Below are 60,948 nucleotides of genomic sequence, written 5' to 3'. Positions count from 1 at the left end.
TTTATTTTTAAACTTAGGCTCATTCAAATTCTTATCTTCTCTGGCAATATCACGGCAGGTTTTATTCAGTGGACCAAATTCATATCAGTCTTTTAACCTCTATATAACACTTTGTGACTGTCTATATTGGCCTTGAGTGAAGCTTTTCCAATTTCATAATTGGGCCCTTCATGCTGAGAAACCTCTGGGAATGAGGAGGTATATGAAGATTGACATGGGAACGTGAGGAATTATACCAACAGATGATTTCCATTAAACAATACCATGTTTGCACATGTAGAGTGGGATTAATTTCAATGTTTTAGCTATGTTAATTTTTACATAGTATCAAAATCTACACATGAAAAGCTAACATTCTGGGCAGTTCTCCTTACAGTTTATGATAATTACTTCAATGTTAACAGATATTTAGATGTTTCCAAATTTGGTAAGGCTGCTTGTTATACTTGAATAATGCATAAGAAAATATGCAATGTGAGTATTGTTAGATTCTAAAAAACTCATTGTTTTATCTGCATTATGCATATAATAAAAATGAGTGTAATCAAAGTATTTAATAAAATTCCTTCATTTTTATTTTATTATAACTACTTTTATATAGTTTCCTAATTTATTATAATTTTGTCATTTTAAGCAAGGTCTACAGAAAGATGATGAAATTTTATGTGAGAAGCTTCTTATATTGTAGTTTTCTTTTTTAAAGAATATTTCTGTTTTATAAATCTCACGAACAGTCAAATTTCAGTGAACTCAGTACTTAACCACATAAATTTCTTATGTGCTTTGTGAATCTTCCAGTAGTTTCAGCAAAATCAGAATTTTGAATCACTAACTCTACTTTCATTAATAAAGTCTTCATATGCCACATTCAGTGTGCAAGATTCAATCCACTTTCAGAAGTGAAAAATAAATACGACTTTAGGCTACAAAAATATCCATTCAATTTTTATAGCAATGAGAAGAAAATGTAATAGGGGTTCCACACCATCTAATGTAGAAAATGTCTTTCAAGTAAAATTACATATTACAGCCAGGGATTTAGCTCAGTCATTTCGCCGCCTGCCTCGCAAGCGCAGGGCCCCGAGTTCGATCCCTGGTACCAAAACAAATAAACAAACAAATTACATATTTCAGCCTTTCAAAATGCTAAGCTCAGTTGAACCTTAAAAGTATCAGCTGCCTTGGATCATAAATTCAACTGTGGCATTTTAAATTCTTTTGAAAAAATTAAAACTGAAAATGCTATTGTGTAATGGGTTCAATTGGATACAATGGTTTGCATCAAGTATTTTATGTAATTTTTGTTATTAACCTATGAAATGACTAATCCAGGTATGGCTTCATAATATTTGCATTTTCAAGGTAAAGTCTTTTTAATGCAGTTGAATATTTATACAGATAAAATTAAAAACTAATCACTTTTCTGATCTGACATTCACTGTTCTGATTACTGCACCTATACTTCAGTAGGATGCATGAAAATAAAAGCCTGGAAAAATTCCTATTGTCATTCTTTTGTTACTTTGATTTGGTTCTGCATTTACAGCAGTTGACTTGAAACAGATTTAGAAAATGAGACAAGTGCTCAGTAGGTGGCGCTAAAGAGACATACAATATTAAACTGTCAAATCGTGTTGCCAGAGATTTATTACCAAGTTTAGGAGTAAGGATGTTGAAAGTAAAGACAGCCTGATTGTATTGTCTCTCGTTTGGTGAGATATTATGTCACACCAAATGACTTTAGATATTTATTGAATCCTTGCTTTATACTGAATTTGAACATAATGTTTATTTTTACTTGTCCACTTCATAATATATATATTTTTATAGATAAAGCATCTTCTGCTGAAAATCAGCCTGGTGTTTTGCCTGAATGAAGTGCCTTCCAGTTTTCTGAAAGAAGGAAATAACTGGATTATATCGGGTGGTTCATTAAACCACCCAATATTCAAATTCAGAATTTGAATATGATTCTTGGGAGCTATTTACTACTAAGAAATCATAATCTTGCTTATCTTGAGATATATCTACAAGATTATTTACCAGTTTCCTATCCAGAGCAGATGTTCCATATGGAAATTACTTTTTAAAAAACTGTATTGCACATTCAGAATGAGAAATGTATGTACTGTGGCAATTAAATGGACTGGATAGAATAAGCAAATGCTAATTAGAACAGATTGAAGGATTTGACCGCCTTGACAGTTTAAGAGTTAAACTAAGAAACAACATTCACCCGTGTGTTAAAAGGTGCATCGTTGGCACCTGAGCAAGTTGGGGGTTGTCTTCCCAAGATAGAGTTACATTTTAAGCGCAAATTAAGAGGTATTTACTGAGAGCTTACTAATGCATGTTTTGCAAGGCCACAGTTTCACATGATCTAAATTGGGATTGACATTTCTGGTATCTTGTTCTTCATTTTTCATTTTTCTTCCAAAAAATAAATTTCATCGGATTCTATGTTTTAATTTGAATAAATCAATCTGTTTCACATTTTTATAATTCTATTTGAAGCAAGAAATTGGATGAAGCTATGTGAAAGTGGTTCCCTATATATGAATAATATTTAAGTGACAATATAATTTTTCACAACTAATACTAGCAAATGGGAAACTCATAGAAATCACATTATTGTTTAACCAAAGTAAATTTGCTTATTAAGAAATCATTTAATTTTGATCAACAAATTAAAATTCTATTTGTATTCATTCCCTCTTCGTAACATAAATGACTTCTATACCACAGTATAAACCAAAGGACATGTCTCAGAGAGTTCAAGGCACCAGTGCCCTGACACAGATATTTTGTCATTTAACAAGATTAAATTAAAATATTTTTCCCGATAGGAGGAATCTTCTAAGAGAGGCTGGCACCTTCTCAGTGGAATTATCTGAGGAAAAAACCCATAAAATCCAGTTGCCACAAGTTCCACAGTAGGATATGATTTACTTTGATGTATGCATGTGGTCAAAACTGTCAAGGAAACTGACATCAATTCCATTCCCCATTTAGAAACTCTTGTAATTTAAGTGTGTCCATTATAAATTTTCTATAAATGCATTGGCAAAAAACATGCTAAACTAAAGAGTTTGAGAAGGTCGTCTTCCTTCCTCCTCACCCTTCCCTTTCCTCCTCTTACCGCCTTTACTGGTATGTAATTCCGGTACTATGCCATTAACCCACTTGAGGTTCACAATTGAGTAGTTTTTTTATATATCCACAGAATTGTGGAACCATCACCACGGTCAATTTTAAGTTATTTTATCACTCTCCAAAGAAACTCCACACCATTAAAACTTACCTCATTTCCCCCCATGTCTCCCTTACTCTCTTGGTCCTAGGCAACCACTCATCTATATTCTATTTAACATTTTAAATTCCTTTAATAATTTTTTACACTCTTTGTATTATTTAGTGGTCACTGCAAGACTTATCATATACATCTTATGAGAATAGACTTGCAATTTATAGTAACACTTTCAGTGAGGTATAAATAGTTCAATCTTATATAGCTCTACTCTTTCCTCTTTGCCATGCCAATATTATAGACATCACATTTATATTTGTTACAATCCCAACCATACAATGCTATAGCTTTTCTTCTTTATATAACATGTTTTTCCAAGAAGCTAGGAAAAGAAAGGAGGGCAAGTATATATTTATAGACTTTGTTATGTTAAATAATGGTATTATTTACTATTTCAGGTTCTCTTTATTCTTGTGAATGCTTTTCAACTGTGCTTGGGCTCTTGTGGATTCTTTAATTGTTCTATGAATTCTTCTGGTACATTTTATACCATCATATAGCTCAGCTTCACCCATAAACTCTACTTTTATTGTTAGATATTATTACATTTTTATATGTGATAGCTCCAACAACATAATTATATACATGTTATTTTATACATATATGTAAAAAATACATATTATTTTATGTAATTTCCTTAAAATAAGAGAAAGAAAAATTTGCATTAATTTTGTAATTTATAATCATATAATTATATTTACGGATGCTCTTTGATTTTTTGAGTGGATTTTAATTACTTTCACTATCTACCTGAAGAACATCCTTTACTATTTCTTGTAAGATGAGTCTGATAACAAAAAGATTCTCACCACTTTTGCTTATCTGGGAATATGTTTGCCTTCATTTTTGAAGGATAGTCTAGCTAGTTATAAGATTCTTGGTTGACAGTATTTTTATTCACTATTGAGAATATGTCATCCTATTGGAGAAATCTGCTTCTGTTATTTCTAATGAGAAGTCAGTTATTGACCATACTGGGGTTCCTTTGTATTTGATAAAATATTTTTCTCTTGCTGCTCTCAATGTTTTTTTCTTTGTTCTGTCTTTGAATAGTTTTCTCTAAAGTTCTGGGTGTGAATCTCTGTGTTTTTCTATTGAGAATTCTTCAAATTTCGTCCATGTATCTTGAATTTTTAAATCAACTGTAGACTGTTTTCAACCATTTAAAAATATTTTATGTGCCCCGTACCCTTTGTCCACTACTTCTGGTACTCCTATTTTGCATGTATTGTTATGTTGCATTATGTTCCACATTTTTCTGAGTCTTTATTCATTTTTCTTTATTTTTCTCTCTAGTTTTCAGATTGCAAATCTCTATCAGTCTCTATCTTCAATTTGATTGACTTTCTGCCAATTTAAATCTGGTATTGAGAGCTCTCTTGAACATTTTATTCCAATTATTATAATTTTTAACTCTAGAATTTCCACTGGGTTCTTTTAAAAGTAATTATCTCTTTATTCATATTGTATATTTGATGCAATATTGTTATCATATCTTAGTTCACTTTTTTAACTATAATATCCCTTAGTTCTCAGAATGTATTTATAATAGTTATTTTGAAATCTTACTTTGCTAAATTTGTTATTTAGACCCCTGCAAAGACATTTCTTTCTATCTGCTTTTTCCTGTGTATGGGTCACATTTGCCTTTTTTTTTTTTTTTGCATGCTTCATAATTTTATATTGAAAATGGTATATTTTAGATAATGCATTTTAGCCACTGTATATACTGAGCTCCCCTCCAAATTTCTTGTTCATTTATGTATTTGGTAAGTAAGGTGGATTATTACATTGGTATCTATCTTCCTACAGTGTGCAGTCTCTGATGCCTTTCAGAGGCCAAGCTTCGGGTATGTGTACAATCACCCTGGGACGAAGTGGTTTTAGCAGTATTCTTTTTGATCTTCCCTTTCCCTGATCTCTTTATTCATCTGTCTGCCTCTGTAAGTATCACATCCAGCTGCTCACCCACACTAATTGCTGGCTGATTGCTCTATTGTTTTTAATATTACCTTGGAGGCATTAATTGCTTCCCAGTATGGCTCAATTAAATTCAGAACCCTTTGTAAGGATGGTCTTTGAGGCCAGTCTTCAAGCTCTGTTCTATCCTTAGGAGGGCTTCAGCTAGCTCTCTGGTTCTATGTGGTAAAGGTGTAGCTGGTTTACAATCTAGTTTACTGTTCTTATGGAAACACCAGCCTTCTCTCAATTTCTTGCCACCAAAATTTTCATTGTTTTCAAGAGTGTTCTTCAGCTTAAATGTCTGCACAATCTATTCCAAATAAATTAATTCCATGGAGAGATATTTGGAGGTCTCTTCTTTTGTTCTGTTTCTCTGCCACCACCAACACTACCACCACCACCACCACCACCACCACAACCACTGGGTAAAACTTCTGCCACTACTCTGAAGACAAGAACAAAAACTTTCTCAGAGTGAGACCATTGTTTTACAAGTAGAACATCGTGCAAGGGTGGTAGCTTTAGTCTCCTCAGCTTGCCCCTTACAGCATGGAATCTCTGCATTACAGTTGACCCAGAGTGAGGACTGTTAGAGCCCTAGTATTTTTGGGATGCTGCTCTTGGGGTGAAACTTCTGCCCAATTAGTGGGAGCTGAAGTAAGATAGCTCCAGACCACTCAGCTACTCTTTCCTGAAACAGTGTCTGGGTGTGAGAAGGATGGAAATTGTTGGCAGGCTATTCATAGGGAACAACTGCAGCACTTAACTGGAAGCTGGGAGGAAATGTACTCCTGTATTCTAGGCAGCATACATTGGAGAGAAGCTTCTATCACTCTGATCTGAGGATATGGGTGACAGAAGTAGTGGGTTGAAACTCAAAAGCCACAGACTTGGCTGGTTTTACTGAGATTTAGTGGATAATCATGAATGTTTCTTCACTTGCTATAGGCACTTTGGACAATTTCTAAAGCCATTACATGGTTATGTAATTTTATGACATTTCACTAGGAATAATGTCTGTGTAGGTTTTATTCCACCATTCCAGAAGTTGTCTTCTCATTCTGGGCCACTGCTCTTCTAATATAATGTCCTATTTGAGTTAGAGTGCAAACTCCTCCCCACTGCTTTGTTTATTCACATTATCATAACATTTCTTCCACTACCAAAACACATTTATCAGACCAAAAAGCTTGCCAACGTTTCTCTTCTTTTTAGGATATTATAATCATGAGGTGTCATATTCTTTCAAGAAGTATCTTTACTCTGAACATGTCTTTTCATGAAAGGCAAATGTTAATTTGTCTTAATTTTTTATACCTGATCCTATTTTCCTTAATGGTCTCTTTGATCTGCTAGTAGAATCTTGTTTCATCTACCATGTATATTGTATCCATCCTGCGCTAACTTTTAGGTACAATTACATAGAAAAACTGTTATGTTTCCCAAGACAAGGTTATGTGCTAGTTGTTATCCCTAAATATATTTTTATCTATGTGTGCTATAGAGTTTTTCATAGGCCACTTGGATGATAGATGTGATCTCCAATACTTGAGCACATTTGTGATCCCTGTGTCTTTCTGTTTGCTAATACTGTTTTGACACAGTGAAGTTTAGAACATACAGTGATTTCCATTATACATTATCAGCTTCTTCTGTTATCAATGTCTTCCATTGGAGTGGTACATTCATTACTGCTGATAAACCTATATTGACACATTTTAACCACCCAAAGTCCTTAGTTTACATTAACATTCACTTCTAGTGTTGTATGCAGGTGATGTGATCCTTTACATAGAAGACTCAACAAACGCTAGTGGAAGACACTTGGAAGTGATAAATTCAGCAAAGTAACAGGTTACAAAATCAGTACACAAAAATTAACAGCATTCTTGTACAACAATGAACCCATCAAGAAAGAAATCAGGACAACAAGACCACTCACAGTAGCTTCAAAAAAATTAAATATCTAGGAATTAACCTAAAGACTTCTAAATGAAAATTACAGTATTCTAAAAAAAGAGATTGCAGAGGACATTAGAAAATAAAAGACTTCCACATATACCTGGGATAGGCAGAACCAGTATTGTCAAAATGGCCATATTACTAAAATAATATATAAATTTAATGTAATTGTAGTCAAAATACCAACAGCATTCTTCACAGAACTAAAATAAAAAAGAAATTTATATGAAACTGGGAGAAAGTCCAAATAGCCAAAGCAATTCTGAGTGATAAGAACAAAGGAGGAGGCATCACAATTCCACATTTCAAGTTACAGATTCTAGGTTACAAAACTGCAGTGATAAAACCAGCATGGTATGTGCACAAAAACAGACAGATAGGTCAATGGAACAGAACTGAGGATGGAGAAGCATCCCCATGAAAATTCAACCATCTGATTTTTGACAAAGGAGCCAAAACATGCTGAAGAAAAAAACAGCCCTTAACAAATGGTGCTGAGAAACCTGGTTATCAATGTGCAAAATACTGAACATACTGCCATTTCCCTCACCCTGTACCACAAACAAATCAAAATGGGTTGAAGACCTAGACATTAAAACAGAAACAGTGTTTTTACTGGAAGATTTAAAAAAGGTAAAACTCTTGAAGACAGGTATAGGCAAGGACTTTCTGAACAGAACTCTAGTGACACAAGAAATAATACTAAGAATTAATAAGCAGGATTATATCAATTTAAAATTCTTCTGTACAGCAAAAGTAACACAAACAGTATGAAGAGGCAACCTGGAGAATAGGAAAAAAGACTGCCAGCTACTCTCATACAGAGGACTAATATCTAGAATATATAAAAATCTGAAAGAATCTAGACCCCCCCAAAAAATATAAGACCCAGTAAAAAATGGTCAATTGAAACGAACAGACTTTTCTGAAACTAAGAGGTATAAATGGCCATGTATTAAGAAATATGTGAAAAATGTTTAGCACTGTTCCCCATTAATGCAAATCAAAACAACACTAAGGTTCATTCCAACTTACTCCAGAGTGATTGTCTTTAAGAACTCAAAAAACAGCAGATTCTAGGAAGGTTATAGAGAAAAGAGAAAACTTCTACACTAGTGGTAGAAATGTAAACTAGAACAACCACTATGGAAATCAGTACAGAGATTTCTCAAAAAACTGAATTTTGGGCAAATTTATAATCACATTTATTCATAATTGTAGCATCATACAGGGTAGTTTTACTGACCAAAAATCCTTTGTACTCCATTTATTCATCTCCCAAGTACTGATTTTTATTGTGTCCTTAGTTTGCCCCTTTCCAGAATGTCAAATGTCATATTTTTGGTAAAATACCATATGCATTTTATGTATATATATGTATTTATACATATACATATATACACATATATGTATATTTCAGATAGCCTTGGCTCACTTTGTTTTATGTGCTTTAATTTTCTCCATATTTTTTCATGGCTTGAAAGTGTATTTCTTCATAGTGCTGAATAGTACCCATATTTCCTTATCTGATCTACCATGGCTTATCCATTTCCCTTTTGAAAGACAATTTGATTGCTTTTGTGTTTTGACGATTATGAATAAGGCTATGATAAACATCTATATGCAGGTTTGTATGTGGACATGAATGCTGGAACAACCCATTTCCAGGGTATGAAGACTGGTCCCAAAGTGCTAAGAGACTAAAGAAAGAGAGGCAGAGAAATATAGAATTGCATAGTGATATTTTACTGAGGGAAATTCTAATTGAAGCATGGTCCTTAGTATTAGCTAGACCACTTGGATCCTCACAATTTGAGTCAGATAGTGGGGCATATAAATGAGTTATGAGAAAAGTGACTATCTTCTTTACTTTTCTTGTTTCCGAGACAAAATACTTGATGCCCAAAGTCAAAAGGGGAAATGTTTATTTGGCTCACAGTCTGTAGAGGTTTCAGTTCATAGTTGGCTGGCTCCTAGGCAGGGTGGTATGGCAGAGGGGCGTCATAGAAGAGAAACAGCTCATGGTAGGCAGAAGACAACAAAAGCAAGCAAGCAACCAACTACAACTAGCAGTGAGCCTCTTCCTGTTCTTTATAATATATCCATCACCTTTAGTCCTAGCACCCTTAATTCTAACACTGCATCATAAATCAGTCCCATGCTCTATCTAGATCCATCCACCTCTGAAAAAGCCCCATCTCTGAGCATGTGAGGCTTTAGGGGGACATCTAGACACAAACCATAACAGGGACTTTATTGTAGCAGGGCTGTACCTGGTTTATATTAAGCTAACATCAGAGACAGTCACAACCCCGGAGATAGAGTCTGACTATAAAACTCCACATGCCAGTACAATGGTTTATTCTCTTTCAAATTTTCTGGGAAACTGAAAAGAAAATATTGGCTAGGGTTTTTCTGGGAGCAATCATGGTGGTAATGAATCAAGATAGCTGCAGTAATGTCAAGCTATATTCATTCAACATACATTTTCAATTCCTTTGGATAAATACTAAGGATGGCAATTTCTGGATCACAAGGTAGGAATATGTTTAGTTTTCTTAGAAATTGCCAAACTGTCTTCTAAATTTTGAATTATCACTATCAATGAATTGAGAATTTTCATTATTTCAAATCTTTAGTATTGTGCTATCAATGATATGGATTTTAGCTACTCTAATAAGTGCTTACAGATAGCTCATTGCTATTTTAAGATGCAACTTCCTAGTGACATGTGTGCCTTTGTTGTGAGGAATCTGTAAAGTTTTTTTATTTTTTTCATTGGATTGTTTGCTTTTTGTTGTCGAGTTTTAATGATCCTTTGTATACTTTTGATATCCTGAGCTGTAAGAGTTCTTTGAAATATTTGTTATATTTTGGTATACCAAAGAATTCTTTGGAATATTTGGTATAGATCCCAGTCTGAGGCCTGTGTTTGCAATCTTTTGACAGAAGCTTTTGCAGAGCAGAATATCTATCATTTGATTTCTTTTGTATAGCATAAGTTTTACTTTTTGAGTAAGTAAGTATAAGTTATCAATTATCTTTTCATAGATTATGCCTTTGATGTTATATTTAATAAGTCATTGTCAAATTGAGGTCATTTAGATTTCTCCTTCATAATATTCTAAGAGTTTTATAGTTTTGTGTTTAACATTTAGGTCTATGATCCACTTTGAGTTAGTTTTTGTCTCTAGTGTAACATTTGTGCCCAAATGATGATATCAATGATGATTATGATTTTCCACTGGGCTATCCAGTTGCTCCACTATTTGTTGAAAAGGTTACCTCTGTTTCACTGCCTTGCCTTTGTTCTTTTTTCAAAGACTAGTTATATATATTTATGTGGGCCCACTTTTGTGATCTCTATTCTGTTCTATTGACATATTTTTCTTTAGGTTTACCCACATCCACACTATCATGATTACTCCAGCTTTCTAGTATGTCTTGAAGTTGGGAAGGGTCGGTCCTCCAATTTTGTACTTTTCCTTCAGTGTTGTTTTAGTTATTCTGGGTCTTCTGCATCTCTATGTAAACCTTATCAGTTTATTGATATATATCAGTGTATTGATATATATATATATATATATATATATATATAACCTTGCTGATATTTTGATTGAAATTGCACTGAAGGTGGGAAAAATTGACGTCTTTTTTTTTTGAGTTTTAAATTATTCCTTGCTGTCAGAAAACTGCCCCCTCCCAAAAATAAATTTGTTATTCTAAAAACAAAATAAATGAAAATTTTCAAATCGCCTGCTGTTTTTCTACAAAACAAAAGGCAGAATAGCAGTTACTGTGTTCCAAGTCATTAAGAATCACTTCCTGTGATTCATCCAACCTCTAGAAATTAGTGTCAGCGTCACAAGAATGACACTGACCTGGGTCTGAGGGGCCTGGGACCCAGAAGAGTCCAGATCATGTCTCCCTTCATGGAACTGGCCACACGCAGGGTTCTGCCGTCAGTACTGATGTGGGCAGACAGCTCTCTGCACCCTCTGTTCTATTACCATCAGCACGTGGGTCACCATCATAGGCCACCTGGCAAGCAAAACTGCTTGTCTCCCTGCTGAAAACAAACAATCATTTTGTCTCCAAGCACTGTCTTAACTAATTAAAAAAGTTTTACTAGGGAGAGCTTTCTTGATGCAGACTTGGCATGTGTTCAGTCCATGCCCATTAACGGCTTCCAGTGTAAGCTTTGAACCAGGAGGCCACTGAGGCTGCAGCAGAGGAGATCATTCTCCCTGCGTTGCTTCTTGAGATAGGTGGGGACATCCGGGTGCTCTGGCTCTGGGAGATTTCCACAGGCTGGGAAGGGATGTCACAAAACTGAGGGTTTGCTTGGCAGGTTCTGCCAGTCTGTGCCCAAATCAGTTTCCTCATTGCTGATGTGCTCATCTCCACTCTCATCTGCTTCTCCAGTGACTCCAGGATCTACAAATTCCATGGACTCCTCAAGGTCTGCTCGCACTTCAAAGGGTCCTGACCTGCCCAGGTGCTCTGAGCTTGACCTGACCAGGTACATGAGATTCATGTGCAGTGGTTGTAACTGATCAAATTTTACACGCTGAGGAAAACAAAGGTAAAGGATATTTATGTTCAGTTTCTTCACTCTTCGAGTAAACTTCTGTTTGCTGAGATTTTCACCACAAAATTCACTGTTGCACAGGTTTTAAGGAGATTGACATTGAGTGTGTGAGACAAAATGTTGACCAGCTGAGTGCACAGTGCAGCACTGATGGTGTCGGCAGGGCTATTATGCTCCATGTCAGGCCCCTGCATTGTTTTCTTCTCTTCCACCCAGCTGTAGTTGGCAGAGTGGTCTCCAGTGTTCAGCAGGCTTATCCAGGGCCCTGTGATGCTGATGCTGGTATCCCTATTGTGGTCATCACAGACCCACTGCCCCGAGAGGTATGTCGTCCTCCGGGCTTCGGCAAACTTGCTCACAGTGCTGGAAGTCGTGGCACTGTCGCTCTCTGAAGACCCATCTGCAGCGTCTCACACCGGTCTTTACTTCCTCGATTGGAAAGATGACAGAGGTGAGCTCTAGAATGTGGGCTCACCGAAGGTCTGCAAGACGCTCATAATGACTTCTGAAGTCAAGAGTTTTTTTTCTACCAAGTCACCCAGTTTTCAGTTGTGCCTCTGAATCTTCTCCTTTCTCTCTTGATGCTGTTGTGCTCGACTATAAAGCTTCTGGTTCTTTTCCTTGGTTTTGAGAAGACCTTCTGAATCTGAGCACATGCTATTTCAAAAACAGTTTTACAGACTATAGGGTAGCAAGCTTTTTGATCCATGAACTTGAGTGCAAGCATCACTTCTGAAATCCACTGCTTTGTAATTCTTTGCAAAACTGTGCCAATGGGGTTTTTCTTGATTTCTTCGTTTCCTTTACATATTGTTTGTTTCAGTTGTTCAGTCCTCATCTTGTAGGACATCATTTTCCATCTCAATTGATTTGTTACACATTTTCTTTCCACAGCTTTTAATACTTCTTTTTGAAATTCTTCTCCCTTGCTCTTAAGTTGATTTAACCTTTCCTTCTTGTCAATAAACTTGTCCCGGTCGGTCGCGGCTGTCCAAGTAGACAAAATCGCTGCTCTGGATGCACTTGGCTCAAGTCAGCCGCTGGCGAGTGGTACTGCACAGCAGACATCGCTGGACGGCCACGTACAGCCCCTCTGCATCGTCCACGGAGTTCACCAGGTCCCGCGCCAGTGGCCGGGGCCCACGGCCAGGAACGTCGGGAGCCAGCGCTGCCTTCCAGCTGGGAGACACCATGACAGCCCTGGAAAAATCGACGTCTTGAGTCTTCCCAGTCATGGATATGGAATATTGTCTCCACTAATTGCCATTCTTCAGTTTCATTTATTAGAGTTCTCTTCATATAGCCCCTGTACCTATTTTGGCACATTTGTACTTAAGCACTTCCTTTTGGTGTCCTAACATACGCGTTTTTGATGTTTTCAAATTTCAAATTACACTTACTCATTGATGGTATATAGGAAAACAATTGACTTTTCTAAGATTAACTGTGTATCTTGAAATTCTCTTATAATTGCTTATTAGTTGTAGGAAGTCTTTTTGGTTGTTGTTGACTTTTTAAAGATTTTCTACATAATTATGTCACCTGTCTTCCCAATCAGTTCACTCATTTTCTTTTCTTATTATATCGTCTAGAACCTCTAGTACAATGTTGAAAAAGAATGGTGAGAAGTAACGTCCTCTTCTCTTTCCTATCTCAGAAGAAAACTTCTAGTTTCACAATTTGGTAAATCTTTTTCATGTTTTCTCTGCCTATAATTTATTGACCTTTCTGGATATGAGAGGTTTTAGTTTGAAATAAATACAGAAAATTTGGGACCATTATTCCTTCAAATATTTTTATTCTATTCTTATGTCATGAATATCTCTCATGTATATATCTATCATGAATATCTATCCTGAATGATTATCATTCAGGAACCCAATTATAGGTATATTAGGCTACTTAAAATTTCCCGCAGCACAACAATAGTCAATTAGCAATTTTGAGTCTTTTTCTTTCTGTATTTCATTTTAAATAGTTTTTATTACTACAAAATCACTATTTTTCTTCTGTCATATTCTATGTACTGTTATTTATATAGTTTATATTTCATTACAGTTTTTCCTCTATATAAATTAAATGTATTTTAAAAATATTTTCTTTGGTTGCCCTTAACATGCTAATATTTTCCTCTTTTTTTAAACACATGGAATAGTTTTATTTGCATTTATAATATTTTCATCTACTTACTATATCATCTATACTATTATTATTTTAATTTCAATTAAAAGATTTTTGTTTTTATGTTTAGCTGTAGTTTTCTGCTTTGAAGGGAAGAGCAGAAAAGCTCTTAGTTTGTCATTAATTTTTCCCAACTATAGACATAATACCTTTCTGAATAATCTACCCGAGGTCTAGTGTATCAAAAGGTTTTTTACCCACTAGCTTATAGGAATATGATTTATTTAAAATGTTGATTGACTTGTGGATCTTGTTCCTTCAAAAAATTTGGTTAATTATTTCCCATGCATTTACAAATAGTACTGAGCTGAAAATGTAACACGGAACCATTTGTGAATCTCCAGGGTTCCCATTCTATGCAGCTGTCTTTCTCTAGTACTCTGCCACACAAATTCCATCCATCTTGGGCTGCCTGACAGGCCAGATCTAACTGTAAGTCAGGGAGACTGCCCCGCTCTATCTGGTTTCCTGATCCCTGTCTCTGCCCTGGAGACTGTTCTCCAGCAGGTAGTTGGAGTAACTGTAGAGCTCATTTTATGTGTTTACTGTATCTGAGAAATTACTGTTGTGCTGTAGATCTTTCAAAATCTGAAAACTATTGTTTCATATATTGTGTCTTTTGTATTCTTTTTATGTTTTTTATGTTATTTCATAAATTCTTAAAGGAGAAATCACTCTCTATCTCCTTGATCTCAAATATATTATTTAATATATTTCCTCAGCTACTTTTTACACACTCGCCTTTAATGTGCTGAAATTCTAATGGTACATGTGATTTTACATAGAGTCCCAATTTTATACCTTGCAATGTGAACTAGTTTCCTCTGTACTTACTTTTAAGAAATCTGTATTTTTTCTCTGTTGATTTGCTCCAGCACACTTTTAAAATTATATATTCTTATTCATATCTACTTCCAACTGTCTTTAAACTATCTAGTCTTTTTCATTGATTTTATTATTTGACAATCTCATTTTGTCTTTAGTATTAGAGTTTTGCACTGGTGTCTATTTTCTTTCTAACTTTATGTTTTCATTTCCTTTTAAGTTGTGATAGCATTGCTTGGAGTATTCTTACTGTGTTAAATAGCAATTATAATAGTACATATCCCCATCTTGTTTATAATCTTAGGTAAACCTACAGAATGTCTTTATATGTATATTTGGCTTTTCCTTCATGATACCTTGAAGGGAGATACTTAGGGGCAGATGAGGATTATGAAATCGGTTTAAATTTCAGTTGTTCATATTCACTTATACATGAATACTCACATCAATAAGTCTGAAATAGCAAGAATATAGTTCTTGATATTTTGTGTATCAGGGCAATAAAATATGTAATGTATATTTTATGAACATTGAATCCCTCCTGATTAAAAATATATCCTTCAATTATACAGTAATCACATTTTTCTTTATAAATTTTAAAATGAAACAATGAGGTATGAAAGATACTGGATTCAAAATAAACTTAGAATATGGTTTTAGTGAGGTCTTCTGAAATTAAGCAAGTTATCTCACTTCTATGAGTCTTAGCTGTGTTATGTGTACAATTAAGACTTAAATTTCTAACTCAGAGTGTTTGTAAACATTACATTAGATGTGAATCTTAAATAGCATATGGCACATTGAAAAAAATAATTTCTCTTTAGTAGATGTTTGCTTCTGATGTGTACTGAAAAATGAGGTAATGCTCATGCTCTTGTATGTAATTTTGTGATGTCTCTAATAGTTACACAGTAATAATTTTATAACAACTTTATCAACTAATCATGACATTATCATTTACTAAAAATAGCCACTAGCAGGGTGTAGTTGTGCATGCCTGTAATCCCAACACTCAGGAGGCTAAGGCAGGAGGATTGCCTTGAGTTTCAGAGCAGCCTGGGCTACATAATGAGTTCAAACCCAGCTTGAGTTACAGAGCAAAAACTTGTCTCACCAAAAACAAAAAAACAAAAAATGGTCATTGTGCTATCATGAATGCTAAGGTTTGAACCAATACATATAGATATACTTAAACTGAAAATAATTCTGTATAGTTGCCTTATTTTTTCAATGCCACTCAAGTAGATATTTGTTTTTTTATTTGTTTGTTTGGGTCTTTTTTGGTAGCGGGGATCGAACTCAGGACCTTGCACTTGCAGGACAGGCAGAGGCACCACTGAGCTAAATCCCTGGCCTGATATTTGTTAATTTAACTTTTGAACTAAACATTTTTCTCTTTTGAATGGTTAAGATCATACAAACATGAGCAAAGGAGAATATAGATATTTATTTAATAATTTATATTTCATAGTAATTTTATATAATTTATATTTTATATAAAATATATTAACTTGGGGTTGTTGCAGTGTAAAAGTTTGAGACCTGAGCTGGGCACGGTGGTGCACACCTGTCATCCCAGCACTCTGGGATGGTAAAGCAGAAGAATCAAATTCAAACCCAGCTTGGGAAATTTAGCAACTGAATGAGACTCTGTCTCAAAATCAAAATTAAAAAAGGGCTGAGCATGTGGCTCAATGTGAAGGACCTGAGTTCAGTCTTCAATAATGAAAAACAAATTTGAGAACTTTCACAATTTAGAAGACTGCCTTTAGAAGCTTACTTTGCATAATGAGATGAAGTTACAAGGGAAATTTTAAATAACTTTGAAGACAAAATTTCTAGAGACATTTCAATTTATATGTAAATTAATTTCATTGGTGTATATTTAAAATATATAAATATAAAGAAAATAGCCTTATATTCAAATGCATGTATGTGAAAATTCTAGTTAGCCAATTTTAACTTTATAACAGATCAGTTTAAGAAAATCAAAAAAGTACAATAAGAAATTGTAATTGAGTCACAAAGCAAAGAAATTAATTACAATGGAAATGTGTTGTCTAATTCAACTATGATGAGACAATGTTGTTCTTGGTAGTTCATGTCTGAAACAGTTGCCATGTCAGTGGTGTGCAAATGTATGCCTTCAATCTGCTCATGGATAGGTCATTGTAGGTGATGTTTGACTAATTTCCATGTTATTGTACAGTTTTATTCTTCAATAATTAAGAGCTAGCCGAAGGTTTTTCAAAATGAAAAATGTGTTATTTAGCTAACTCAAGAACCAGACACATCCTATTTAGCGTGGTTATCAAGCTGGGCATGGTGGTACACTTCTGTAGTGTAGCTATTGAGGAGGCTGAGACAGGAGGATCACTTGAGCCTTTGAGTTCCAGACCAATCTGGTCAAAACATAAGACTGTATCACAAGAAAAATCAGATTTTTGTTGAATTTATACTCAGGGGTGGCATTTGTCATAGGCATATATACACTCAGCATTAATAGATGCTATGAAGCTAGTTTCCAAAGAGGGGGAAAATAGCTGGCAAAACACTGTAGTGGAAATTATTATTTCTAATACAAGTGAATATATCACTGTGACTAGAAAATTCACACCTGGGGTTTATTCAAATGTGCACCAGAAGACATGTAAAGGAATCTTCATAGAAACCTTATCTAAATTGCCTAAAATTGTGCCAAATTGTAATGTTAATCAACATCAGAATGGAATAATAAACACAAATATATTTCTAAAATAAAAAATAGTAATGAAAAATGCTACACAAAAAGCATGAGTAGCTCCAATAGATACAATGTTGAGTGAAAGAAGTTAGACTGGAACGTGTAAGTAGGGTGTTCCAGAGCTACCAAACTAACTTGTGCTAAGAACAGGCAGGACAGTGGTTTACTTTGAGGGTTGATGGTTAGCTTTCTCATTGTGAATGGTGGTAAGATTGAGCAGTAGGAATTGTGCGCTTCTGTGTATTGCAATTCCATAAAATATAAATGTAAAAATAATATGTCTACTCTAGGTGGGAGTTTCCATACACAGTGAAATCAAAATATGCAGTCGATGTTTAAATTTTAAAAGCTTATAACACTAAAGGGCACATTGACACCAATCTACCTCAGAATACTCTCCTTCAAATACACTCAATGTCCTCTTTCATATAAAACTTTACACACTGTTGCATTGTGGTTGGCTTGATATCCTGAATTGATTAGAAGCTTTTAACTTTCTTGGTCATTTTGCCTTTTGGAGGAGCCAGAAGACTCATGGTGCTAGATCCAGGCAATAGGGCAAATGACGATGCATTGTAGTGTTTTTATAAGCCTTTTCATTGGATGGCACTGGGGAGGAGCATTCACCATATTTTTGAACACACCTAATTTAGGCACTCACGAAAGAGGGCTTCCGGATCGATTCAGAAAGTGGCAAGAATGATGGGTTAAGAGTGTTTGCAGTGAGAAGTGTTTTTAGGGAGTTGTATGGCAATGTCTCGTTTACTGTAATAAAAATTTTAAAAAATACACATTTATCGTATATTTTGATCACGTCTCTTATGTGGGATAAGCAAAGAAGAAGATAAAAAGAAGAGTAGAGAGAGGGTCTCTTTCTTTCCGTTTTCCTTTGTGCCTCTTCTGCTTCCTAAGCTGAATGCTCCGGCCTTGGGGACTTGCCAACTTAGCTCTGCAGCCCTCAGAGATTCACAAACTTCAAGCGCAGGGCTCCTCCGCTCCGAGGAATGGATGTGTGAGGGGAGGCTGTGTGAGGGAGGACTCAGCTCCCCTCCAGTGCCGCAGCAGAGGCGGTGGAAGCAAGAGCGGAGTCGCGGGACCCTGGAGTGGCCGCGCCCCCCGCCCGGTCCCAGCGTTTCAGAGGCTGCTGGCTGGACAGCTCCAGGACTACTTCCGCGCCCCGGTCCTTCCGGCCGGCAGGTTCTTTTGCTAACCCCACCCTGACGGAGCTGCGCTTTTCAAAGGGCTCTTCGCTTGCTCTAGACGAAAACGAACCGTTAGAGAAGGAAGGAAGACGCGACTGCTCTTTTTTTTCCCTTAAAAAATTAAATCCCGAGCTAGCAGTAATATAAGCCCATCCAGATTGGAGAGCCAGAGCGTGGACAGACTTTGCACCGGGTCCCGATCTATTTGGGACGCGGCGGTGTGACTTGCTCCTCCCAACAGTGAAACTTGCCAGGGCAGAAAGGAAACTGATTAAATCCAGGTCGCGCGCGTTGCACTTTTGGGGACCCCGGGGCTCCCGAGAAGTCCAGCGGAATCTCAGGCAAAGGACACCATGCCTCCCAAGTCTCAGTCCACTCTCGCCTACACCGTTGGCGGGAATCTGAGCAGTTTCCTTTCCGAGGGCTCCGAAAAGGATTTCCTGCCCGGCTCCGACGGGACCACGGCGGAGCTGGTGATCCGCTGCGTGATCCCGTCCCTCTACCTGCTCATCATCACGGTGGGCTTGCTGGGCAATGTCATACTGGTGAAGATCTTCATCACCAACAGCGCCATGAGGAGCGTGCCCAGCATCTTCATCTCTAACCTGGCCGCTGGGGACTTGCTGCTGCTGCTCACCTGCGTGCCGGTGGACGCCTCGCGCTACTTCTTGGACGAGTGGATGTTCGGAAAGGTGGGCTGCAAGCTGATCCCGGCCATACAGCTCACCTCCGTGGGGGTTTCCGTGTTCACTCTCACGGCCCTGAGCGCCGACAGGTGAGAGCACGGGTCGTCTGGCAGTGGCCCGGGACAGGGGTGGGAGAGAAGTTTTCCTGGAGAGCCCGGCCTGGCGGAAGGGTGCTAGGAAAGGCTGGACCGAGGGGGAGATAGGGAGAGAGTGATGTGGGAGGAAAGTAAAGAAGAAGGGACTGAGTTGCGAAGATCTGAAAATCCTTGTTTTAAACACAAAAATGAATTCACATTCCCATGGCATATCCTACGCATTCTGTTCCCACACACACTTCGGGAACCTAGCTTACTGATTTCTAGAAAAGCTATAGAATAAATATGCAAGGGTACTAGTATCTTGTGGGACCTTCTCACATGTCCCTAAACCCTTCAAGTGTACTTTCTTTAGGAAGTAGGCTACTGCCCTGGAAGGGAACAATGACCCCCTTAGTACTGGGGAAATATTTAATTTAAAAATTTAAATAAGGGGAAGCATCTTTTGCACGTGTGAAGTAAATGTTATTTATTGATGTGAAAATAATGAGGATAATAAATGTTTTTCAGACAGACGGGATATCCCACTCTTCCTGTTCAATATCTGAAGTCAAGTGACACATTTTTTTTTTCAAAGATGGGAACTAAAGTTTGATATCCTGAAACAGTACCCTAAAAGTGCACCATTGATATCTAGTCTATTTATCATCTATTCTAGCAATGTTAAATCCATTATCGCACCCAGCAGTTCAACCTGCTCAACCTTGTGATTTTTTTCAGGTGTTGATACTGAAGCTCAGGGAATGTAAATCCTCCTGGAAAGGCCAAGAGAGAGATCCAGGCCTCTGACTGAGGTCCAGTACCACTGAGCTAGACCGTCTGTAGTCATGTTTTGGACATGTTAGCAGGAGGGAATGTCTGGGTAGAGGGGGAGGAGATAAACACCATTAGTTGTCATTGTACGGAGCTGTGGTTTAATTTCTCTGGGAATGGAGGGGGTGCGGCAAGCTATTTAGCTAAACAGTTTAACTTGGATAATTAAGGTGGTGCTCATTCTCCTCTTTAATTTACATCTTACTAATGAAAAAAATGAGTCTGGCTTTGAATGCCCAGGTATTTACAGTACTAGTCTTATGTTGCTTTGGCATTGAAGAGTTCATCTCTGTTGAAAGAATGACTGTGTTCAGTGGAGAGGTTGCTTATTTATTTTTTAACTGTGATTCATTCACTTTAGTTCATGTAGTATACCCTCTACAACTACACTCCAAGAAAATCAGGTGACTTGTGAGAATTCTGCATCTCATTTTATTTATATGGCACTATTCCTATCGCCATTTGAAAAGTTTTCTTTGAATTCCAAAACTAAAGTGTGATTTTGTAATGTAGCTGCCCCACTTCAGGGACCCATTTTAGTTAGAAAGTTAAAAAATTCAACTTAATGATTAAAATAGAACTGAATGATTAGTTATCATGATAGTTGAAATTACAACCATTATGCTTTAATTTTTAAAACATGACATTATTAGCAAGATCCAGAGCTTTAATTTATTTCACACAAATTTTCTTAATCTACAGTATTTTCATGGAGATACAGAGGTAAATATAACCTGGTCAACATCAGAAAAATGCTAGCCCTCATATATTTAGTTACTTGTTTGATTTCATATGCACATTGTATGCTTTGTGAATACAGAATAGATAGTTTTAATCATAATGATAAAGGTGGGATGTTGCTTCTACTTGAACTACAGACTTAGTTTCAACTTATTTCAAAGAAATCTAAGATAGCTAAAAAATAAAGATATAAATGTGTAACAGGAGTGAAAAAAGGAAGAAAATCAAGGGTAAGAAAAATAGAAGAAAAACAAGGCTTTTACAAAATGTGAACAATAAAGTTTTCTGAGAATTTTCTAGTTGCAGGTTCAATAATAATAATAATAATAAGCACTCATTGTTATATTTACATAAACATAGAAACAGGGTCAGTTATAATTCTGCACCTAATTTATTGGTTTATTATTAAATAATGGTTGTATTTCACTGCAACAAGTTAAGTGTCTTTTACTCATTGATCTCAACCACTTCTAGCTTATTTCCCTTTCTCTTCTCCTTAGAAGGAACACCACATTTTGACTTAGAAAGGTGCCATGTAATTCTTACAATGAATAATATTGCTGTTCTTTAGATACTACTTTGTGGGCTTTGAAGATTATTAGTATACCTTAATCTAGAACCGGGATACACTCCAAGAAACAAGGGAATGCACTGGGCTGCATTAATGGCACCTGGGTGCTAACCCCGCATCTATTATTTCCAGATGTTTTACTTGGAGAAAGATGACAGAAACAGTCCAAATCACATGGCAGTGTTTTCCCACTTGCAAAATAAGAATAATACCTTTGGCATGACATGGCATATTGTAAAGGCAGAAATCTTATTCTTCAAACACTGAATGGCTGTTGGGTTTCAGATTCTTTCTATGCAGGTATCTAAAGTGTACCAATTGTCTTGGACAACATACGGGAAGCTTGTGGCAAAGATGAACACTGGTGTGCTCAGTCCTCTTGAAATTTTCTTTCTAAACTCAACTTATATTCTGAATCACCAGAAAACTTCAGTCCACGCAGAACCTTGCATTTTAAAGTTTCTGCATTATTGAATCTGGAGAGAATCTAATATTATTTATCTTTTTTTCAGTTCTCTTAATGATTCTGAAAATTGGTGTATTGAGGGTATTGGTGTATTGAGTCTGTCTCCATTTCCTGCCATCATTCCTGCCTCAACCTAGTATCTAAAACTCCTACCCCATTCAACCACAATTTCTTTTAATAAGTGATCTCTTTCTTACTCAGGCCATATTTTTTTCATTAATTCAACAGCCATTTATTGAAAACCTACTATAGGCCAGGCATTATGCTGTGTACTAGAGATACAGTAATAAGCAAGACTTCTCCATTTATTGTCATATATTTTACATTTGGACTACTTTTTTGGCAAGATACAATAAAATGTGATAAGAAAAATGTATGGATATTATAACAAAATGCTTGTGAAAATGTGGAGATGGAGATTTTGAGACGTGATGACATTCTAAAAGGTAAAAATTATCTAATTTTTTTCATTTTGTATTATGATTAAATTTATGTATCTCTTAAAATAAAATCTAGGCTGTGCACAGATACCATAGGCAAGATTCAAAATGGGAGTTGATGAAGAAATATATCTAATTATTTATACTTAATATGTGAATAGCAATATGCTTCTCTTTGCCTTTGATCATTCTTTTGTGTTCAAATTTCAAATGTAACTTATTATGCTACAGGATCCAGTTAAATGGGTTTAATGCTAAGATGTACCCTTCCATTTTATATAAATATTTGAAAGAAGCATGATAAAGTATGCTCTCTTTATAGGCCCTGGATGGCTTTAATTTCTGCTTTACATCCTTCAAAGATGCACATACAACACAGATTAGTGTCTAACATCCTCCCTTGATAACTGTAAGCTATGTTTCAGTACCAGTATTGACACTTTAGTAATCTTATTTTCAACTGTCATTTCTAGTTTTGCAGAATTTGCAGTACTGCCCTTTTATTCAAATGTGTATTCTAAGACTGTTTTTGAGATCTAGCCTCCTGTTCTTAACAGAGGTAAGTCAAAATCTCCCCTTTAGATGAGGTAGGTCTTCATTATTCTTTTCCTACTCTTCTGCTAAAGGTCTTGCTTTCCCTAAACCAAGAATTTTGTATCAGTTGCTGGCAATCTTATCAGAAGTTATTGATTGAAATTTCCCAACATCATTTATGGATATTATACTGCCCATTCTGACTACTGTGGTTGGGATGTTTGCATCCTCCCTAAATTCATAATTTGAAGTCCTAACCCCCAAATTCTCTTGTTAGGTAGTGGGGACTTTGGAAGGTAATTAGGTCATGGGAGCAGGGCCCTTCTGAATGAGATTAGTGCCCTCATAAAATAAACTGCAGGAAGACCTTACTGGTTCTATTGCATGGAGAGACAGCGAGAAGTATCAGTAATGAGAAATCAAATCTGCTAGTACCTTGATCTTGAATTTTCTATTCTCCATGATTGTGAAAAAATAAATGTAGTATGTTCATAAGCCACCTCACCTTGAGAATTTTGTTATAGTAGTCTCAAGTAATGAAGTAGTCCTAGACTTTAAGCCTCTTTTAGTAGCTGCAATAGTATGCGCTTAGATTTTGGGTAGATAAGTCACATTTTCCTTCTCCTTTGTAAACATATGGAGGAAGCTCAGAATGCCTTTTGTGATTTTTGGTAATCTAAACACAAGCCTTGATCTATTGTTAGTGATCACCTATTGATCCTTTCTTTATAATCATCAACATAAAATTAAAAACAATATGCCTTTTAGCACTTTGCTTTTACTTATGAATTATCAATCAATAATTATCTAACTTTATGGAAGAAATTTCAGTACAAAGAGACCAAGCACCAAAAACCTGGAACTATGCTAGAAAGAGAAGATTAATTTTTTTCTTTATTAGTTCCATAGATAATATGCCAAAAAGATACACACATAATATAGGAATAGAATAATATGAAAAAGGAATGGTTTGAAGGAAAGAAAAATGTTTGAGAAAACAAAAACATCATATCAGAAATTAAAAGTTACTAAAAAAGGATGAAAGAGAAAACTAATTAGCTTAGAAAATAAAACCAAGAAGAAGTTGTAGAAATACTTAGTAAATGTCAAACTAAAAAAGAAGCACTGAGATTCAAGAATTAGATTTCCAATTACCCAGGTTGGTGGTAAAGAAACATTTCAAACATAAAATAAATTCAAGTAGGTGGAAAATTATGCAAATAAAAAATGAACAAATATTGACTCTTGGAAAATCAGAAGTGTTTATAAGAACATCATCATAATATGCTGCTGAACTCTGTGGTACACAATATTTTTGTCATAATATTGTAAATTGACTATACTTAAACACAATTTAAGTGCTGAAATCAGGACTTTGGGCATTGGGGGAGGAGAGATCGTAAGTAAAGACAGAAAAATCTTCAACTACCATAACAGAATGCCAATAATTGATATTTATATTTCAAGAAACAGTGGTAGAACTACATTTCTGTGAAATATAGAGAAAATGATATGGAATTTATTATAATTCATGACTAGGATATGAGGTAAAATGAGGCTTCTATTTTTATTTACAAGACTCAAGGCTCTCTTATTTTAAAAAATGAGTACATATCTAATTAAAAAATAAAAATACCTCACTCTAGCTTATTAACTCCAATTGTTCTTTCATTTTCATAAGCGCACACAGTTGAGAAGAATAAGAGAAGGGAACGCCTGCCTTTTTTTTTTAAGCATGGCCTCAATTTTATTCCCTTTGTTCAACAGTCTGGAAAGGGAAGGGGCCCAGGAGTCAGGGCTGCTCCTTAGGATCATGAAGCAGGGAGTCTTTATTGATCACCTGGGGTGACAGATTCCGAATGCCCTCTTCATGGTCCTGATGTCAAAAGGATGGAGGGGGGTTTCCAATGGGGATTCCAGGCCTCTCACCATTCATCAAGTCTGCTCTTCTTAGAGTTAAATACAGCAAGGAGCAGTCCCTGAGGATCCGGGGTGGGTGTTTTCAGAGGTCAAGAGAAGGATGTCAAGCTGTCTCCGGCCATGGTGTGGGGGAGGTCAGGGATCCTCATGCCTTTGGGTAAGTAGATCTCAGCATGACACTGCCAAGCCTACTGGCCTCCCAGGCTGCTCTCAGCCCTAGCGGCAGAGGGGCGAGGTCTGACCTGTCACTCTACATAGGGAATGTGGGAATCTCTTCCCGCCTACCACGTTGCTCTCTGTCCCCACAGTGGGTGGAGTGAGTCTCTTAAGATCTCTCATCTTCCATCAGATGAGGTCCCGGTCCTCCCCAAACTGTCAAGAGGGACTTCTTGGGTCACTGAGTGAGCTCTTCCACCATATAGGCGACCTAGGAGAGATGCATTGTACCTGCTAAGTTTAGTGTTGAAGGCCCTTAGTGTTCCCTTCTTTACTTCCCATGTATTTCCTGTGTCGTGGGAGGAAGTCCTTCTAGACCAAAACACGAACTTTCCTTCCCTATGGAGAGTTTGAAAATAGCACTGGGGACAAATCAGGAGAAAGAGAGGCTTCCCTCGGAGTGAGGTTGAGGGGGTGAGCTGTTCATCTCCAGAGGGAAATAGAATTACAGATCCACAGAAAAAGACCTTAACTGGTGTCAAGTGGCTTAAAATAAGCTGAATTTTTAGAACATCCAGTAAGTTAAGTATCTGTAAGGATGAAGTATGGCATCTTGGCATGGTAAGGATTTTCTAAACTTTTTCCTTTAAAAAAACTTGGAGCATACAATGTTTATGTCCCCACTTTACAAATGAAGAAAAAGCCAGAAAAATGGTTTTCCCAAAGACATCAGAGATGAGATAGCTCAATTTTGTCTGACTTCATTTTGTTACCTATTGAAGACAAATATAAATAACCTATTTGAAGACAAATATAAATAATCTGAGGGTCATGCACAAGTTTTGTTTGCTTGCATTCTTATTACCTTACTTATGAGTGTGACTGGGTTAGCTATAGAAATTTTAGATTAAAATTTCTGTCCTGGAGTGTGAATCCTTTATTACTAATGGTGTTTCATTTCCAGTTCTTATGAAAATTCCAACCTGGATTAGTATCTAAGATTTATTGACATCCTTGGGAAAAAATGTAGGAGGTACCATGCTCAGAAGATGTAGGAGGAAGCCATTAGGATTTCATTGTATTGTATTGTGGGCTTTTAATATTTTACAGATATTGTTTGCAGTTGTTATAGCAATGATAAAGTTTTTGGAAATAAAATTATTTAAATAAAAATTCAATAAATGATATTTATTAGTGTGTGTATATTTAGAAAAAGAAATCTATGAAAAAGGCAGGTAAGTGACCACGATTTGGGAGAGTTTTTCTTTCTTTTCAAAAGAATAACTTGGGACGTATTGTCTTCCTAGGTACAGGGCCATTGTCAACCCCATGGATATGCAGAAGTCGGGCGCTGTACTGTGGACTTGTGTGAAGGCTGTGGGCATCTGGGTGGTCTCTGTGTTGCTGGCAATTCCCGAAGCTGTGTTTTCAGAAGTGGCACACATTAAGAGCTTGGATAATAGCAGCTTCACAGCATGCATACCTTACCCTCAGACAAATGAATTACATCCAAAGATTCATTCAGTGCTCATATTTTTGGTCTATTTCCTCATACCACTTGTTATTATTAGCATTTATTATTATCACATTGCAAAGACTTTAATTAAAAGTGCACATAATCTTCCTGGGGAATATAATGAACATACCAAAAAACAGGTAAGCTTGGTAGATGTGTGTGTGTGTGTGTGTGTGTGTGTGTGTTGAGAGTGTGCTGCTCAGAATCAGAAATTGGAATTTTGCAGTGTATTTTATGGGCTTCCTATCCCATGAATGGTGAGGACAGCATTGGGCTTGCACTAGTCTTAACTTGAAGGGATTTTGGAAGATTTCTAATATGTAGTTTCTTGTCCTGCAAAGGTCTAGATGATGGCTTATCTGCCATCTGGGGCTGGGTTGTGACTTGGAATTCCACCATTAGAAATTTAATGTACCTGAAGGATTTTATTTACATGCAAGAATGTATGCAAAGATCCACATCATAAACTAGAAATTTTTACATATTGAATATAAATATATTTAATCATTGTTGCTTTTCCAAATATCACATTAAGGATAAGTGAGTATGATAGAAGGATGCAGCAGGAAATACCTAAGGGCATTGACTGGGATCTGGAGAAGAGATTTGGATGGAATATCAGAAAGGGAGGTCCTGGGAAAAGCAAAGCAGCAGAAATTGAATGAGTGTGATCCTGAACTGGGTTGATTGGAAAATACTTGGCCTGCTGCAAATGTATAACTTTCCTTATAAAAATTATATACCCATTGATATAGTTTTTCCTTCCTTAAAGAATAGACAGTATTAATTTCAGGTAAAACTAATTGTGTTTATCTACAAAGGGACGGAAATAGTGTCTTTTGGGAATATATGTAGTTGATCATTTGTGTATTCGTAGCAAAGAACTTCTAAAGGGTTTTGTCTGTGCAGGAAACCAAGGGGTACCTAATTTGAAGCCAAAAAAAATTACTTGGATGTAGATAGAGTAAAAGTCTGCATCCTTGTGCCCTCTAACAATTGCAGAACCTGGTAAAATTTTCTTACATGGAGTAACCTCCCTTAATTGATAACCATAGACACCAAGCTCCATTTCTGCTTTTAAGATTTGAAAAAGTCAACCAATCTTCAAAGAAATGTTTGGATACCTTAATAGATTTACTCTCCAAATATTTGACATTACTGCAGCAAAATGTTCAGGTTATAGGCTCATTGTGCTATTTCTGTATATAAGCAGTTTTAAAAAATTTAGAACCTTGTAATTCAATTTAGATATTTAAGTTTTGGCTCTTGGTTTCTAAAGTTGAACTCCTTTCACTCACATAACCCCTTCTTCTCCTATTGATTTTCCCCATGGCTTTCGTTCTGCCTTGTTTTTGTTAATTTCTCTTTGGGGCCTACAAACGCTGGCTGGGTCTTGACATTTGTGAAGAAATCATCTGAAAGTTACTAGCCTGACTGTATGTTGGAATCTCCAGATATAAACTGCTATGAAATTCTCACAACCATGTTCCACCTGCTTGGGGAAAACACTGTTGAATAATGAACAAATTTCATATATGACCTCCTTAATATTGCAAGGTTATCTGATTTATGTCGTGGGGTATGTCTGGACCACTACATTCTTCTTTTTAGTGTCAACTTAGTTCCAATCCTAAAACCTCTCCAGTCTTCTCTAGAATATTCTAGTTGATGATCCCAGAAAATATCATGATGACTACTATTAGTGTCTTTTGATATTACATTTTCACATTTGTGTTGCCTTGTATAAACATTTAAGCAGACTAGGAAAATAGCTAAATCTTGGACTGTAGATGTTAGAAAATTACTCTCAGATAAAAAAATATTAATTTTAGACATTTGAATTTTGTCTGTCAGATCCCTAAAGATCTTCTTATAAGGCAGTAAACACAGTATGTAAATTTTATGAAGGTAAAAAACTGTATTTTTATTGGTAAAAGTAACCCAGCATAGTAATATTAACAATGTCCAGTTCTAGAATCTTTTTCTGGTTTATGTGATTCAAGAATTTAAATCTCAAGTGCTGTGTGTATGTGTGTGTGTGTGTGTGTGTGTGTGTGTGTGTGTATGTGTATGGAGTAAGGCTTTAAAGAGTCAAACCCTGTTTTAACAGATCATATCCTCCTATTTAAAATGCTCTGATGTATTTTATAACCAAGATACATCATGTAAAGGTACAAGATCCCAATGATAAATGTAACTGTACTGTATACCTAAAATTTACCAATAAAGTTAATGGAGTTTGATCCCAGGAACCAAAAAATAAATAAATAAGTAAAGTTAATGGAAAAAAAATAGTAAGTGTTCAAACTAAAATTAAATTCAATAAACATAGGGTTGTAGCATCTTAAAAAAATAAAATGTCCTGATTTAAAAAAATAACTATGCATGAATGTATTCTAGTTCACTAAATTAGTACACTTAATTGACATGGAAATTGTTTTTATTTCTACTGAACACAATGAAACTTTAAGCAAAAGAAAAATAGTTTTAAGTTTTGACAATTTTTTTAAGAGCACAGTTCTAACATGAACATATAGCCAACTATTAATAATTTACCATCCAGTCTTGTATAGGCTATTAAATTGTTTAAAATAGAATTGGTGGGGGAAACAAAATAGGCTTCACCAAACTCTACTAAAATAATCATTTTTTAAGGAAATAAGGAATTCTGTGTTTTGGATATATTTTCATTCTACAAGTTTTACTCTTTTTGTGACATGATAAGTTTTGGCTGTGGCTGGCTCCAAACAGTTTAAGCCATAGAATCATTTGCTTCTCTTTACAGATGGAAACACGGAAACGCTTGGCTAAGATTGTCCTGGTCTTTGTGGGCTGCTTTATCTTCTGTTGGTTTCCAAATCACATTCTCTACATGTATCGGTCTTTCAACTACAAGGAGATCGATCCATCGCTAGGCCACATGATTGTCACCTTAGTTGCCCGAGTTCTGAGTTTTTGCAATTCTTGCGTCAATCCATTTGCTCTTTATCTACTCAGTGAAAGCTTCAGGAAACATTTCAACAGCCAGCTATGTTGCGGAAAGAAGCCCTATCCAGAGCGATCCACCAGCTGCCTGCTCAGCTCTTCAGCAGTGCGAATGACATCTCTGAAAAGCAATGCTAAGAACCTGGTGACCAATTCTGTTTTACTAAATGGGCACGGTACAAACCAGGAAATGGCACTGTGATTATGGCTATTCAACTGACTACTTGAAAAGAAGGCACTAACTTTTCTGTTTCTTTTGGGCAGAGGATAATTAATTGCTCTGGTTTTACTGTTGCTCATCCAGTTCATTAGACTATTTCATGATTGACTCAGAGAAGCTAAACATTTTTCTCTGAAGGGAGCCTTACATTGTAACAAGTAATATGTATATTCACAGAAACGCACATACATCTCATTAAAAGTGACTGAAAAGCAATTTAATATGTGTAGAAATCAATATTGCTTTAAGGTTTTGGCAGTTCCTGGAGCAAACTGTAACATATTGCTCTTAAACTTGTCTTATTTGGAGCATAAAATTACTTCTTATAGGCTAAATCATTTAATGGGACATAATATTCAAGCCCCTATTATTTGAAATACAAATCATATTTTCCTGGTGGACAAATTTTTTCATAACTACTCTATGTTATATAATAAAATTCATTATATAATCTTGTACAGCTTAATCGTATGTGAATACCATTTATTGTGGTATTTTGTGTGATTACTCATAGTTTATTGAAATAGCTTATGTCTGTTGACTTCTATGTACTGCATGTGATTAAAACATACGATGACATTTGTATTATGAATTGTAAATAAGTGTCATGTACAAAGGCTTACCTTATGAATGTAAAACAGATTCCAAATTGCAAAATGATGACTCAGAAACTTGCATGTCCATATTTGTATACATTGTTAAATCCTTAACAATTGGTTGATTCTGTATAGATGTGATAAGATCTGTAAAATTCTTTTGAGTTCTCATCCCGCCTTGCAATAGCCAGCTGACAAGTGTGTGAGATTTCAGGCAAATTTTCTCTGTATGATATCACGTATTTTTTATGAATAAATGTCCTGATTTGTGTCAGCAAAAATGCAACCACGATCTTTATTAAATACTAAAAGCTACCCTCGTCTTAAGTATGCATCAATAAGTCTTATATGAATCAGTATGTTTCTTTTTCCAAATTTACTGAGATGACCCTGTTAGTATATTAAGGTCTTCCTTTAACAACTCTAATTCATACTATTTAGATGGGAACTATTCAGTTGTATATAGCAATTGAGAAAATAAACACAAGCAAATTGTTTACCATATCTGATAATAATAATAATGATAATGAACAATAATAAAATATTTTGTGTTTTAGGCATAGTCCAGAAGCTGTATGTTTATTATCTAACTTAATCCTCAGAATAGTCACTGAGGTGAACAAGGGAAAGATCATATTTTGACAGGGTGTGAAGTTACCTAATTCAGAGAGCATCTTTATTCAGGAGTACACAATTTTGCAAATTAAATGAAAACTTCATGTCATGTGAACACTGTGACAGAGACTCAAATTTAGGCTTCATTAGCTTCATTGTAAACTCAACTGTGAAATATCTTATTATATATATATTATTTAACATCTATATTTTATAGATTAGGAAATTGAAACACAGAACTATTAAATAACCCTAAGAATATTATTTGGCCATGTGGAAAAGTTGGACTACAAAACCAGATGCCGTAGCATGGTGCGCACCCTTTACCCCACCACCACTGAAATGTGGTTTGAATACTTGTTATTAACCCTTGGGCTAGCTGAAGATTGACATATTATGAACTCACAAATACATTATTCACAGGTTTTATATATTTTTGAAGATTTAATAAATCTTCAAAATCCCATCAATTGAAACCTAAGGACCACACCTCCAGAATAAGAATTCTTGGCTGATGCAGAATCTTTTTTTTTGGTAGTATTAAAATGATGGCACATAAACATGAAGACTGTGAGGTCTATTCATATATATCTTGTATGATCCTTTTAGCTTAATATATACACACATATATTTTGCATATATATGGAATATGGAGCTTTGCAATATAGATGCACACATATTTTGTGAGACATACATGTTTATGATACCATATTTATGAACAAAACTAAAAGGATATATGCATATACTAACTATAAATTTCTGATAATTTAGAGTTTCAGAGAATAACGGCGCTATAACCTGAAATCAGTTTGGTTTGCAACAATGAAAAATATTTATTAATGAAATATGAAGAATTTTTTACTTACACATATTTTATGAAAAAAGTGTTTCTGTAGTGACAGTTGAGTACGAATGGCACCGCAGATTTCAATTTTCCTTTTGCAAAATTAAGAATCTTAATAATAAGCACATATCTGAACATACAATGTTACCAAACTTTTGGCTCCATTTAAAATTTTCCTTCTGGTAGTTTTATATTGATACTGAACTCAGAATTTCTTTTAATGTTAAGCGCATGCTTTTTAGAGATTTAGTCAATATTTAGAGCTCTTTTTAAAAAAGAAAGCAGATTGAAGATTATCAGTGAAAACTATTTAAAATTTGGCTGTTGTACTCTACTGCTGGGTTGTGATCCTAGTCACTAACTGTGAGAACCAGTCACTAACCAGTCACTAACTGTCAGAATTTCTCATTTTCAAGAAGTTTTGTAAAATTTGTCATTTTATCAAATACTCTTTCTTTGGAACAAATACCCGAGAGTTACTACTTTGTGTCTTAGTTACTTTTCTCATTGCTGAGACAAAATGCGCAGCTCTCAAAGTTAAAGGGAGAAAAGGTATATTTGGCTTACAGTTCATAGAGATTTCAGTCCTTAATCAGCTGGCTCCAAGGCAGTGTGGCTTGGCAGAAGACAAACAGTTTACAATGGCAGCTAGAAGGTAGCAAAGCAAGGGAGCAAGGGTAGGGCCCTCAACAGCTGCTTTCTGCCTCTTTTATCTTCTGTAGATTACTTAGGGCAGGTAGCAGGCACTCACACCCTCAATCCTAGTACCCTTGAGCCTGGTATTGTACCATGAATCAGTTCCCGAAAAAGCTCCACCTGTGACGGCAGTGAGGCTTTGGGAAGACAAGACATAAGCCATAACACTTTGGTATATATATTACAATGTGGGACCACACTATATATGTAGAATAATGAAAGCAAATATTTAATAATTGAACTTATCATACACTTTCCGAGTCAAACAAGACTTCATGCTTTACATAAATGTACCCACAGGTACACATATGTGATTGAGTTCATATTAAAATTTGATATTGAACTTTGGCATTTGTTAAATTTTTATGTATGTTTAGTCTATTCTTAGAAATATTTATACAGATCATCTTTATAATGTTTGGACATGATTGCTCCATTCTACAATTGTACAAAAAAGAAATGTATTTAATGGAAACTGCATTTTGAAATTTGTTCTTTTTCTGAGGTGGGGCTGTCCAGTACTGTGCTCTTTCTGGATGCTGGGCAGCAGCTGGGAGCCACAGCCTCCAGTCCACCATGACTTACCAGGCTAAATCGGCAATAGTGTTCTCGGCAGTGCACTATACTAAAATTATGATACATTCAATACTTTATTGCAAAATCGGCCTTTTATTGAATGGTTTTTCTCAGCTTTACTCTATTGTAAATGTTTTAAATATATTTAGGGTAGGCAAGGCTAAAGTATGTTGTTCTGTAGGCTGTGACTTAAGTGCATTTTTGGCATATTTTCAACTTACAATAGGTTTATCAATGGGTTCATTAGCATATCTTGTAGTTGGAAAAGCACCTGTAGTGTCTGAAGGCATTTGAAGATTTCACGGCTCTTGCTGTGGTTTAAATGTGTTCCTCAAAGTTCATGTGTTGAACATTTAATCCCTAGTGCACCAGAGGACCTTTAAGAGGTGATTAAGACTTGCCCTCAAGAAGTGATTAAGCTCTGGCCTCAAGAAGGGACAAATACTGTAATCCTGGAACTAAGTTCATTAGCACATCTTTACGAGGATGAGCTCAGCTTCCTTCCCTGTTTCTTGCAGTCTGTCCGGCCCTGTTATGCCTTCTACCAGTTTGTAGTGCGGCAAGGTGCACCATGACAGATGGGACGCCTTAATCCCAGAGTAGTTTAGCCTCCAGAGCTGTGAGACAAACTTCTGTTATTTAGACAGCCAGTCTGTGATATCCTGTTAAAAAACAGACTAAGACAGTTCTTATTACCAATTATGTCAAAATAAATCAGAAGACCACCTCAAATCCCACCTGAACTACATAGTGAGTTCAAGGCCATCCTGGAATCCATAGTGAAAGTCTGTCTCAAAACAACAAAATAAGCAAATAAAATAAATTATTCCTAAATTTATCTGTGAAATGCACATGGCAGAAGTAAACCAATCAAATTATATACATTATTTAGAAGTAGAATAAAATTGCCAACTCTAATCTATTAAACATACATTGATTAAAATAGATCTATAAAAAGATAATCACTTACTGATTTGTATAATTCTGCCTTGTAGTATCCTATGCAATATTTCAACAAATATTTCTGAAAAATACATATAACCTGCTAATATCTATGATAATAGTGAAATTTCACCAAGTTCTTATTTTTAATGTAGACAATAAGATATGCCATTGTACATGAATCTCCTTTTTAAATCAGGAGTTGTTTGAGCAAAATACAAGAAGATGGGATCCTTTGAATACTTGGGACAACAGACTATTACCCCTCAATTGTCTTATTAGTAAGATGGGTTAGCAATATTGTAAAGATTAAATTATACAATGCATGTTACATTGTCACAGTGGTTAGCATAATACTGTATTAAGTATTCCGTGAAAGTAATTTGGAAGAAAAGGTCCAAAGGAGAAGGGGAAATGGGAGGGGTAGGGGAAAGGAACAAAGGGAAAGGAATAAATATGAAAAAAGGAAAAAATGGAAACAAAATCTTTGCAAACAGGGAGGGAGGAGGGGTGAAGGGAGGGCAAGGGAATGGGGAAAAAATAAGAACCAAGACATATCATGTAAAGGTACAAATTCCCAGTGATGAATGTCATCATATTGTATACCTAAAATGTACCAATAAAATTAATAAATAAAAAACTGAAAAAAACCCAATAAAAAATAAAATTATCTTTCCTCCTGTAATAAAATAATTAAAAATTGTTAAACACTTACTATATGCTGAACATAGTACTATATCCTTTATATGAATCATCATATCAGTTGATAAGGCAGGCATAGTCTAATTTCCAGCCGATGTATAAGGAAACAAAGGGTTAATTAGCAGATAAGATATAGAAGGATGAGATTATTGTTGAGCTTTTATCTGTCCTTAAATTTATATACAGTCATGCATTAGATAATAACATTTCATTCCATGGACTGCATATATTACATATGCTGTAAGATTATATTCCTTAGTAATATCATTGCCCTCTTAGTTTGTGTATGCATGATCTGGGGTGTTTGTACAATGATGAAATCATCTAATGCTGCATTTTTCAGAATACATGCAGAAAATATTCACAAATTTCTAAGAAATGAAATGCTTATACCACTAGGCTGATCTTAAAATACAGTAGGCATATGTTTTTCAGCTTCAAGTAAATTAATATATATATATGTTTTTGTATATTCCTTATATTTTTCCAAACAGTAGGGGAAAAGTCTGAGAAAATATGGTCAGCTTTGGTGCAGAAAGTCATTTTGTAAATTCATAGAAGCATAAAATGAAGAGGACTAACAAAAGTTAGGTTACAACTGCATTTGTAATGAACACGAGAAGAAACATTATCAATAGGCTGTTTTCAGCATCTTTACATCATTTTGTTTCCTAATTCATTTTGCCAAGTCAATCCAAGTGCTCTGTTTTTTCTGTTTGTTGTATCTTACCACAGTTTGAAACAATGTTTTCTTTTACACCGGGGCAAATCTTAATTTGCATTGGGTAACTTGTGTTTGAAGAGCTACACAGTGAAACTTCATCAATATTTTACTTCTGGTAACTAACTCTTCTCTTGGGGCATAGATGGATAATAATTTCCCAGTTTTGCTCAGCGCTGAAGAGTAATATAAATTTCACTCACCTAGAAACCTAATAGAACAATTTGGAATGGGAAATCTGTAATCATTTGAGGTATCTTGGCATTATAATCAAATCTGAAAATCAGTCATTAAAATGCTTGAATTGTTTTTTAATATACTAGGAAAAATAGACATGGATCTATTATTAAATTTTTAAATTTTCTGTCAAATGTTAGCAATCTATTTGCACCTAGATGGAATACCCTGCTGCATGTGTTTATCTAAAAAGGGTAAGCAAATTCTGAGTAGTATGATCCATCTCTTAGTACATTGCATACACTTATTGATATGCATACATGGAAGAAAGGAGATTTTTGTTCTTTTTCAGGACATGCTCTTATGAGAACAATCATTTTAATGCCACCCTTTGTCTTCATCAGACTTACTCATCCTCATAAGCTCAGGGTTTTCAATGGGGGAAGTTCAGGAAGAGTTTGGTTCAACAGCTAGACAACATCTTGTAGCTACTTACACAATTCAATGGAGAATTGAGTTTAAAGTGGTCTTATCAGTCATGTAAAAAACATAAATTAAACCCATTTAACAAATTATCAACAGCAGCATTATTTCTGCTTCAATGTTTAACCAAATATTTCGCTTGGAGTTAGCAGGAACTATCTAAAAATCCATGCTGAAATTCAGGTGTTTGATCTGTTGCTTTAACTTTGGCTTTCTGCCTAAGCTATAATAAACTGTCAAGAATACTTAAAAATTAGGACTTATTTCTCCTCTCTGGAAGTTTGCCATGTAACACACTAATGAAATGAAGCACTATTTGCATAAAATGGTTTGACATAACTCATTGCACAAGACAGGGAGATACATTATATTCCAGCAGATTTATTTATTAGAGAACAAATAGAAGAAATAAAAACAAAGACAAATGTTTGAACATATTTTGTGCTTTTCAGTTTTTTATTTTATATTAATCTCAGTCTTGGACTATTACACTCATTTGTTTTTAATTAATAAAATATTACCTAGGAAAATCAGGATAGAAAAGTTACACATTTCGGGACAAACATCAAAAAGTAACTTGAGGTAACTTCTATAATCATCTTGGAACCATTCTATTGTTAAGTGGGGACACTTTGATTTAAATCATCTCATAATTATAGCCCTGCCCCCCTACAATTTCCTTAGAGCATTTAAGATCTAAATATCACTATTAATATAATTTCCTGTTGAAATAATTATATAATTTTTAATTCAAAATTGAAATCTTAATGTGTGGAAGAATATTTTACTTTTCCCTCTGCGGTCATGAAAATTAGCAATAAAATTAGATGACTCGATTTTACTACCTTAGAGCCCAGTTATTTCTTAGTTTTAAGTGTAATGAACATTTTATTAACAACAAAAGTTTTGAAGATAACAAAATTGTGTATATTCCTATATAGTTGCATGGCAGTCTAGGATTACCTAAGCCATTAGTGTGATTGTTTCAATAAGAATCTGCCACTTGGATTTCTAAGGTGTGTATTAGAACAATTTGCCTATGACCTTGAGTCTTTGGCTTTAAGGTGAATGCCCTTCTTTCCCTCTGTTTTTTGTTGTTGTGGTGGAAGAGTGCCACCTTGAAGTATCTATTAGGAATGACATTACTATATATAATAATCGCATTGATCTTGTGACTGATACAGTTTAAAAAACTAACCTCAATAAAAATTGCTTTCTGTGTTAAATTAACATTAATTTTATTATTTAAGGTCTTAATGAATTAAATGTCACTATCAGGGAATTTACTGGTAATTTTCTTTAAATCTCTTAATGATAATTTGGCAACATACAGACTATGGGAATGTGCAGAATGGTAGAAGTAATAATTTTTGGATGAATTTGTATAGCTGTTTCCACTTCAAGAGATAATGAATTTAATTAAAATTAATTAAAACAGTTTTAGTATAAAACTGTTTCCCCCTTTCCATCTCATAATTTATAGAGTAAATGTTTTGGATTTATTTTGAATGTCAAGCACCTGAATAAATGAATTCTCACTTGTAGAATAGTCAGAGGTCATTGATTACAATTATTTCATCTATTGAAAGCATTTTATTTACTTTGTATATTATTTGATTGAATAAATAGAAAATCTCAGTGTATCATGAATTAATTTTTTTTTCTTCTAATAACATCATATAACTAGATTTTGGAAGTTGTATCTGAGAAAAACACACAAAGCAAAAATATTTGAAATTTATGTTTCCTTGCCAAAGTCATAGTTCAAAAATTTGAAATCTATAAAGATTAGAGACAACTGAAATAGAATTGAAGTGCTCTTTTCAAACACAAATATTTTAACTAAAAACTCCTCAAATTTGATTTCAACTCCAAGAAAACAATGTATTGCCTTTGCCATATACATTTTTGAGAGCAAAAGAGAGTATTTATTTCAATATTCAGCATGGGATAAGTCACTTTTGCTTCCACAGTTTGTTTGATGCATCAAGGTGGTTGTTGAGTGTATGGACTACTCGCAAGATTTCATGTTGATGTAACTGTCCTCTTTAATGATTAAACTAGTGTTAGAGAAAGTATTCCCTCCTGTATTTTCTCCAGAGCTTCATTTAGGATTTAATGTATATTCTTATCAGTGTTATCAATCTTTTCTAATGAAAGATTGTAAAAGTGATGACAAATGAAAATGTCTTAGCTCAAATTTTCATGAGATAGTGCATGACAAAATGAGAAATGGATCTAGAATCTTTTTTTTTTTTTTTTTTGATACTGGGGATTGAACTCAGGTCCTTGCGCTTGCGCAGCAGACATCAAAACCACTGAGCTAAATCCTTGGCCCTAGATCTAGAATCTTAAAGCACTGGATTGAGCTTTAAAGTATGCATTTCATTCCTTTTAACACACATACTTTATGGAAAGATAGAACAGTATTGTGTTCTAGAAACTTACAAACCAATAGTATTTGAAAGTAGTAAACATCTGTATTGAAAACACCCTTACAATCATCTGTTTTTTATTCTTTAGTGCTTAGGGAAAATATCTATTTGCTTGTGTGAGGGTTCCATCTCATCTCAGTATTTCAGTATTGATAAAGATTAAATTTTTCTAATATTGACTGAGTTAATAAATAAGTTATTTAGCCTATTTTTCTTAGACTGAGTTTTGTGAAATTTAAGAAGTTAACGTTTTCCTTACTAGGTTTATCTATTTTCTAATCATGATTAAAGAAAAACAATGAGTTCATAATATCTTATCTACATAAGTGATAATTCTGTTTTGAGGTTTTAGGAATAATCTTGAGATAATAATCAGTGAAAGATTTAGGAACTTGCTTATCAGAGATACAAGATAGGAGACAAGAATAATAACACTATAGGAAAGGAATTGCCTCTTTATGTACAACCTCCTGTGAAAAGGGAGAAACTAGTTCTTTTTAACACCATAAATATTCATGGAATAAGACAAAAATTGGAAATGTATTTAATGAAAATTTATTTTATTGAATATTTTTCTTTAGCAAGGAAATAAGGTCAAATTTTACATATGATAGCATTTATGTATTTTATAGAGCATGCTCTTATTTTAGTATCAGATATTAACCATCTTTAATACATTCTTTTGTGGAGGGTCTAGAGTACATTAGAAACTTCCCCTTACTGTTGGCGTCAATAAATCATTTCATAGTTTATGAAACACACAAGGGAGCATGGTTTGCTGTTTTCATTTGCAGGGAAGACTTTGAAGAAAAACCTAAGCCTTAAATAGACTCAGCCAACTAAACTAGGGTTGGGGGAGATATGAGATTGATTCAGAAGTGGCTGTCAAAGCTGTGGGATAAGGGTATGGAGTGAGATGGAAAGAGTCTCGCTATCAGTCATTGCTAAGACAGCAAATGTAGGAAAGAATTCCTTTGGCAGAGCTGATATGTTTAGGATGAAATTCAGAATCAGCTGAAGTCCCAAAGCCGTGCTGAACTCTATTGTAGTGTCCTGTGCTGAGCAGTCTGTTTGGACATGAGGAAAAGAATATTTCCACTTAAAGGACATAAAATAAAATAAAATAAAATAACAGGTAGGAGAAGTTGTCTTTGGGATGCTACAACAGTCATTTTCAAAGTTTTAGTTTAGAGAGTGATTTTCCCATGAAGAATAGTGGGTTCTGGGTGGAGTTTGGAAGAGGGTGGCATTTGTGATCCAGATCTGCAAGGTCCAGTGTCTGTGTGGCCATCTGCTCTGGGTATTTTGGAGTTATCTCAAAGCTGTGTTTGTGGCTAAGTAATCATTCCTAAACTTGACCCTTCCTTTTCTTCTACCTTTTGGTAACTGTTACACCTCCCACCATTTATTGAAGGAAAGTGAATTCTGGAGTGTTATCCTTAATTCCTCTTTCTCTCCCTCTTGACATCAAATCTATCACAAGCCTTATTGCTTCTGTTTCCAAGATATAGCTAGCATCTCTTAATCTGTTCATTTCAACTGTTATCATATACGGTAAGTGACAATTTCCTTTGACTTAATCTAATGCAATAAGTCCTTAATTAATCTCCTTGTCTTCATTCTAGTCCTAGGTGAAATTCATACTCTTCACTGCAAACAAAAACGGTGATAAACCTAAATTAGATCTGTTACAATGCTGTTTTCCAATACACTTAGAATAAAAGAGAAACTCTGCTTATCCTACAGGATTTTGCCCCTGAATCTCTTTTTGAATTCTACCTAACTCACTGAACCTCAGGCTCACATTCTCAGCACATAAATAGGTTCTCAATACAGTACCATTATACTTGTGCTTTGTGTGTAAAACTTTTTATTTTCTCAGCTATCCAAGATGTCAGGGAAGCTATCTCTCTACCCATCACTCTACCCACGGTGATCACTCTACCCATTCCGTCATTCTATCATATTATTATGTCCTGATTAAGTTCTTACCTTGTTTCTTTACTGACTTCCTTGTGTGGTTTTCCCCTTTCATCTTGAATATAGATTCTACTAAAGCAGGAACTCATTTAGATTGATGGACACAATACTCAAGGACTTAAAACACTTCCTGGAACATAGCTTAATGATTTTGTTCTCACTGAATGACTGTGGACTTAACAAATGAAGGTGTGAATGATACTGATTTGGGAGGTGAGGAGGACATCTAGAAGTAAATGGTAGAAATATTTTGTGCAGACTCAAGGGGACAATCCTATAATTTCTCCTCCTTACCTATGTGGAAGCTCTTCCTTTGAATAAGCATTAGATTATAATTGATCCAACTCCACCAAGTATTAGATGTGTGACTATTTAACCCTCTGCTTTTATCCTCTGTACAACTATACCAAGGCAAACATGCAATATCCCAGGTCAGACAGCCACAGAATTTGGAAATTTGGCCTCAGAAAACATGGAGATTTGTATGAAATATCATTTGGGTGACATCTTTCTGCTGAAATGGCGAGGGCATTAAGCAAAACTAGAACATTTATCCTAAAAGCCACATGAGAAACTCATGCCTCTATATTTGCCTTATTTTCACATATCTTGAGGTTTGAAGTGAGAAGAAACCTCCCAGTTTCTCACTGGGAATCAACATTTTGTAATCCTTAAAGGTCATTTTTGTAGGTTAAAGCAGTCACTTTGTGAGGCAGAATCACGACTACGATAACTGGATGGACAATCATGGGTTTCCACCATATCTGCATGAAGATACCTGTATTTGGTGGCTTGGCAGATTACCTTTGAAGGAAATACCTGAAGCAGTTATGTCTGAAGAAGGAGATTTATTTTGGCTTACAGGTCTGGAGATGCAAGGTTGAGGGGCTGCATCTGGTGGTGGTCTTGTTGGCAGAGTCCTGAGGCAGTTCAGGGCCTCACAGGAGACAGGGCCTGTGTATACCTGCCCATCTGATGTTTGCTCCTTTTCTTTTAAATTTAATCAGGGGGCTCTACCCTATCTACTTTATGTAGTCTTAAGCACCTCCTACACTTCTAAACATTGTAGTTTAAGTCTCCACTCTTTAAGTACACTCAACCTAAGACTTGGGGAAAGTCATGAACTTCCTTCCTCATGAGTTTGGGGAAAGGTAGTGCGGAGCAAACCATATAGAAGTCACAGCAGATTTCTTCATTTTCTGTGGACTTAAACCCAAAGGTTGTTCTGTCTGATGACTCTGTAAAGCGAGGCAAAGGGGTAAAAAGTGTCACGCAACATAATTTTAAATAGTATTAAAGTTTGATAAAATAGGTATAAATCAATTTTCTAAGATAATGTGTACAATTTATGAAGAAGTCTGTCAAGTGTGCTTCAGTTAAAATGCTTTAAAGGTTAGATATAGTTGACTGATTAGAATATATACAAGACTATGTCTGCTATGACATTTGTGGTTTTATTTAGCTACTGTGCTTGTATTGAAAGTTCTGAAATTTTGAATGCTATAAATTTCTTACTTTGTATGATTTACCGCCCTCTTACTGATGAAATTTGATTCTTTCAGCCTCTGGGGTGTGCATGCTGCCTAAAAGCATTGGTAATGTATTATAGCATTACAGCTTCAACACCAGAGAATTTTTCTTGGTAACTCAAGCTTTTTTCCTTTTATCTTATGCTGAGCTTCTGTGCCTGAACTTGAACAGAGAGTTTGTCCTCATTTGCTAGCTTGATTCCTTTTCTGGAGGAGAAATAAAAGCAACAGTTCTTAGACCTGGGCTTTCTAAATAAAATATAATAGAATTTTATTTTTTAAAAGTTTATGAAACAACAAATATGCAATGGTGCTCTATTATGTTTTGAATATGCAGAATAAAAGAGAGATGGTCAGAAGATTCTTAGTTGTCAGAAATTTCCGACTAACTCAAACAGAAGGAAAATCTTTGGGACAAATATTGAAAATGACTAGACTAAATGGAAAGAGGAAAATTGGGAAAGAAATGTGGACAGGAGGTAAAATTTATGCAGAATAGTCAAATCTGAAGTGTCCAGGAATCACAGACCTGAAGGATAATTGTGAGACAAGTATAATAACCAAGAAAGCAGAAAATATCATTTATGATATAATGTTGGTCCTGTTAAGTAAATAGAATGTGGAGAAAGAGAGTGTTGATGTGTGGATGGGAACGTGAAAATATTTCCGATGTTTAAGCTGAAAGGAAGAGTGAAAAGCGGCCTTTCAGTATGTTTTCTAAAACTGTTATCAATATTATTCTATTACTTGTAACTGTAGAATCTGACTGATACCAAGGGGGCTAGAGACAAGGATGGGGAGCAGTAAAAGTGAGGGGAGTGTTTTATGCAGAGCAAATAGTACATTGTGATGGCAAGAAACCCTGGATATATTCTGTGGCTCCAAAGGAGGCCAGTGTGGCCTGTAAGATTGAAGCAGAGTGAGAGAGGGGAAGGTTAGAGTAGGGTGCAGCTTAGAACTTGAGTTGATATTGGAAATTTTAGAGTTTAATCAATTCGATTTGCATTTATTATTTATTGTTATCAAAGATTACTGTGCAGAAAATAGACTAGAGAGAAGCAGGAGATGAGTAAGGAGTTTGTTCCAATATGGGGATGGGTCTTGTATCAGCATGGTGGCCATGCAGATCTGAAAGAGGTGACCAAACTTGAGATACAAATAGAAGCATGCAGATGGGTAAGAGTTGATGGATTTCATGCTAGTTTTAAAAGAGGCAACTTCAGTACTTGAATTGGGAAGTTTTTCTTATGTAGGTGATACTTATACGTTATTCTAGACTGTTTTGACTACAGTGATAAAAGTTCAATTAAAATTAGATTTTAAAAAGAATTTATTGGCCCATATGATTGGGAAATCTATGACTGTTTTAGGGCCCAAGGAAAAACTGTATTCAAGCCAGAGATTGTTTTTGAATTTTGTTTCAACTCTATTTCTGTTTCAGTGTATTTTTTTTTAAAGTACACTGTTTTCCTTCAAACATCAGTCAGCACGATCCAGTCTGCCCCAGCTTAAACATAGCAGAAGAACCTGAGAAATTTGCTCGTCTACACTGATGTCTCTGGGAAAGGTTTTGAGAGCTCTCTTGGGTGTCAGTGTGCAGCAGTGACCAAGCACTGTGTCTAAGGACTTGTGCTTGCTCCCACCTCTAGGGAGGCACCAGCTATTGTTCTCACAGAAGTGTGGGGCACAGCTTACTGTGCAAAACAAGCAAGTGTATGAAGAAGCAAACAAATAAAGCCTTGGCGACCTACCACAACTATACAAGATAATCTGTGAGAAAGGCAATAATAGTCCTTGAAAACCATGAACTGACCTGTCCCAAAGCTAGGCTTTTGGTGTTCTGCTATTGACCATAAAAAATTTTGCAGACCATTAATGTCAGACAAGGCTATGTTGTAAGAAGGATGGATCAAGAAGTGATACCATTGTGTAATCATGTCTAAACACAGAGCATGGTACATTGTCCAAGCCACAACATTTACCCAAAGTTTTCTGCCCTGCCTAAGATGATTATCTCCTACTTCTTTATCAATGAGTGTCTGTCTAAACTTATGTATTAAAATGCTCAGTCATGAAATTATTCTTGGTTTCTGAAAGCTTCTGATAGAGAGCCACAACCTGCTCCTCTAATTCCTCATTCTTCAAGTGTTAGCTTGATAATCTCTGCCAACCCAAGTAAACTTATCTCTCACTTGTATATCTCCACATTTACTAGCTTTATACAATTTGTCTCAGTAACTAGGTTGCTTGTGCTTTTATTCGTTACCTTGCCTATGATTTTTTTCCTAATGCTGTGGATGGAATTTAGGGCCTAAGCACATGTTCTACCATTGAGCTACATCCCCAGCCTTATGATCTGTTTGTCTCTGGGAATAATAATTCCATGAAGGCTGGGATTCTTCTTTTATCACAGCCAGATATCTTCAATGTCTGTTATGAGGATTAGGATTTAGTAGGTTCTCAACAAATATTTATTGACTTCATGAATAAAAAGGTGAATGAAATCAATTGGGTAGTTAGTTTGAAGAATTAATCTTTTGGATGGTGCTGCAAATAAACACAGATAATTATAATATATTGAGAAATGCATTAGAAACCGTAAGAAACATACAAATAGTGGCAATGCAGGGGTTGAAAGTTCTGTAGGGCTGGGTTACTAGACAAGGCTTTAAGTGATGTCTGCATTTAAACAGTATGCTGAAGGAAAGCTAGGATTTAGTAAATTGAAATCTGAGATGAGGTGATAGTAAGTGGAAGGAATATTGTTGTATTAGGCAAATCTCAGGAAAGGAGGTGGACCTATTGCATAATCTTCTCAAATGGAGTTCCAGAAGCAAGAGTTGGGAAGACAGATTTGTGTCAGAAGGTGCACAATTCCCAAAGTATGTTAAGACTGGGTCCTTTGTTGCAATTTAAGGACAACTGTTGATCTTGAGCAAAGTTATGACTTAATGAAGCTTTTCCTTCAAGTAACAAGTATAAAAGTAGCATGTAGGATGGTTGGTGGGGGGAAGAAGCTTTTAGGAAAATGAGTTGGAGATTGAGATTATTGCCTAGAACAGTGCAGGTGGAAAGCTGTGTGGGATTAAGGTAGGGTGTTGGAGTAGGAATTAAGAGATGAAGAGTGTAAAAGACGATAACTTAGAGACAAATCAAGTACATGGAATATTCAATAGAAGATGTAGAATTGTATTTACTGCTTATTCTTTAATATTTGCCTGTTAATCAAACTTCTGGCTGGTGACAATTAGGTTTCTTTTTTTTTTTTTTTGAGAAAATCTGGGCAGTAGAAAAATTACTTGATCTGGAAAGGGAGCAAGGATACTCTGCTAGAATTTTAAATGTCAGAGAGAAAAACTTGAGCCAACAGAGTACAGAGAAATATGCTAGCATTACCAGTTGCAGAGAAATGTCCAGAGCCATGCAGGGTAGACTGACTAGATACACTTAGCAATGGATCAGAGTTGAAGATTCCTACAAGGACAGACGATCACTCTGATCTTACAGCCAAGACCAGTGGCTAATTATAACCCTGCAAGTCTTCATTTAGAGGTACAAGCTGGGTATAAAAGCTTTAAAGTCCTATTTTAGTCTTTCTCAGACTTGAGGCAAATAGTAATATTCAAATGGAATCAATAATGATATGTAGAAGAACCAATATATTGCAAATGGCCATATTCCTGAAATTGCTATACAGATTTAATGCAATCCTGATCAAAATACCAATAGATGTGTTTCTTCCTTCCTTCCTTTCTTTTTTTTTTTTTTGCACAATGGAGCACTAGTCTGCCATAAAGAAGGATACGCTTGAGACATTTCTAGGTAAATGGATGCACCTTGAGACCATGCTCAAATGAAATAAATCAGACACATATGTTCAAATATCACATGGTTTCTCAGGTGTGAGAAACTGAAAATATAATTAAGAACCAAAATGTATAATAGATATTGTGAAATAGGAAGAAAATATTCAAATTAGAAGGGAAACTAGGGAGGGGGAGGCAGAAAGGAATGAAGAGAAAAGAAAAAAGAAAACAAAAGGAAAAATGGAAACAAAGCTTTTGTAAATAAAGAAGGGAAGAGGGGTTAAAGGAGGGGAGGAGAACAGGAAAAAATGAATCAAGGTGTATCATGTACAGGTACAAATTTTCTACAATGAATATGATCATTATGCACATCTAAAATGTACCAACAAAATTAATTAATTAAAAAATGATATGTACTAAAATCATTGCATATTATAATTTCATAGTTATCTTAATCAATTATTGATGAGCAGACTCTAGCTCGCATTTGAGGACAGCCTATACATAATCTTTAATTCATAAATTAAAGTTTCACAGAACCTTTCACCTATTCAAGTAATTACATGCCTAATTTTGTAAAGCATAGATGTAGCAGCAACAAACTATTCATATAGAATAAATATCTGCCTTATACATTTAAAATTTAATTTACTCATATCCACAGTGATAAAAAGGCAGTATTGAAATATATAAAAATTCTAATTTTATTATTCTTTACTCTCCTTAATATTTGAATTGGCCGGCATCTTAGTATTTTGGCCTGATTATTATTTGTTACTCATATTCAATATTTAATTGAAGTGACTTTATCATATATGCATACATTTTAATCAGCTCTAGTTCCATGTTTGATTCTATTAAATAATTCACTTTGCCATTAAATTCACCATTCAGCGATGTTGCCTGTTAAATATGGTGTTTTGGAGAAAATCCATATTACTGAACATGCACTGGTGACATGAATTATCTCCTGAAGATGGTATTGTGATTCAGCGCCATAAGTTATTTGGACAGCTCTTACGGTAACTCTGTTTCACTCAGCGACACCTCATAAGTCACCGCTGTCAGCTGAGCGGCTGGAGGATGTCCCCAGATCCTCAGTGCCCTCTCCCATTAGTCCTTTCTGTTCTGTCCTAGGGGAGAAAAACTGCCAAAGGAATCACTGGTGCAATTTCTCCTTGAAGCACATGGTTTGTGCTTTGAATTACGTTGATTCTAAAACAGTTAAATAACCTTTTGAAAGAAACAGAAAGATTTCAGCACCCTGTGCATTTACCTTCCAACTTTCTAGAGCAAACATTTGTATTATGATATCCTCACTTCTTCATGCTCCCTTTGGGGTAAAGGCTTATTTAGAAATCAGGAAGGTCATCCAAGAATTGTCTGAGCACGTGCCATGTCATTACTGACAATTATCAGATAGAAAGAGCAGATGGAAATATGGGGTCGGGCAGCTTGTGGTTGGAATGCAGAATTGTTCCAATTATCTGTCATTTCAAACAAATACCAGAAGATGGCAGTCCTATTTGTTCAGGACTTTATAAATTTTGCAAGACCCATGAGTCCTCTTTGGTTTCAACAGGATCATAGCTCATGAAGAAACCCAGAAATTAGTTTTTGTTACTATAGAAACCAAATGGAGTGATTGATTTTTTTTTTCATTTTTAAAGAAAAAGGCTCAAAAAAAATCTGGTTAAAAACAACAAAGAATGTCAGGGAAAATGTTAGGGAGAACAAAAATTTGATTTTTTTCTTTATTGTAGCATTCTGAAATTCTTGACCCTTTATAAGTTTTTTGGAGGTAGATAATCTTTTTTCTTTTTTTCTTAGAAATTTTGTACATTCAAGTTGGTTTTTCAAATGTCCTTTTGCTTTATAACAAATTAAATTAATTTGTATTGTTGTAAGTGAAATTGATATATAAGTATGAAGCTGAATTTGTCTCAATACAAGAAAAACACTGTATACTTTTTCATGCTTTTTAGTGGAGCAGAAATGATTTAAATTTAGAAATAATTCAAAACAGTGTTGGATTTAAGAAACAAAATTGTCCTGTTTCTTCCTCCTTCTCAAAATTTTATGAATTCAGATACTTTTGAGACTAGCTTTTGTTGAATTTAGTTACTATATGATCTCCAAGGTAGACTGATCAGTTGTGACCACTCCCAATAATAGTTTCAACAGCATATTTAGCATTAGGGCATTCAAGCTTTCCCTTTATTGTTAGGAATTGATGGAGCCTATATTATACTGCATTTGAATATAGTGTGAAATCTATTAATTAGTGAGGATAAGCAATACATATAAAAACTGTATTTTAAGAAAGTGTCTTTCTTCTGTAGCTGAGAGTAAAATTGTTTGTCCGTGAACAGTGACAATTTATGAGGAAAATGTACTCTGCAGAATACATAAGAGGGAATAGTGCAAATGAGCTATATAGTTATTAGACCTTGATTGATTCCCAGCCCCTAAAGCATTCCCTTAGCCACTCCTGGGATTATAGAACCCTGCACTAAGTGTCTTTGATAGTAGGGTCTATCATAATCCAAAGCTCCATTTATCCCATATTTATGAAGCTGAGGATTTTTGTCCTTACTTGCAATGTACCCCTGACCTTGGACAGCAGTCTGTATAACTGGGCTTTTCACTTTCCTGCAAACCTTCCTCATTCAAGTTGTCTGATTTTATTACTTGAAGGCTGGCCTTATATCGGAACACTTGTTTAGGCCCTCTAACATCTCCATTTCTTAACACTAAGTCACTGGTTTATTCTAGTTATTGCTTTTTGAGAACCTTGATTTCAAACCACAGCTAGTTGCTAGGAGATTGCCAGCCTGTAATTGACGTCTGCTCTATGCACTGAGACTCTGCTTGTTCTTCCAGGGCTCTTTTCCACACCTCTCCTCCCACATCTCTTGAGAGCAGTGCTCCTACTGCACTGGTCACTCAAGGCTCACCTACACTGTGACCTGGTGTTATAAATAGACCCTTGCCTGTGGTTTGCTTGTCTGGCTGAACCTTAACAACTCTCCTTGCAAGTTAATGTGCTCCTAAATCCTCCCCACCAGCCCTATGCGGCACTCTAAGTCCCAGCATTTGTCTGTCTGCCTGTGCGGTGACAGTGCTCATAAGGGTGTGTCACTGCACATCACTTCCCTCCTCTTTACATTGGTAGGTCTCAGAATCGGACAGGTAAGTTACTGGCACCACTTACCAAAGCTTTCCATCCCTGGTCCCCTCCGTATAGAGAGCAGGTTGTTCACCACTTGCTGGAACATGGTTATCTCTTTTTTAAAAATATTTATTTATTTATTTATTTATTTATTTATTTATTTATTTATTAAATTTTCACGGATAACTCTTGATGGTCACATGTCCAGCACATTCTCTCCTGACAGGGTCCTTTCTCCACGGCTATGTCGGGCAGTGTCACAGCCATTCATCCAGGTGGTCAAGGCAGAGTCTTGAGAATGAGTCTTGAGACTGGACTGTCAGAAGCTCCGGCTTTCTGCTCTTTTCCTTTTCCGCTGCCTTCCCTGCAGCGCAGCAATCACACCTTGCTGTCCTCTACATTTCCTCCTCTTAAATCTATTTCCCATTCCACAGTAAAAGTGAGTTTTCTAAACAGAAATCGCACCCTCATTGGAAGTCCTTCAGAGGTTCCTCTTAAAGCAAAGGTCCCCAAAACGGTGGTCAGTGGAAACAGCATCAGTATTTCCAGAGAATCTGCTAGACATGCAAATTCTGTTCTCACCTCAGCCCTAATGCATCAGAAACTCTGGAGAGGGGATCCAGAACTCTTAACAATGCCCTGATTGAATCTCCTGTGATTTTAAAGCACACCCAGATTTGAGAACTATTGACTAAGGATGAAAGTTCAAAGTCCTTAAACGGTTATGGAAAGTCCAAAAGCCTGCTTTTGTTTACCTATCCCCTTATCTTTTTTTGTTTCTCTCTGACTCGAATGCATCAGCTTTGCAGTATAAAAATACTTTAGTTTCTATATTGAGTCTTCTTTTCTTTTACCAAACTCTTTTGTCAATGGCTAGGTCTCTATCTCCTTTTTATCTCTCCCCAACCCCTTTTTTTTCTTTCAAGGTTGAATATTCTCTATTTCTTTGTCAAACTAATGTTTAATAATTTTATAATTTAGAATTTTAAAGACAATTTCATGTCCAAATATTGCAAATTGGAATATTATCTATCTTCAAATTCTTTAGTACATAGTCCTTAAACTCTTAATTTTATGTTTCTAACGATAGCCTTATATATCACATTAATGCAGAATAATTTGAGCAATTAAAATTATTTTATTCTTAATATTAAAATACTGTTGAATACTAGATAAGTATAAGAATAAAAATGTATTTAGAAATAATAGATAACATGTAAAGAAGATGGGACACAATTTCTCTTTTAAAAATTAATTGTTTTTTGAAAGAATCCAATTTATAAGGAAAGGTCAGCATGGGCAATATAGTCAGTCACACAGTTCTTGGATTTGTATTAAGGTAAGGAACTTAAAAAGAAAACTAAAACAGGACCCTCATATTTTTGAAAATAGAAAAAATTATTTGCTAAAAAATTTGATATGAAGAAATAAGGGGTATGTAAAAGGAAAATTATTATAATGGAAAATTATTATAGTGGAAAATTTAATATATATAAGACTCACACATTTAAAGTTTCCATAGTAATTATATATTTGGGTGAATGTCTTATTTCTATTTTGAAATACTTGTTTCATTATCTTTCAAAATGTGTAAATGTAATAAATGCTGCTTATATATAGAAGATGATTCAATAATAGTTTAAAAAATTTCATACTTTAAAGCCAAAAATGTTGAATTCTAGCAAACATTTATATAACAGCTCCAAGTTTAGTATGGAAAAAAAAAGAACAATAAGAGTCACAGTTACTTCAGAGGTGAAAATGTCTAAAAATGCCACTGAATGCTGTCAACATGAACCTGTCTTTATTCTGTCTCTTTCTTTGACATCTTGGAATGGGATCTTTAATACATCTAACCATCTGATAGAATTTGAGAACAGACTATGCTAGCCATCAGTGTGAAAAAGAAGTTCTTGATTTTGAGCACACAAAAAAATCAAGAAAGAGTGAGAAGTGAAAGGAAGAAAATTTCCTCTATTATTCCTAATTCTTAACAATTTATGAAAACGTTGTTTTGATTAATGGCATTGTGGTTGAATTAGGTTAACCTTTTCTCTTCCTTAGCTGCAAAAACTTACAGGTCTAGTTTTTCTGCACCTCTCCTACATAGACAGCCAGCTGGACCATTTCTATGGAATTCTGTGTCCTGGACTTGGAGAGATTCCCATATTCTTAAAACAAACCAGAGCCAAGGGGATGCAAAGAAGAACAGCTGCACAAAATCACACTTCTCATTATTTTAGAAGCATTTCTAAGACACAGGGGATTTTATTTTCTTTGCTGGCTGTGCCTTTAGGCACAGAAAAATAAATTAATTCTTTTTGTTAGCTTATTTTGTGGATCAAATAAATGGATAAGGTAATGCACTCATAACAGTGTCTGGCACATTGTGTTTGGTATCATTATTATTCAGATCAGTAACACTTACTAAATTACTTCTCCTAACACTAAGTGGATTGCACAGCAAATATGTGCCAAGGCTTTGTGGACCCCTTATGTGGAACAAATAATACATTTACTGGAAGTCTTAGTTACTATTCCCATTACTGAGACAAAAATACCTGACACCCAAAGTTAAAGGAAGAAAGGTTTATTTTGGTTCATAGTTTGTAGAGGTTTCAGTCCATAATTAGCTGGCTGCAAGGCAGGGTGGCATGGCAGAGACATCACAAAGGAAAAACAGTTCATGGCAGGCAGAAGACAGCAAAAGCAGCAAGCAGCAAATGACAAAAGATGATCTTTCTACTCCTTATATGCCATCCAGGATACCCACCATTAGGGCCGGTAGAAATTACACCCAGGGTGGGGCACTCTTAATCCTACCCATAACCATGCCAAACCAATCAGTGGACTAATTTAGTAATCACTCACCCTTTATCCCAGCATCACACACTTAATTCCAGCATTACACCCTCCAGATCCAGCCACCTCTGAAAAGGTCCCCCACTTGTGACTGATGAGGCTTTGGGGGGACATCTAGACACAAGCCATAACACTGGAGCTGTGAATTTCCATGTTGGAATCAATGTGAACTTGCAAATTTGAGTGAAAGTAGAAATTAAGTGAAGGGTTTTGGAATGCCCTGAACATTGGGATTTGGGTTCAGCCACAGTTCTGAATACTTGTATATGAAGTGCTGGACAAGCAGAACAGTGTCATGTTTAATCTTAAGAGTTAGAAATTACCATCATTGCTTCCTAAAGAGAAAACTGAGACTTAGAGGATAATGCATTTTACCACGATTGTCCATGTAGAAAACAGAAGAGAATCTGAGTTTGAATTTAGAAACTCCATATCTGGGATTATTTCCACAGTGATGCAGCCTTGTCACAGAATGGTGCTGCTAGGCTAACCATTTCTGTTTCAGATCTAAAGTTCTCCTTGAGTTCTTGAAGAGTGTCCTTCCAGTCTCTCAAGACAGTATCTACTGGGCCTTAGTCTGTGGGATGAGGATGGAGGTGACGGGAAGCTATAGTGATGGAGAATAAATGTCCGTTGTATAGGTTGAGTATCCCTAATTTAAAAATATGAAATCCAAAATGCCCCAAAGTCTGAAACTCTTTGAGTACTGACTTAACACCACTAGTAAAAAATTCCACACCTGAGCTCATGTGATGGACAACAGTCAAAAGGCAAGTGAACTGGAAATATTGTACAACACTACCTTCAGGCTAGGTGTAGGAGCTGTGTATGAAAGTGAATGATTTTCATATTTAGACTTGGATCTCACCCACATGATCTCATTATGTATATTCAAATAATCCAAAATTTGAAAAAAATTCCAAATTGAGACATTTCTGGTCCTAAGCATTTTGGATATGTTACACTCAGTGTGCATACAGGGTGACTATGTTATGGCAGACATCAAAGAGAAGGTTCATCTTGCAAGAATGGTTGCCAGGATATAAAATGGCACATTATTCTCCCTAAAGATAATATTAAAGTGTTGCTATTTTTTCCAAATGTTTACTTGGCCTGGTAGAAACTATTTTCAGGGATACTTAAGATCATGCAAATATAGGTGGCCTAAAATAAAGAGTCTTTTTCTGCTTCATTCTTGATATGAGACAATTGTTTTCACAAATTAAATTTTTTTTTTTGGTACTGGGGATTGAACGCGGGACCTTGTGCTTGCCAGGCACGGGGTGGAACCACTGATCTAAATCCCCGGCCCATACTTTAGATTTTTAATGTTCCTTGAATCCTCCACATTTTATTCTTACCTGTTGGTTCACTGTCTTTTCATTTATTGGTTTTTGCTCATTCTGTATTTCGTTGTAGTTTTGGTTCACATGTTTTATGCCACTTCTTAGATTGTTTCTTAAGAGAAGCAAATTAGTTAGTGAAACTTACAAATCATCCACTGAAACTACCTGCTTTCAGTGATTTGTGGATGATGAATGCTATTCCTCAGACTATTTTATCACTGCCCACATAACTGCAAATATTAAAAATATACCATCTTTAAGTACCACTTAATGGTGAACACTTTTGATAGAAGCCCAAGAATGGTCTATAAAACTAAGCAAATATTTTATCACTAAAAAGAATTCAATGAGTGATATCCAGTATTTTGGAAAAAAACATAGCATGACTTTCTGTTTATGAAAGCATATGCATTTAAAGCATGTTAGAACATGGAATTTAACTTGTCACAAGTTAAACATGATTCATATTTCTCTGGGAAACAATTTCTCTCATATTTCTTACTTAAATTTTGCAATTTTCTGAACTTTCTACAACATTAACCCTTAGAATTGTGCTTAAAGTACTGAAGTACTGTGGATCTTACTGACCTGTGACAAGTGGAATTCATTATAGTATAAAGCTGATGGTAGGAGAAAGGGACTTAGAGCAAGAGGTGGTATACACGAGAGGATTCTATTGAAAAAGTGAACAGTTTGATCCATACTTTGAAACATATTGATGATCACATTTTTAAGAGTAAAATCTCAATTAATGTAATTGACCTTGAATAAAATCTCAATTAGTGTAGAGTAATTGGCTTTGAGTGTGTATTAGAGGCATATTATTTCAGAATGTCTGCATATTTATGTTTTACATTTAAATATAGAAAGATCAAATGATTTCCACTTGTTCTTGTTGAACTGACCAGAGGTGAAGGGCAAGCTATGGGAGGTGTTAACACAGAACCTACAATCCAGAATTCAACAGTTGTTAGGTAGTTCAGAGCTTAAACAAAGAAGAATTTGATGCCTCATTTGAAGAAGATTATAGTTTTATGTGGTCTTTGTTAATGGCACTGTCTCTCAAGGCTTTTGTTTGGATTTATGAGAGGAAGAAGAAACTAGACATGAAGTGTTGGTGTGGAAGGACATCTTCCCCTGCAGCAGGAACTCCACACCAAGAAGAAGGATCCCCTGGCCCTGTTAGACAAGGCAGCTCTGGATTCTAAGCAGGTGTTAATGGTGCATTAGCAGCATATCTAGGGAACTCTGCATCTTCTCCCCATCCCCATCCCACTTTACACTCTATTCTGATAACATCTCTTAGAATTAGAGAAGTTTCTTCTCTTTCTTTTTCTCATAAAGGAACAGCCACAATTATTGGGAATTCTATATTTTTCCCCTGGGTCCCTCCATTGAAGAATAATTCTCAAAATCTGCTCCTTGGAACCATTTGTGTTTTTATCACTTAAGGGAAAAGGGCGTAATAAATGTGTAGATCTATTGAGTCTGAATCTGTGAAATAGCTGATTTTAACCTGCTGTCTTGTAATTCTTGCATACCTTAGCAAATGAGAGTTGAAACAGCATCATAAATAACAAACTAGATAATATAATTTACTTATCTATCAATCATATATCTATCTAAACTGTCTAATGGGGACAGATAGACCATTTCATGATGTCTTTTATCATCACATTTTTAGATGGGTTATCACTTTTTGTTTCTCCCCATCAGATCATTTCCAACTGCTCACAAATGTGCTGTAATTTTTTATGTAAAAATTTATTTTCATGACCCATTTTTCTTCTACAATTGTCATCTCCATTGGTCAATTTCCATTTCACACCAACGTCCAGCAAAAAATTGTCTGTATTTTCTGACTTCAATCATGTCTCTAATATTTGCCCCAACTTCATTATCAAAACTGTGCCTGTCTTCAGTGACTTTCATCATACAGAAAAATCCAAGTGCCATTTCCCAGTCTTCACCTTACTTAAACTACTAGACACTTTTGATACACTTTATTGCTCTCTCCTTCTCCCTGGTATGCTTTCTTTGTTTGGTTTCTGAGACATCATATTTACCTGCTTTACTTCCTATCTTCTTGGCTTTATTTCGCAGTTTTTCAACTAGTTTTTTTCTTTTTCTTGCCCAATTTTTTATTTTGTATCCACACATACTTGTAAAATGGTATCATCCAATTCTGAGACTTTAACACCACATAGATTAGTATAATCCTTCAAAATTACAACTCTAATCCAGTCTTCTCCCTTGACATCCAGGCTGATTCATCCAGCCACCTTCTTGCAATGTTCAGTGCCATTCCTACAGGTCCGAGGCACAATCATCTTCTAACTGTAATTGTGTACTTTCCTAACTGGTATCATTCCTCCAACTCTTGACCTCTACATCTCTCCTATGAAGAAATGTATTAATCACTTTCCTGTCACTGAGACAAAATACCCAACACCCACAACTTGAAGAGTTGTGAAGAAGTTTGAAGGAGTTGAAGGAGAAGTTTAATTTGACTTATGGTTTAGGGAATTTAGTTCAAGGTTGGTCTCTCTGAGGTAGAAATGGCATGTTGGAAAGGCATTGAAGAGGAAAAGTGCTCACTTCATGGCAGTCAGGAAGCAGGGATGGATGAATCCAATTATCAGTGTCACCCTTAGGATCCAATCATTGGCCTAAGCCCCACTATGAATACGTGAGACTTTTGGGGGACATTCTAGATGTCAACCATAAAAGGAAAACAGAATAAATTAATTATGAAAGCATCATATCATGCTACATTTCTGCTCAGTGTCATCTAATGGCCTCTCTTTTCATTAAGGAAAAAACAAAGGTGTACAGTAGCCTAAAACACACTGTATGATGGCCCCATCTATAACCCTTTTTCCTACTCCCACCTTGTCGAATTTCTGGAAGATGGTCATATATATATATATAATCCTATCTCAAAGTCTTTTGCCCCTTTTTTTCCTTGAAACTCTTTTCCTCCAGCAAGCAAAATGTATATTCTCTCACGTTCTTCATTGTTCAGATGGGTCTTTCCCAGGTCAGCCTAGCAAAATAACATTCCTTTTCCTCTTCACAACTCACTAAATTTTACCCTGTTTTATTTCTCTCTAGAGCATTTATTCCCACTAGATAAATTACTTAGTTATTAGTTCTTTCCTCTCTTTATAAGGTAAAATCTGTGAGGACAGAAAACTTTTGAGTTTTGCTCATATTTGTATTTCCAGAGCCTTCAACAATACCTGACATAAAGTCTGTATCTAATAAATTTTTGTGGAATAAATGAATACACATGGATTGTATATTTTCAGGATTAAAAATAAGCCTTAAAGGACCCAAGCTAACCTGAATAAAGGAAGGTTCCTTGATAATTATCCTTACCATAAAGTAATTATTTCATGATTGAACTGTGTATTTTTAATTTCAAATTTAAGAGAGAAAATTATTCTAGGGAATAATCTTTTTCCTCTCTCTCTCAGTTTAGGGTGTTTTCTGTTTTGAGGTTGCTTCTGTTTCTAAAAAGTATGGAGCCATATAACATAATATTTTATTATATGAATTGCTTTGCTTTAAAATATGAATTGCCCTCAGCTTTATAGTTTTTAATTGTCTTCTCAGGGAAAAAATATAATCTTTATTGACTTCAGTTAGTACCTTCAAAGGGCATGTCATATGTAAACTATTATCCCTTGGTGTGAATGTAAAAAGGTGCTCTTACAATATTTTTCATTATTTTATGTTATAACCCGGACAACCATAATTACATAACTCTAATCTCAATTCTTTTGTGGTTCACATAATTTTGGGCAACTGATTTTTCACATTGAAGAGGTGCTATTGGCTATGTCAGGCAAATTATCAAGAGCCGGTACATAAGAAAACTACTAATCAAAATTATAATGTGGAGCTCCATTCTTGTGACGTTTTTAAGTTTCTGTGTCAATTCTATTGTAATGCATGAAGGATTTAGATTCCTTTTGTATTCACACATGAATAGGAAGATATATAAAAAGTCATGATCTGCATTTATTCTAGTAACTGTGTTATTTTTCTACCAGACAAACACTTGTTAAGAGTGAGGCAGAGTTGAAGGTTCTTGTCTTTTAACTATTTATTTATTACTTTCAGCCTGTAAGGATAGGAAGCACTTGTATATATTATTGGATATCAAACCAACCTAAAACTTTGTTTTAAAATAACACTGATCTATTATTTTTAATGTTTCTGCAGGTTAGTAAACTGGACTTTATATCTTTAAACAACTGTGTTTATTATAAGCCATGATTAAGACAAATGAACAGGCAAGCCACAACTTGAGCAATATCTGCAAAAGATATAACTATATGATGATGCAAAACATATAATAAACCCTTAAAACTCAGAAACAACAAGGCAAATGGCCCCCCCAAATGGGCAAAGTGTTTTAAATGAGATTTCACAAAAGAAAGCTACAAAAGTCCTTTAAACATAAGTAACACTTCTTAGTATCATTAGTCACCAGGAAATACAAATTAAAACTCTAATAAAATACCATTATATATCCACTTAAGTGACTAAAATTTAAAAAACTCATAATATCAAATCTTGGCAAAGATGTCGAATGGTTGTAACTCCCATGCATTAATTCTGAGAATTTAAAATGTAGCAGTCACTTTGGGAAAGTGACTTGTTATGAAAGTAAACACATACTTAACCTGTCACCCAGCATTTTCTATCTTAGGCATTTACCTCCAAGAAAGAAAAGAAAAAAAACTTTTAAGACTTTTTTACAATTCTTTTCTTTCATCTCTTTTCTGAATTGCTCTACACTGGGGGAAAAAAACATGGTATACATCAATAGAAGAATGGACAAATAATCTATATTATATTCATACACTTAGAATATTGACCAGCAGTAAAAGGAAACAACACTGATATATACAACAAGAGTGAATCTCTAAAACAGTATGCTAATTTTAAGAAACTAAACACAAATGCTCATACAATATATTGAAATCAAACAAGATGGAAATCTAATTAACAGTAGTCCTCTCCTACCAGCCACAGTATTGCCTTCTTTAGTTTGCTTTCTGTGGTTTCAGTTATCTGTGTTCACTCATGTTTTAAAAATTTTAAATGCAAAATTCTAGAAATGAACAGTTCATAAACTTTAAACGGCATATCACCTCACATCTCATATTATCCTAGTTTATTCTAACTAGGGTGTGAATATCTTTGTACAGAGGATTCACATTGTACTTGTCTTCCCACTAGTTTTTCATTCAGTAGCTATCTTTCTTATATCAGATTAACTTTACTGTATCTCAGTGCTTGTGTTCCAATAAGCCTTATTTTACTTAAGAATGTCCCCAAAGCACAAAAATAACGATGCTGGCAATTTGGAGATGCCTAAGAATATCTGCAGAGTTCTTTCTACAATACTTATTTTATATAAAAAATTCTCAACATAATAAAAATTGTATATTAAAGTTGTTAAGATATACAATATGAATAAGACTTCTGTATATGAAATTGTGCAGAAGAAAAGAGAAATTCATGGTAGTTTTGCTGTTATACACCAAACTGCAAAGGTTGCAGCCAGCATGATAAGTACTTAAGAAAGACATTAACCTTGCAGATGGAACACAAGAACAGAAAATGTATTCTGATTTCCTGCAACATGTTTTGCTAGAAAGCAGGGAGCCTATATGAAGAGTATTAGTAAGAGATAGTTACACAGATTCAGGAATAGGCTTGGGCTAGAAAATACAGAAATTATTTGAGAGGCTATCTCTGCCAATGAAGAAACTACTGTTATGTTTCCAGCAGAACTGTATAAGTAGATTAAAGATGAAGAAAAGAATCCAAAGCAAGACTTCAGTTGTGATGAAACCAGGCTCCTTCAGGAAGAAGATGTCCAATAGAAACTATGTTGATAAAAATGCAAAAGTGATACTACAGCATATAATATAGGACAGGTTAATTTAGGTACTACGTGGCAATGTACAGGACACATGATAAAGCCATGCATAGTATAAAGAGAATGAACCCATGTGCTCTCAAAAATGATAAGAAAAATTAATTGCTCATAATCTGGCAACATAATCTTCCTGACTATGGGTGACAGTCATCTTGTTTGTGGAATGGTTCTACCAATGCTTCAGCCCAGAAGTAAAATGTACTCACAAGAGGAAGAATTAGAATTTAAATAAATGACACACATGGCCATCCTGAATCTACTTGCTATGAAAATGAAAATGCTGAGATTATATTTTTTTCCTCCAAACACAACCTTATTTCTTCAGCTCCCTGACCAGGGCATAGTTTCATTTGTCAAAGTCATATACACTTGATTAAATTTGATGCCAATTGATGGTGATCCTAATCTAGATATAATGAATTCCTGGACATCACTCACTATTGCTGATAAAAGAAATTCATAAAAGCTACAATGTATGAATTAAAATGAGAAACTGTAAATGCCTATTGGAAGAACTTGTGAAGTAAAAAATAACTATAAGTACTTCTGAGGATTGATAGAGAAGTTAGGAAAACTATTCACATAACTTTTATTACAGGGTGTTGCTATAATTATCTATTTTATTATTGGTCATTAGTTGTTAATAAATTAAACTTTATTGTTACCTATCGGGCTTGATATTATCCGTGTCTGTAGTTTTAGGTATCTCCTGGAGGTCTTGGATCATAGCTTTCATTGATTAGTGCATAGTGAGAAAAACCAAACCACACTTGATCTTAGCCAAAAGGCCGAGAAGTGATGAGAAAAACCAAACCAAAAGAATAGCAGTTGTTTCTTGGGGTACTCTAGCGACTCACTCGGGATGGGTATAAAGAGACATTCTGGGACAGAATAATATTCTATGTCTTCATAGGAGTTTGGGTTATCCAAACTTTAATAAATATTTGTCAAAATGTAATAAATATTATTTAAACATTATTCCATCGAATAAGAATTTCACAGAAGTAGATAATGCAAATCACTCAGTAGTTCATAGAACATTCTGTGTAAAGCTTTAATCAATGCAAAAGAGTGCAGTAGACAGAGAGATTGTTGGCCAGCATGGGGGCCAGAGAGACTCCCAGGAATAACTCCCTAGGACCTGTCTGTCTCCCACAGTGACTTGGTCTGTGGACTGCAGGTCACATATGTGTGAATGAAGAATCTGATTTTCAGGAGACTATGAGAAAACATTTCAGTGGAATCCTTTATACCCTACTAGCTACATTACCATGTAATAGTGTTGAACAAATTACATCTGGTATAAATGACCAGTAGACAACTTTAAAATTTGAAATTTAAAGAGCATGTTACCATTCCTTAGCTGACTTGTTTTTTCCTGGAACCAAGAATGTCCAGTGATAAACCTAGAGCTTTCTCAGTGTAGCTGTGATGTAATGGTATCTTACACGTACATTTTACAGCAAAAAAGGAAAGAAAGAAACTGTTAAAAACATTGACCTCTAGTTCACAATCTTGCATTCTGAAATATTTAAGAAGTGTAAAGATTCTGTTATTTAAAACGCACAACAACTTGGAGAGATTGATGGAT

At 35.3% G+C, this 60,948-nt stretch overlaps 1 protein-coding gene and 1 pseudogene across 1 annotated transcript; one reads left to right on the top strand and one right to left on the bottom strand.

Moving 5' to 3' along the window:
- Positions 1 to 11,410: 11,410 nt before the first annotated feature.
- Positions 11,411 to 13,015, bottom strand: LOC101710913 (beclin 1-associated autophagy-related key regulator-like; annotated as a pseudogene).
- A 5,398-nt stretch (positions 13,016 to 18,413) lies between these two features.
- Nmbr (neuromedin B receptor) lies at positions 18,414 to 30,988 on the top strand. The gene is made up of 3 exons (XM_004846052.3): positions 18,414 to 19,548; positions 26,503 to 26,851; positions 29,497 to 30,988. Exons 1-3 carry the CDS (start codon positions 19,127 to 19,129, stop codon positions 29,896 to 29,898), a joined length of 1,173 nt encoding a protein of 390 aa, XP_004846109.1. The 5' UTR covers positions 18,414 to 19,126; the 3' UTR covers positions 29,899 to 30,988.
- The last annotated feature ends 29,960 nt before the right edge of the window (positions 30,989 to 60,948 follow it).

Source organism: Heterocephalus glaber, unplaced genomic scaffold, assembly GCF_053883595.1.
Source record: "Heterocephalus glaber isolate CG9 unplaced genomic scaffold, H.glaber_assembly_v1.0 deba00001550, whole genome shotgun sequence".
NCBI classification, from domain to species: domain Eukaryota; kingdom Metazoa; phylum Chordata; class Mammalia; order Rodentia; family Bathyergidae; genus Heterocephalus; species Heterocephalus glaber.
Note: the sequence above shows the minus strand (reverse complement) of the source record. Positions and strands in the feature narration are given on the sequence as shown.

What these genes read in the sequence shown, in the direction of transcription:
- Nmbr (XM_004846052.3), top strand. Translation starts at nt 19,127, where the DNA reads ATGCCTCCCAAGTCTCAGTCCACTCTCGCCTACACCGTTGGCGGGAAT. An exon ending in ACGGCCCTGAGCGCCGACAG is followed by an intron (nt 19,549 to 26,502) that starts GTGAGAGCACGG and finishes TTGTCTTCCTAG; the next exon opens with GTACAGGGCCATTGTCAACC. An exon ending in ATGAACATACCAAAAAACAG is followed by an intron (nt 26,852 to 29,496) that starts GTAAGCTTGGTA and finishes TTCTCTTTACAG; the next exon opens with ATGGAAACACGGAAACGCTT.